The sequence below is a fragment of the Balaenoptera acutorostrata genome, chromosome 1, assembly GCF_949987535.1.
Source record: "Balaenoptera acutorostrata chromosome 1, mBalAcu1.1, whole genome shotgun sequence".
Classification (NCBI taxonomy): Eukaryota; Metazoa; Chordata; class Mammalia; order Artiodactyla; family Balaenopteridae; genus Balaenoptera; species Balaenoptera acutorostrata.
Window position 1 is genome coordinate 87,441,441 of NC_080064.1, and position 72,089 is coordinate 87,513,529.

Consider the following 72,089-nt stretch of genomic DNA (forward strand, 5'->3'; position numbering starts at 1 on the left):
CACAAGATATCTGCATCAGTGTCATCCTGAGTCCCTTAGTGGCCCCATGTGCACCTACCCCCAACCAGAGCTGTACATGTAGCATGAGTGAGAAATGTATGCTTTTTGTGTACAGTGGCTAAGATTCCTGAGTAAAAATATTTCCCCAGCATATCCTAGCCTACCTTGGTTAATACCCTTGACTAATTAGGCCCAATGGTAATTAACTGAATAGGACTAAGCCAGCAATACAGGTGGTTGCATGGATTAACTGGCTATAGGCCTTTATTTCTCAGATAGTAAAATTATTTCTAGAAATTTTGACTTTCTTTATCAACAGCATCAGAAGAAACATTAATAAAAGTGATGGTAATTGTACACAACTTTCCGGTATTACATCGCCATGAACAGTACATTATTGCCAATAGTGAAATGGTGCTGTTGGTGGCTTTTGAACATTTTCAATTTTAAGGTAAACAGCAAGTGCATTGACTAGTGTCTGTCCCATCTACTTGTTAATACCTTAATATATTGTGTATTAGTTTCATTTTTTTCATAGTATCCTTTAAAGTTTTTCATATTTGACCTAAGTTCTAAATAAAAATGTGTGATTTGCAGATGCTACTATATCATTTTCATCTTTTAGTGCGCTGCCTACTTTCACTTCAGAAAAAAAAAAATGAAATCAACTCTCTTTTCTTTGATTCTTCAAGCTTAATTGGAATGGAGCGCTCATGCTCAAATTAAGGGACTTTCACTTAACTATTCTGCCTCATTTAAGAAAAAAAAGCCTTGTTAGCTAAGCTAAGACATGATATTTGTGAATCCATAACTGGAAAAGCGTCCATCACACAGCTGCAAAGCACAATAGGTATTTTGGTAAAGTTATATCTGTCTTAGGGATCTGCAGCATGAGAAAAGAAGATGCAAAAATAGGATCCACTAAATCAAAACCAGCCTTTGGTTAACTACACCTTTCCTTTCTTTCTTACTTTTCACTAATAAGGCACTAATAAGCTACTAGAACTTTTGTCAATATGAAAAATCCCACCAAATATTCAAAAATGTAGTCACATTAAATAGTTCTGTCCTCTGAGTCCACAAAATGTATCTGGTTCTCATAGAAATATTTAATTACCATAGGAAGGGATATATCTGAAACTCAGAGTAATTATATGATTTTTGACAAGTGTCTAACTGTAGACAGGGCAATTTTGTATTGATTTTTATCTCAGCAACATATATTTTAGAAAATTCTTAAAGGAAAATGTTCTGGATATGCTTTTAAAAGGTAGATATTTATTGCAAACAAGAAGGAGAGAAAGAATCTCTCCTTGTAAACCTGGTCAAGCAGATTACTGGGTTATCAAAGTGAAGCTCTGTTCTGAAGCACAAATGTTTATTGTTATTTTATAATGGAAAGAGTTTGGATTTGTAAATAGACACACCAGCTTCTTGACTCTTGGTTAGTCACCCTATCCTGACACCTAAGTGCCATCCTTGACACTTTGGTCTCCTTCATGCCTCATATATAATCTGTTCTATTCTTTATATATATTTCAAATTTATACACATCTTTGTACCATATAATCACAAGCTTGTCTCACCTGGATGCTGGCAAAATTTCCTTGACTGATTAAAAACATCCATTCTGACTTTCCTCTGATCCACTCTCCAAATTATAATTGAAACAAGTATCATTGCATCACAACGCATTTTTTAACCACTCAATGGCTTTAGATTCCTTTTGGAATAAAGTAAAAATGCCTTAATGAGTCTAAAAATACAATCTGGCCCCTGTACCCCTGGCCTTGCTTCTACTCAGTCTTCCTCTCACTCTCTTCACTGCAGCCATATTGGCCATTTTAAAGGATCTTCCGTTTCTCCATGCTGCCTTATGTACCACAGGGCTTTTGTACATGGTGTTACCTCTGTCTGGAATTCCATTCTTTCCTGCCACTCCTATCCCCCAGCCAACCACAATATGCACACACTACCTTCAATTAATGCTCACTCGTGCTTCAGAACCCAATTTAGTCACTGCTTTTTCATTTCACATGTTACGCCCTGTATCTCTCTTGTATGCCACTAATCACAGTTGCAGTTGCACATTTCTTCATATGAATAATTGATTAATATATGCCTCTCAGTTAAACTCTATATTACATGAGGGTAAATCCTGCCCGCTTTTTCATTTAGTCCTGGCTCATAGTAGGTAGACAATAAATATGTGTTGAATGAATTAATGAATTTTTAGAAATAGGTCTCAGCTTGCCTATCTGTAAACCCCTCAAGTCTGTTGTAAGGATTAAATGAAATACTGTACTCACAGTGCCTAGCATACCTTATGGTCTCAATACATTATAGCTACAGTAATAATAAAAATAAGATGACCATATATAATTTCCTCCTCTCTTAAAAAGCAACAAAGAGTCAGTCTATAGAGAAAATGATTGTTGTCTTTTTTCTTTCTTTCTGTTGAATTTTTAGTGAACCAATAGATCAACTCCCTTTTATCCAATATAGGTTCTGAGGTAGACAGCGGGTAAGGCAGGTGGAAATAAAATTATCAGCTTTACTACTGATAAAACAGATACTGGAGAGTATAGTTTAATTCCAAGGCAATAATAGACCTCCCAATACTCCACCTCAGAATGAGGCTGACATTGCCAGTCATAGACATCATCATCATCAGACAACTGCAAACCTTCCAGCTTCTCCAGGAGCAGGGCCTCTACCGCCAAGTTAACAGCATGGCATCAAGCAGACTGGAGAACATACATTCTGTAGACAGCAAATCACAAAAAAACGTGGGGATGTGGCTGAGCCACATATGCCCAGTTCTTATACCCAGATTTACCTGTTGGATAATTCACACCCCTTTCCATGGAGTTGAGTAAGTGAGAAAGTTGGGAGAAAGACGAAAATAACTCTAATGGACTCTATGACTCTGATGGAAACCCTTCCATGTGAAAAGAGACACCAGGAATGGAGACAAAGTATTAGATTTCTTCCTTTTAATGTATTATATTAGATACAAATGTTGTGCACCTTCTTAAGGTTGCTCAACTGTTTCTTTTCTTTCTCTGTCTTTTTTATTGCTTCACCTATACCAAATTGACTCTCATCCTTGATGGGGCCAGATGAGAAAACTCAGAAGTTCAGGAGAATTTGCTTCCAGTGTGTTAAATCTTGATTATTGGAAAGTGAGAAACAGGCAGATGTTTCTTTCCTTTCTCCCACTTGTGGACTGCTCTGAGATGTAGTTTCTCCTTGTCAACTCTTTGGAGAAGTCCTGTATAATGAGGAAATGATACATGTTGAACCATAGTGATGCATTCAAGCACATTATTGCTTTGACGTTTTCCGTGACTCATTTCCCCATATTTTCTTCACCCTCAACACCCTTGGTCAGTACCTTCCAGTCCAAGCATCAGCACTTTAATTCTTGCCCAGGCTTTACTTTCTATAGGAGCTATTCTAAAACAGGCATGGAATTTGAAATGAAATTTATGATAAAGTTCTTTTTTAAAGTCTTTGTATATAAATGAGGGACTGCCAGGCATTCCCCCATTATCTGCTCTCCCCTTCCTCTATGCTAATAAGACTTTAGCTGAGCACATTTCCCAGACTCCTCTTAAACTAGCAGTGGCCATGTGACAAGGTTTTGGCCAATGGAGTGTGAACACAAATGATACTTATAACTGTGGGTTCCTATACTTAAAAGAGTCTGTCCTCCCCTTTCTTTTTCCTCCCCCCATTAGCTGAAATCTGAATATGATGACTGAGTTGGATCAGTTCTCTTAGATCAGAAGATGGAAACCCTGTGTTAAGGATGGTAAAGCAAGACAGAAGGAACATGGGCATTCCATGCAGTGAGCCATCAATCAGACTTGAACTGTCAAAGCTCAACTGCTAAGTGAAAGAAATAAACTTTAATTTTGCTTAAATAACAGTTATTTGGGTCACAGTGGAGCAGCCAATCCTGTTTGTATACATTATATTTCATTTTTACTTATTAAAGTGAAGTAATTAGAGATACAATTTTTTTTTTTAAAGAATTCTAATCCATGGAGCTGAGTAGGAGCATTTAGAAGAAGGTCAAGCAAAGTTCTTTTTCAGGAAACATTTCAAGAAATTGCTCAAAGTTCTTGCCCACAAAACATTTCCCAGCCAGTTTTATATGCTGCAGATAGAATATTGAGCACACGGGCCAGGTCCTATGAGATCTGGGGCTGTGTAAATTTTGTGTGGCTTCATAATTAACACCCACAGTAAGTTTATAAGCTGTGAAAATGAGTGCTGTCTTTGCTGTGGAGAAAAGCATTGTTGTGGTTTCCAAGGTATGGGTACAACTGAGAGGGTATGAAGAATAAATCAGAGAAGAGGAAAATGAAGCAGTGTGCTCGTGTACTAAATATTGAACAAGCAGAATTTTTAGGGAGTCATCAGAAAAGCATCTTTAATTTTCTCTGTCAGTAACCCTGTAAATGTCCTTGGTGTAAGTTGTCCACATCTTGCCACAGGATAGAAACTTGGGCAATCTCATAAGTTTTCTCATAATATCCGGGTGATAAAAGACCCTATTGTCTCTTTAAGTATACTCACAATTCAGCAATTATAAAGTGTCTAATCCAGTATTAATCAACACCTCAAACCCAATCCCCTTTCCCCCCTACTTGGGACTGGCTAAGGTAGGCTACAGGCCTTCAGCGAGGAGGGTGCAGTTGGCCTCCTCACTTGTTTTCACTCTCCTCAGCCCTTCTCACTATCTGCTCTCTCCTCCAACATGGTTTTAAAATGGCCATCAGGAAAATACTTCAGTTTTGAAAGGTACCATCCTAAGATGACTTCATAGCCTCTGGACTTGGCTGATGTTTAATACTGACTCTTTCTGTCATGGAAGCTTTTGTGGTTTCATTGGAGGCTGCCATAGTTCCCTCCCCAGCTGTGACTCTTGAGATGGCCAGTGCTTCTCATATGGATGGCTGCCCCTAGTCCACCTTTAACGACCATCTCTGATAATACACGTGACAGCTTCATACTCCCGGGGCCACATTGCCCTAGAAAGTCACTTTCTAAATCAGAAGCCCATTTAATACAACCACTGAGGGTAAGTCTCCAGGATTTACCCTGACACAGTAAGAAATTATTCTTCATCCTTATCTTACTCTCTGATCAAATATTTTAAATGGAATACAATAAATTCAATAGCTCTTTGCTGAATGAATGAATGAATGAATGAATGAAAAGCTTGTTCTTCTAAAATATAATCTTCCTGAACTCTGACCTTCTATAGGAAAATTTCTTTTTACAGCCATAATCTATTAGCCTTTCTTCTGGTCCATTGATAAGACCAATCAACCATCAATTAACCATCAAGTATTTGCTCAGCATGTGCTTTTTAGTATCAATTTTCTAGCTGTTTTAAAAAATATAGATGTTGTTTATGTAGTGGTTTACCAGCATAATTAATTTACAGTTTAACTTGGCAATCAAGACTAACCAGAAAAGATAGTCTAAAAATGATGCTGTGTATAAAAGGTGTGGAAGTCACTGTAAAAACAATAATCCTCACAAGACACAAATGAGGGGGCCGCTATTTTCCCCCAAAACTCTAATTTTATCTTATATCAGTTGCCTTACTCCCTTATATTCATACTCCCAGCTTCATGCTTATTTGTTAATTTTACTACATTCAGGTAGGGAGACAGAATCAAAGAGTAAGAGAAAGAAGTAGAAGAAGAAGGAGGAGGAGGAGGGGTCATATGGCCACTGCTAATTTAAGCTTGGAAAATGTGCTCAGCTAAAGTCTCATTAACATGGAAGAAGGGGAGAACAAAAATGAGGGGAGGAAGACAGAGGGCTATTTATGGCTTATCAGAACCTAGGTGCAGTGTGTGTGTGTGTAAATTAAAATTTCCAAAATGAGAATAAAGTGCTGTGGGTTTTTTTTCTTCCACCATCTGTAAACATGGAGCAAGATTCATTTTTAAGAACTTTCGAATGAAAATGGTTGAGTAACAAAGTAATTAATGCCCAAAATGCATTCCCTGATCATATTTATCAGAAGAACATCCTAGAAAATGTTTTGCATGTGTAATTCTCCTTCTTTTCCCTTTGAAACAGTAATCATTGTTGCTAACTGAGGCTCCTGCAAGCACGCTGTGCTTTTGTCTCACGTTTGTCTCCTGCAACCAGTTGGGGTCAAAGGAACGATGATCTAGTGGTCACCTTTTTCCCCCCTATTCCTTACCTTCTACCACAACTCATACAGGTTAAAGTTTAGGGCTTCACTGGAGTTTGGGTATTCATGACACCTCCAAACATATTTTAAAAATTAGGAAGAAACATGATGGAAAAACATCTCAAAATTCCTTTTTAAGAAAAATATAATTTATGTTTACCAATTTTGTTCTTGTGCATTTAAGGTCATTATTACTGAATTATTACATTCAACGTATAAACATAATACAACTGCATGCTCCATGTTAAAGTATTCATAATGAGACTAAAATAACTTATATGTCAAACTTTTAACACGGAGATAGATGCATTTAGGGATTAGAAGTGCAAGGAGTGGTCTATTGCTCTTTCTTTCTTGAAATAACTGCAGAAAGCTTTGAAATGTGGCTCAGTGCCCAGTTTTGCCAATATCCTCTAGGGAATTTCCTGAAGAATAATGTGTTTATTACATGCTTCTACAAACGATAGTAAGGTGATTTCATAATTTGTTTTTTCGTGCTAATAGGGCAGAGATTTTTTTGATTTTTACATAAATATTTTCATGGTTAGGTCCTCCCTACCTCCTATTTTCCACTTTAAATCAAAGGCACTCATGAGTTTTTCAAGTATTCTTTGAATTGCAACTCAGTGGCCCATTAGGGAACTTTCATTTATGTTTAATATTTTCACTCCCAGTTTCTACAAGTATTGAGTCACTCAGTTACACAGCAATTAGTGGTAAAGTTTAAAGGAATCTAGAACTCCTAACTCTTTTCCTTCCTTAAGTAATTTTGCTTTCCAGAAAAAAGCTGCCATTTAAAGTAGAAGACTGCTCTAATCAAACCGTTAGGGAGGAAGAGATGGAGAAAGCAATTAGAAGAAGATGATTAAGTTTATAATTTTATTTCCTTTGTGTTTTGGGCTTAGGTCTTTGAAGACTCAGTTTGGCTAGAAAAGTTGGAGGTTTGATGAAAGCACCCCCTCCAGTGGAACCCCAACTCTCCAATACTGGGGAGATGTTTGGAAGACAGGAATAAGGAAGGAGGTTTTGAAATGGGTTAATGCGGCTAGAGCAGTAACCACTAGTAAGATTTCGCCATCTTTTTGGCCTTAGTGGCAAGCAACAAGCTACTAATTTACTGCAAATTATCATTACTATATGCCATATTAAGAACAAAGAATATGCTGCTAACAGATTCTGGTGGTGTTTCAAAAGGGAAGAAGAGACATTTACATAGTAGAGCACATCTCCCATGGATTTTTTCCCTATAATTTGCCGGGGAAGCATAGAAATGCAGAGAGGTAGCTAGCCTCCTCAGTAGAGAATAGCATGAAAAATTTTCACCTCTGTATGCTAGTTTCTCCAACTGCCAGATGAAAGTATCACTGTATTCATTTTTGTCTTCATCACATGCACACATACATAGACACACATGTACACACACACAGAATTTTCCTGAGAATATAGTAAATACTTCTCGGCAGTTTCTAACCACCAACTAGGATCTGCCAGCTGGTTCCCTTGGTTGCAGCAGGAGAAACTGATTCTGGCTAACTTAAGCAAAAGAGAATATTCTTGAGAAATACTAAAAGCTTACAGAATTTATAGAAAGGCTAGAAACCAGTCTTGGGAGTCGATGAGCACTGTGGTGTTTCAGTGACTGTAAAGCTGAGACTGTAGAAATGGCCTCATAGCAAAACTACAGCCAAACCTGCTGCTGGGATGTTGGAATGAATGGACTCCACCATCATTTCTATTCCTCAGCTGTCACCTTTCAGAGGAGGGTCTTAGGATGTGGATGAGGCAGCAGAACCTGATTGTACAATGGCTTCTCTTCTTCTAAACCTTCTCTTGAGTAGATGAAGACAACTGGGCTCCTTACTGCTGAAATATTCTGAAACCCTAGTTTTTAAAACTGTAGGTAATGGCAGAACGCTAGGAAGATTTCATTAAGGTGTGCTTAGAAGAAACAGTAATATATTACTCATGCAAAAGTACGGCCATTTGAAGAAGGAAAAGGAATATGACTGGCAAGACTTTAAAACCAAACTGGAGACTCTCTCAGCAGTATTTGTTGTATAATTTATGTTGCAGACATTTTGAGCTGCCTAATTGAACCATTTCAAGATGTCATGTCATCAATGTTTTCTGAGTTGTGTGGAGGTACAGAACACGTGCACCCATTTGGCAAAACTTGTCAAAATCTCCACATATATTTCTGGAGGAAAAATAGGATTTCTATATTGGAAATTTGAACTTTATCTATTCCATATCCCACTTTGTGAAATTTACTTTCTGATGAGAAGGATTATAGATTAATGTTTTCAATCCTGTCTCACTTGAGACTCTGGAACTATATGTCTCTCGCGCTTTGTGGTGATTGTTGTGGTAATTTTCTCCTCTGCCTCATCTTCTATTTAAGTCACATCGTACTTCTTCCAAGCTGGCCAAAAATTGCCTTTGTATTGGAGCCTTTATCTTCTTGCTCTTTCTGTTTCCCCATCCCCAGAATCTATCTGAAGTTGACTTCTTAAGTGGAATTCTTCACTGATGATTTAGAAGCACCTTATCCTAGAAACTGTGCCAGTGATACACGCTTTCTTACTTAGACCCTACACTTAAACTCCCAGAAGCTAGAAATGCCATAAAATGCTAACAGTCTGACAGAGGGGAAGAAGTTAATTATTGGCCAGGGATGGACATAGCCACATCTCATTAAAATGGTAATACATTCAGGGCATCAAGGAAGGAAGAAAATGAAAACATCAGAAGGCTAAAGATGAAAGGAGAGCAATACAATAATAAGAGAGGGCTTCTAATTTCTCAACTGTTATAAATTTTTTCTTTAAAGAACACACCTCTCTCTGTTTTTAAGCCTGCTTCGTTGAAGAGCTATTAGTGTGCTCAGCAACAAGTCACTCACTGACAACAGCAATCAGAGTGGAACCAAGAAACCTGACACCAAATTGGGTCTTAGTCACATTGGTATCTTATTTCCCAAGCATTGGACAAAGAAGTAATGTGACTTCAAAGTGAATAAAGGTAAAGGTGCAAACTATTTGGAATACACACACAAACACACATATACATACATATATATTCACACACAATTATAAAATAAGGTAGAGACAACCTCTAGATATTTTTTTTTAACAATTTGATCTTTTTAAGTTTTTACTCATTCTATGAATATATAATCTGTTGACAAGGAGCGAGGGGATAGAAATCATATCATGATAAGGGAAGAACATGTAGAAACCCATAAAGATGAAAGTCAGGGGAATATTTAGGGAATAGCAAGTTGCCCAGGTAAATTGCAATATAGGAGACTTGCAGGGGATTGTGGGCGAAAGTGAAAGATAATGCATAGGAGAAAAGTGGAATCTATGAAAGAAAAGAACCAAGGAACATCAGGGAGAAATTTTTATTAACCTAGTTCATGATGCTGTTGTGAAGATTTATATATGTGTATGTATAATTACATATATAATTAGAATATCACTATATATATTCATATGAAGCACTTTAAACATGAGATATACTCTATAAATATTAGGTAGTGTTAGAATTTTTAAGTAGGTAGTCAGTCATGATCCATCAAAAGTTTCTTTAAAATAGGAAATATTATAATGAAAGGGGATGGGTGCAATAACAAGTATTTTAATAAAAGGAAGTGGATGCAGTAAGGAGTAGTAGAAGATTACTACATGGTTTTAATCTAAATTGGGGCAAACCATAGTCCATGGGTCAAATCTGCCCATTGCCTATTTTTGTAAATAAATTTTTATTGAAACATGACCACGCCCATTTGTTTAGGGATTGTCTAAGACTGCTTTCACCCTACAATAGAAGAGTCAAGTGGTAGCAACAAGAGACCATATTGCCTGCAAAATCTAAAATATTTACTATCTTGCCCTTTACAGAAAAGTTTGCTGATCCTTACTCTAGGTGATCAGAATCATGAAATTAGCTAACATTTATGAAACACTTACCATATGCCAGGCACTGTTCTAACATGTTACATGATTTAAATCCTTGAACAGCCCTAACAGAAAGGCTAGGTAACTTTCCAAGGGTAGATGTTAGTGGCAGAATCTAAGATTGCCAAGTTTAGCAAATTAAAATGAAGAGCACCTAGTGTAATTTGAATTTCAGATAAACAATGAAAAAGTTCTTAGTATAAGTATGTCCAAAATATTGCATGGGACATACTTATACTAAGAACTTTTTCATTAGAAATTACTTTTTCATTAAAAACTACTTACTGTTTACCTAAAATTCAAATTTGTCTGGGTGTCCTGTGTTTTATCCAGCAACCACAGCCCAATCTAATTGGCCTCAGAGTCTACCCTTAACAAATATCATACTGGCTCTCTTACAAGGGTGGTGGGCTTATTTTAACAGGAATGGGGAGTCTTGCAGGACACGGAAGGCATTTTCTAGCCAGGGAGTGATAAAGTTAGCCTGAAATTTGAGAGGCAAAATTGGCTTTTTTTCCGGGAACATCTTAAAGATGTTTGACTTTGGGAAAGAGAAGATTAAATCAGCTCTGGATTAGTTTCTTTATGATATTGTTCAATTTAGGGTCTAGTGTTCAGAGAGCAATTAGGACTTGACACATAGATTGAGTCATCTGAATGTAAGTGGTAGTGGAAACTAGAAATAAACACCATCTCTGAAGAGTTCAGAGGTCAGTGTTGGCTTAAATCAGACCTGAAAGATCCTTCCAGATCTTCTCCAAACAGTGCTAAGCTGCTGGTACTTAGCAGAGCTTTCAAAATCCATTTTATTTCCATAGTGAAGGCCTAGACAGAATTGCACCATAATTTCTCATCAGTACTTAAGGAAAAACTAATAGAAAAGATGCTTTCTCATAGACTCAAGGGTCCTAAAATTTGTAGAACTCACTATACTGAAAAATAACATTTCTGACTAGGAAAGTAAGCCCTCCATATCCTTTCTGTTCTTAGAGATAGGGCCATAGATGTGGGAAACAGTATATTGAAAAATGCAGTCCATCAGGAGCAATAAAATTCAACACGGGCAACAACTCACAGTTGACTTAGGGGTGTGGTATGTTGCTGTTGGATCTATAAGCCTGCTCTAATGGACAGTTTTGCACAAAGCAGCTTGAGCAAGGCAAATGCTAGGTATCATTATTGCAGTTGTTACAGGCAACAGTCCATGAGCCCAATTATATAAAATTGTGGTGTGTTCTATAAGTCAATCAAATTCAGCTGTGTCTCCTGTGTCCTAGGCAAAATGTTGCCATGAATAGGAATAAATGACTTAATCCTAAACCTCAAGTAACACCACAGTAGAAGTAGAGAAAAACATTAAATAAATAGCTGCATAATGGCTATAATCGGCAAAAATACAAAGAATAGGGACATCACAAAATAGGAAGTGATTATCTCTTCCTAGGACCTCTACTTTAGAAAACAGGCCAGGGGCAATAGATGGCGCTTTGAAGGATGAGTAGGAGTTCTTAACACAGGAAAACAACATTTGCTCTCTTTCTAAACATAACTCTGAGTGAAACTTTATGATTTTTACTTTATCACTTATCTCACTCTTTTAAAATATCTTTTGTGATATTTTGAATGCACTGAAACATGTGGTACAGAGTAGGCTTATGTTGTTCTTTTGGCTATGGTCTTTCTCCAACATACATTATTTTGGCTTAAAGTTGTATACTACAATCACAGAAAAGTCAAAAGTATGACTTTAGAAATTTGAGTATTGCAAATTGCCCATAAAGGAGGCCTTTTGTTCCCTTTGCTCCCTGTCATAAACAGACTGATAATAATCTGACACATCTGGAACAGCTGGTAGGGTATACTTAATCTTTAAGTCTTAGAAACCTTTTTATGTAATGGCAAGAATTTGTTGTGCCGGTTTCAAACAGAAACTTGTCACAGAACTCTCTTGACTTGACTCCTGGAATTTACTTAGCAAAAAGATTCTCCAAATGTAGGCACTAAGGACAAACTGCAGGGGTGGTTTTCCAAGGCTACATGAAATGTCAAAGGTGGAGGAGACTGAAACAATATATAGGATTCTCATTTGTGAATCAATTTCCTTAAACACTACACCATGATCTGAATCTCCATAATAAGAAGTATGTTTCTTTACCATGTATTAAATTGAAGCTTTGGCTTCAATTACCATAACAAACTAATGCAGCCTCATAGAGATATATCCAAAATGTCCCAAGTTAGACATCCCAGAGGCTGAAGAGTCTCTAGTAAATACACAAACACACTCCATAAAAAGGAGTTTTAAAAAAATACAAATACTTTAGTGTCATATATCCTTATTTATATTGAGTAATTGGATAGTATATTAGAATATGTAACTTTAAAAAAAAATTTCAAGTGCTCATCATGAGGCTTATAGGTATTTTTAAGAATGATGTTATACAGTTCAATTCATACATAACGTTGTTTTTTCAGTGAAATAAATATCCAGATCACCTGGGCTGAGAATTTACTGTGCAATCTTTAAATAGTAACCTGGCTTAGTGGCTTACTTCTAATTCCTTTCACAAATATTGTACCTCACTGGTATTTTTTGCTTTCTCAGTAACACTTTATTTTTTCTCTATTTTAAAATTCTTTTCCAGTTTTATTTTATTGAGTAATGAATGAAAAATAAAAGATATATATATTTACATAGTACAATGTAATTTTTAAAGTATACAATGTGATGATTTTTTTAACTTTATTTTATAGTGAAGTATAGTCGATTAACAATGTTGTGATAGTTTCAGGTGTATAGCAAAGTGATTCAGCTATATATATATATATATGTTTCTATTCTTTTTCAAATTCTTTTCCCATTTAGGTTGTTACATAATATTGAGCAGTAATACTTTAAAAGTCACTTGTGTGGTTCAAAAATAAGACGTGATCTTGCTTTTAGATTTTTCTTTTATCCACATTATGATCTGTGAAATCATAGGATACAGCTCTTATGTGGCCATGCTTTAAAAATGAATAGAATATGCCCGTTTAATAACACCAGGATAGAACACATAGGAAGAGTCCAAGCAGTGGCACTTGATCCACACTCTTGGGAAATGATAGTTTATACTGACCCTGACCTCTAGCTTCCCCCTTGAGATAGGATTCATTAGACTGCTTTCATCTCAGCTGGGCAAAATCCCACCAGGTTTACCTTGGTGCAGACCATCTAGGCTGGCATCATTGCTGAGTCCACCTTGGGAACACTTGTGGTCAACTGATTCAGAGAGTGCTCTTCATAATCAATTCCTTCAAGAGTATTTTTTGACTGGCTACTCTGTGACAGACACCATCCTCGTAACTGCAAAAGCAGTGGGGATCCTGCGGAAATGGGGACAAAGTCACTGCCCTCATGAAGTATAGATTCTAGTTAACTTAAGTCTAAATTGTAATCTTTGTTTCTCTATTTAATCATAATGGAATTGTGAGAGTGCAAAATACAAAATGGAGAAATGAGGAAAGGGTAGTGTCAATCAAGAGAGTTTATTTGGAAAGTGAAAAATGAAAAAGCAGGGTTTCTGATATTCATTCAGAATAGCAACCAATCCAGAAATCATGAACTAAAAAAAAGGTTTAGTAAACCATGTTTGGCTTAAATGTCACACAATATCAGCAAATAAATAAAATCTGAGTCTTTTTCAAAATAAAATAGACTCTAAGGAAAAAGTGCAGGATCTTTATCAAACAGTATGCAAAGAAAATGTAAACATTTATAGGAAGCTGTGTTTGATAAGGAACATATATAAGTGAAAAATAAATTTAGTAACATAGAGGTAATATTTTATAGTTTATATTATGATATGTCTTATTTTTTATGAATAAAATGTACGGTACATCAGGGGTCCCCAACCCCTGGGCCACGGACCGGTAGGAACTGGGCCGCACAGCAGGGGGCGAGCGACGGGTGCGTGAGCAAAGCTTCATCTGCGGCTCCCCGTCGCTCCCCATCACTCGCATTACGGCCTGAACCAGCGCTGCTCGCATTGCCGCCTCAACCATTCGCCTCACTCCCACCCCGTGGAAAAATCGTCTTCCAAGAAACCGGTCCCAAGTGCCAAACAGGCTGGGGATGGCTGTGGTACATCATATATTTTTACCTCGCAGATTCAGTGTCAGAAGAACTCAAACATGTCAAAGGGTAGACCTAACGAATACAATGTGATCAAAAGAATAAAGTGACTTAGAATGGAATTACTTCAGTGTTAGTTCATTCCTTTAGACCGCTGGATCTTATTTGTCCTTCCATTTTATATTCAAAACATGTTCTCCCAGAGCAGGCCTCAAAGAATTCCCCTGCAGGGTTCTTTTTGTTGAAATTGCCGGGCATATTAGACAGTGTATGTCTCTACTCAAATGGCCAAAACTTTCTCCACTTTCTCAGTATAGCTTCAAGTGCACTTTCATTTCTTCCCAAACTCTTGTCCCCCATGTCAATCTTCTTAGTTTAGCCAAATGTCCCACACCGCCAGTGGGGAGCACTGGGCATGAGTGGTGGGTACTTTGGTAACTCCTGAATCCTCTTTGCCATCCTTTCTTTCCATAAGATAGGCACTTTTGCTTAACTGAGTTTGGGAAAATGCCTTATTTGCACTTTGAATTTACGGTTTAATTTCACTGCCTTTAGCCAAAGGAACACTTCCAAAACCATCTTAAATTTTGAAGGAGGGTCTCTTCCATAGATTTAACTAGATATAAATCATATGGTTGTAATAGCTTAAAGAAACTGGAGTTCTGTCCAACCCCAAGTTTTCTCAATTCTGGAATCATCTCCGTTATATCTGGGGTCCTCTGGCCTGGAAATAATAATAGAGAAAGGTAAGCCTGAAAAGAATTTACTTGCTCAGTTCTGAGCCAGAATGGGAGCATTTAGGGAGGCGAGAGCAGATTTTGTTACACAGTAAGCCTCATCGGAATCACCTTAGGAAACTTCTTTTCAGAACTCCAACATTTGTCATTGGTATGGCTCCAGAGATTTTGATATATTGATATTAGGAGCTTTAGGTGGATTTGTGGAAATATTTTTGTAATGTCCATGGATCATGATTTGAAAAAAAAATTCATTTGAATGCAATCATCTTAAGACCCCCGTGGCTGCAGGCAGCACCCCTGGTTCAGTGGAATACTTTTCCTCTGTTTATTCTCTAAAAGGTTCACAGAAATAGAAAAACCATGTGAGATTTCTTGGTGTGATTTCTTCAGATATTGAGGTCTCAAATTTAGGAGACAATATAAAAGGAAGAAAAGGAGGAATATATTGTGCTGATTAGGTAACAAATTGAAAAACCATGGGACATTTCTTTGGAGAATGAAGCTGTAGCAGTGGGAAATAAAGCCCTATGTAAATCACTGCTGAAATTAATACATTTTAAATGTTATCAGAGCAAAACTGCTGAATCCTATAGTTTGTCATCAGTAAATTAAATGCAAAATCACTAATTTAATTTGTATGAATTACCATTTGACTTCTAATGTATGGAAAATAAGAACTAATGCTCCTTTATGAGCTGGAAGTGAGATTTTTTTTTATTTTCAAAAGAGCAAAAAGACAAGAAATAAAGTTGATTCAGAGACCAAACAATCTTTTAGTTATAGTAATTTGTTGACTTCTAACAAAAATTCTTTCTGGGTTTTATCTGCAATTTTCTCATTCAAATCAAACTCAGATGAAATGTAGGGAGGCAATTGACTTCTCAAAACTGGTCTGGTTCTGACCCAAGAGAAGAGAATTCCAAACCAGGGCAATGTGGGCACACTGCAGTTTACCCAAGAGGACCACCTACACTCTAGTTTCTAAACTTGATTGAAAGGAATAAAAGGTTGTGTTTTTTTCCATATGTTTTTTATTGAGTATGAAATTCTGAGCTCTATGAAATTGACTTAACAAAAAAGACTTTTGTGGCAATATCTGGGATAGCAGAATAAGAATAAGAAATTGTTTTTGTCCAACTACTAATTTTCTAGATAATGAAACAGAGACTCAGAGAGATAAGACTTATGAAAAGCTATGTAGGCTAGTTAGGAGCAGACCTGAACTAAAGGTCATGGTTTGAAAACCATTTAATTAACTGCAAAATTAAGAAATCTCCATTGGAGAAAGACCGTTTTCTGCATACACTTAATTTTCCCTTACACACACACACACACACCCCTAAGGTGATTCCGATGAGGCGTACTGTGTGACAAAAACTGCTGTCAACTCCCGAAATGCTCCCATTCTGGCTCAGGACTGAGCAGGGGCTTGCTTGTGTAATATTTATCATCCTGATCTCATACCAAGGGTGATTGGGAAGAAGGGGGATTGGGAAGAAACATACTGTGTAACAAAGGCTGCTTTCTCTTGGAGTCACATTTTTCCCTGAATGCATCCCTTGAGACATTGTGTTTAGTATCTTCCCTAGCTTGGGGGAGGAGCGCTTAACCTTCAGAGGAATGCGCTACACAGTGGCTTCCCTCTGCTTGTTCAGACACCTGAAGGATGTGCTTGAGCAGCTCTGGAAAGTAACTTTATTCATCTAACTGGCAAAAGAATTAAAGGATAAAAACACAAGAGGGCCAAACAAAGGATGAATAGCAATTTTATAAACTGTTTCCATAACGAACTGTTTTAAAAAGTGTTAGTGAATTCAGTTAACATAGATTGATCTGAAAATCATTTGGGTTTTTAGTAGGTGGTGGGCAGCTCTGTACTTCCTTTGTCACTTCTCTGGTGCATGGTTTTTGTTTTCCATCTTTTAAAAATGGAAATATACAATGATTCCCTTTCCTATTGAGCTTATAAAGCTAAGTTCGACATGATCTAGTTAACAAAATATGCGTCAGAAGGGACCATAGTGAACAGAAGTAAACTCTCCCATCTTTATAGGTAGGGAAACTGAGTCCCAGTGACCAAGGCAAGGTTCTCTAGCTTAATAAAATGAAGCAGGGATTAGAATCCAGGTTTCCTGATGCCTACATTTACTTGTGCTTTAAACCAATCATCGGGCTACAGGAGTGATATATTGAGTGGTGTGCAGGTCTGGGGGTCTGTGATGAAATCCCAGCTCTGACTCATCCATATTATCCTGGTGAAGTTACTTATTATCCCTGTGCTATAGTCTCCTCACCTGTATCATAGGAATAAAATAGTCTCTATCACATGGGGTTCTTGTGAGTATTAATAGGTTTAGCTCAGTGCCTGGCTGAACAATAGTAAGAGCACAGCAAATGTTAGCTCTTGGGCGGGGGAAGTCCTCAAACAGCAGGAGAAAATGCTGGAAAGAAAATCTCTAGTCGAAAATCATCCAACTTTAATAGAACCCTTCCTAGATTTCTATCATACTTCCAATATGATAATAACAACAATGTATTAGGTAACTTGATCTCTCTAACACTAAAATGCATTATATTAAAAATAAGTATATATTGCTACCACCCAGATCATTTATTCATTCATCAAACATTCATTAAACAGTCTCTACATGCCATTCTGCATTGGGTACCAGAGAATCAAAAGTACATAATCAATCTGTGGTGTCTCTGTTCTCAAAATTATTCACAATCTTGCAGAAAAATGTCCCAAAGGAAAAATAATCATCATAGAGTGTGCAGCAAGTACAATGTTAAGACGTAGTGAGAGCAACCAGTAAGGGTGCTGAGTCCATATTGCAGGAAGGGGACTGGGTGAGGTTATGTTTCTCGGGAAACATGATCCAAATCTTGTAGCATGCATAGGCATAAGCCAGGAGAAGTTGGGAGAGGGGACATTCCAAGCAGTGAAAAGTGCGTGAGCAGAGGAGGAATGGTATAACATAACACAACACATTGGGGGAAGTACAGGTGGTTCAATGTAGCTAAGATTCAAGGTTTAAAAGAAGAAAAGGAGCAGAGTATAAAAAGTGGAATCAAGTCCAGATCATGAAGGGCCTTGAATGTTATGCTAGGGACTTCCAATATTATCCTAAAGGCATTGATAAGTCAATGAAAGATTTGTATGCAAAAGGATTACTTGATCAGATACTTATTTAAGAAAGGTAATTCTGGAGGTTGAGTGAAGCATTGATTGGGAAGAGTGATGACTGGAAGAATGGAGAAAAGTTCAGAGAAAATAAAAACCAAATGAAGGAAGGAATGGTAAGAATGGAAGAGAACTGGAGTCAGGTGACCTCAAGATGTCAGGAATGGGTTGGTGGTGAGTCAGAGAGGGGAGTCAAAGATGACTATTAGTTTTCTGATTTGGGTTTCTTAGGTTAATGAAGGTACCACTCACCAAAAAAAAAAAAAAAAAAAGAAATCCTATAGAAGGGGCAGATATTGGGAGTTAGAGGGGTAGAAAAGATGCTGAATTGAATGTAGCCTACTCTGAAGCTATGGGATATCTGCATTAAAATGTCCTACAGATACTTTGGAACCCAGAAGAGAGGCTGAATGGTAATCATAAATTGGAGTTGTCAGGATTTGGATAGAGAGCCAGTCACACTCTGTACCTCTGCAGACTGGTAAGGCTGTGGTTCAGGACTCGTGATGACCCTCCCAGGAAAATCACGTGGCATCAGACCCTGCAGGGAGAGGTTTCTATCAACTTCATAGACCCCCTTCGTCAACTGCAACTGAACCCCACATTAGTGTTATGAAGATTGTTTCTTATGGGAATGATAGCATTTTGCCTGATCAAACAGCTGGGTCCACTAGAGTGGCTGCTCTTCATCCCTCATGTCATTTACAGGCAGGACCAATAGTGCCTCACACCTCATGCAGTGGGTTTCTACTCTCCTACTAAGGGTTCATGCATAGCCTCTGAAAAACAAGACACTGTGGGACTGGCATGGCCCATACACAGCCATAGGCTCACCCACCCTGGCCTCTGGGTTGTGGGTTGCAGACAAACAGAGAAATAGTTCACCTGGCTCATACCCAGGTCCTATGCTTCCTAATGCGGGGGCTGCCACTAGATCTTGGGATCTGGCTTCCCTGGTTTGATAAGCAGAATTATGTCCTGTCTCCAAAAAGGTCCATGTCCTAATCCTTGGGACTGTGAATATGTCACCTCACATGGCAAAGGGGAATTAAGATTGCCAATTATCCGAATTCTCTGGATGAGACCACAGTAATTGCAAGAATCTGTGAAAGTAAAAGAAGGAAGTAGAAAAGTTCAGAGTGGTGCAGTCTGAGAACTCAACTCACTGTTGCTGGCTTTAAAGATGGAGGAAGGGACCACAAGAGCCAAGGCATGTGGGCAGCTTGTCTTTGTCTGGCTTACTTTACTTACTGTGATAATCTCTAGGTCTATCCATATTGCTGCAAATAGCATTATTTCATTCTAGAAGCTGGAAAAGGTGAGAAAATGGATTCTCCTCAAGAGCCTCCAGAAAAGAGAATGGCCCTGATAACATTGATTTTGACCCAGTGAGAGCTGTGTTAGACTTTAAGATAATAAGATAATACTGTAAGATAATAAATTTAGAATTTTTTAATTGTAGTTGATTCACAGTGTTGTATTAGTTGAAGGTATACAGCAAAGTGATTCAGTTATACATACATGTATATTTATTTTTTTCAGATTCTTTTCCCTTATAGGTTATTACAAAATATTGAGTATAGTTCCCTGTGCTATACAGTTGGTTCTTGTTGGTTATCTATCTTTTATATAATAGTGTGTATATGTAAACCCCAAACTCCTAATTTATCCCTGCTCCCTTTCCCTTTGGTAACCATAAGTTTGTTTTCTGTGTCTGTGGATCTATTTCTGTTTGGTAAATAAGTTCATTTGTATCATTTTCTTTTTAGATTCCACATATAAGCGATGTCATATGGTATTTGTCTTTGGCTTACTTTACTTACTATGTTAATCTCTAGGTCCATCTGTATTGCTGCAAATGGCATTATTTCATTTTTTATGGCTGAGTAGTATTCCACTGTATAAATATACCACATCTTCTTTATCCATTCATCTGTCGATGGACATTTAGGTTGCTTCCATGTCTTGGCTATTGTAAATAGTGCTGCAATGAACATTAGGGTGCATGTTTCTTTTTGAATTATGGTTTTCTGTGGATTTATGCCCAGGAGTGGGATTGCCGGATCATATGGTAGCTCTATTTTTGTTTTTTAAAGGAACCTCTATACTGTTCTTCATAGTGGGAGAAAATGGAACCCTCCTACACTGTTGATGGGTATACATTTGGATTTTTTTTGCCACTATTTGTAATAATTTGTTATAGCAGCCATAGAAAACTAATGTACTTGACAACACCCAAAAGGGCTGGATGGCACAAGTCAGTGTGAAGGTGTTGATGCCCCGTAGGGTAGATTTTGGTCAACATAGGAGGGGAGCCAATGGATAAATTCTTTCCTGCCCTTCACAGTTTGTTCTGACACATAGGATTTTATATGATCTTTTGAAGCACACTGTGAGACAGAGAAGTCAGGTGTGTTTTACACAAAGCTGCAGAGAGCTGTACCCTTGTATTTGTTCTTACTCCTTACTCCCGTTTTGCTCGCTCATGCTTCTCTGAGATTGTACTTCCTAAGGAAGTAGCAGTGTGTAAGGATGGGTCTCACTCAGGCTGGTTTCTAAGAAACTTGGGAAGGTAGTGATTGCTCTCATGCAATTGGGTGAGTCCAGCCAGAAAGTGTGTACAGAGCAATCAGAAGGAGGGTCAGGAATAGGTTCCTGGGGAACCAGCGTTTAAGAACCAGATGAACCACAAGGATGCTGAAAGGAAGCCAAAGGTGGGCACAGAGGAAGAAGAACTAGGAGCGGTCAGTGTTTTAAACACAAGGGAAGGGAAAGTCTGAGAAAAGAGAAGTGGCCAATGGAATTAGAGGTATAGTGGTGATCGGTGAGCCCCAATGAAGGAATAACTGCCATTTTTAAATTAATACCTGGGAGTTCATTGCCAGCCTTGGCTAAAGTTACAGACAAAGCCAGGTTTCTGGGGATTTAGGAATGAACCAGAAGAGATGAAATATAGGCAGCAGGCGTAGACAGCTCTTTAAGTGTGTTGGTTATGAAGATAAGAAGAGAGTGCTGTAGCTAGCAAACCGTATTGGGTAGAAGGAGGATTTTTAATTTCTGTATCCTTTTGTTTTTGTTTTAAGATTGGAGAAACCTGAACATGTTTATAGCCTAAAGGAAATGAGCCGGCGGAGAGGACAGCTTAAAGATTCACACAATAGGGAAGCCGCACAGACACACACCTACTAACAGAATGCAGCATTTTTCTGCTACTTCCCTTGTATGCTGTCACAAATGCAGAAATGTGTTTTTCCTCTCCCCAATCTAGCATCAGAAAGTTGGCCACAGAGTCTGTTTGAAGAGGCTGGCAGCTCTGTTTTTAAGTGAGTCAGACAGGACAGCAGTGTGAGTTGGGCCTCTGTGAATTGTTCGGGGGAGCAGCGTGTAGTCAGTGGACTTGCTCCTTTAGCCTCCTGGCTTGAAACAAAGTTAGATCTCAGCACCCAACAGAGTAGCTTAAAACCAGCGAAAGTTAAGGTACACATATGCTTCTAGAAAGGAAAGGGATTCTTGTTTGTGAGCCCTTCTGAATTCTCCTGTGGATTCTCCCAGAGGGATGCAGTCACTGAGTTTGATGAATACTAGGCTAAGACAACTCAGGAACCTTCTTTCCATTAATGTTCTCTGAAACATACACACACACATGCATGCACGCACACACACACTCTAAATAAGAATCACATGAAAGAGAAAGGCTGTACAACTCTTGCTTTTTAAGAATCACAGATTTTTAGTGCTTAGAGGACATTTTAAGAATGATTTAGTTCAATACTCTCATTTTACAGTTGAAGAAATTGAGGCATAATAAAAACTTATAATAATAATAGCATAGCAATAGCAAATTTTAGTCATAATGTGCTCTCACATAAATTAACTCATTTGATCCTCAGAAAGACTTTGGAAGAAAGGGAACAAAACAAACCAAAAACAATTGAAATTGTACCCTGACAGCACTCTGATTTTTTAATACTAACACTTCTATAAAACAGGAGTATTTCTCTTCCCCTTTATCCTGCTACAGGTTAAATATATTATTTTCATTTTACAGGTAAGGAAATAAAATTGAGATATAAAAGGATATGCTTGATGTCTGGCAAATATCCTGGGTCTAAAACTCATGTCAGAATCCACAAGAGAACTCAGGATTCTTCGATTTCAGAGACTGTTTTCATTTCTTTTTCATTTTATATTTTTACAGCATTCTATGCTTATGAGGGTAGTTTCACTTACATGGTTTAATTAATCGCTATGACAACTCTGTATGATGGATGAAACCGCAAAGAAACTGAAAGAAAGATGAAGGATTCGGTGAAAGTCTCATAAGTAGCTAACAAGGTGCTAGCACTTCAGCAACAATTGGGTTCTGAAGTTTCTTTCCCACATACCAGTTGTTCTCAGTCCTGCCTGCAAATTGGAATTATCTCAGGAGCTTTTAAAAAAATACAAGTGACTGGACCCCACCCCAGACTAACTGAATCAGCCTCTCTGATGGATGGACCCTGAGTATCTTCAGTTTTTAAATCTTTCCAGGTGATTCTTATAGCCTCTGTTGAGAATCACTACAATATATAACACATTTAACATTTAAAGTTCTTAATTTTTGTACCACACAGTCCAATTCCCTCTTTACAATAATAGCTAACATTTTCGTAGCATTCTGGAAGGGATGGGAGATTCATGCATTTTAGCTCTCCACTGAACAGAAACAGTGCCACTGTGTATACAAGCATCTTGTAATACAGGTTACCAAAGTCCTATGGAATTGCCCACTCTAACAGCAGAAAGAAAGTCTTCAACATTATGCTCCTCTAAAGCAGTCAAACATTTTCTCTATTCATGTGGCTCTGGATGACTAACATCATATTGCAGGGGTAAAATACAGAGGAATAAATACTAGAAACATAATACCTTTGTTTTAATTGCTGACCATGGTGACTACAGCGTGAGCAGAAACTCCGTTGCAGGATGAGACTCAGAATGCAGATGAGCACAGAGCTTGCTTGTCTCTTCTGCCGGAGCCCCCGCATGTATTATTGCTGGTATCCATGTGTAACAGATAGTATTGTGCACTGAGCTGGAAGATAATAAATACATGTGAGATGATGATTTACAGAAGGGTGCTTAGAACTACTTGAACCAGCAGGAGAAGAAAACAGTGCTGGTGCAAGGTTGTACTGTCAAACTCAAAATCCTTTTCTTCCTTTCTCTCCAGAGGGCAATTTCTCCAAGACATAACTTGCTTTCTGCATTATCATCTGGAAATTCGGTGGTTAATTACTGAAATGCCTGATCCACAAATCTCTAACTGTCATATTTTTTTCTCCCTTTTGGTTGACTTTCTTAAAAGAATGTCTCATTTTTAATGAAATTACTCTCATTAAAACTACCTGCTGTTTAGGAGTTTTTGTATAACTATTTTTACTTCCTTTTAAAAACTTCCCTTATTTAAGCTACTGTGGCTTAATGAAATTGTGCCTCTAACTAAAATCAGTATGATTTGAAATCTTAACAACAGCAACAAAAAAAATTAAATGAAAACCGAAAATGCCAGTGAGATGTTTGCATGATTTCTTATGACACAGTTGTTTTATTTCATATTTCTCCTTGACAGAGAAAGAAAAAATTCTAGAGAAAGTGGTGGTGATAGATATATTAAGGTGATTAATAATATTGTCATCCTGATGACTCATCTGCATCTGTATCATATGAAAAATAGATTGTTGATTTATCCAAGACTATAATCTTTTTTATCATTCTAATATTAAATGTAATCACAAGAGGAAAGCACTAACATTGCCAAAAAAGGAAAGTGATTGATTTAAGTGTTCATCTTATACCAGATGCTCTATGGAAACATGAGTTGCTATTAAAGGTGTTATATATAGAGGCCAAGTAAACTAGCCCTCACCTCTATGTCATAGGCCCATCAGTTTAACATAGTGATTAACATGCTGCCTTTGCAGTCACACTAGTGAGTACAAATCCCAGCTCCGCCATGTGCTAGCTGTGTGACCTTGGGCAGGTTATTAAACTCCATCATGCCTCAGTTTCCTCATTTATAAAAATGAGAATAAAAGCAGTACCTACTTCACAGAGTTGTCATGAAGATTCAAGTGACTTAGTATGTGCTCCATAAATGCAAACTTTTATTACGATCATCCATCTGATGTGTCCCCTAGTCAGTTATTTTGTATTCAGAAAGCTTCTGATAAGATATATACCTTGATCAGAAAACATGAGCATGATCTACCTGACTAATTTCTCTGGTAATTCAATCAGTTCATCACCCAGGATAGGGGATGATACCAAGGTAGAGAAAAAGTGAGTCAAACTGTGTTGAAGCAAGAGTGTGAGTCACTGGCTGCAGGGGCTTTGATGTGTAGAAAGCAGCATGGTGCAGGAGACAGCATGAGTGTCAGACCAACATGCATTTGAGAATATGCTCTGCCTCTCAAGATGAGATCTTCAACAACTTATTTAATCTCTCTAATTCTCAGTGCACCCTAAAGTAACAAGTTCTAAAGATTTAAATGTGATCGTGTATATAAAATACTTAGCTACATGTTACGCTAACTCATTATTACTGCTATTATTGTTTTTAATCCTGTGAGAGAAGATAGAGTAGGGACACTGGGTAGCTGGGTGGGGAGAGATCAGGAGCCATAGTATGAGGGCAGGGGAGAGAATTGGGACAGTTTACAAAAAGGGAAGTAGTCAGGGTCGTTGAACACCAGCTGGGCCTTTCCTACTCTCTGTGCCTCCTGGTAAACTGCCAACTACCATATTCATTCATTCGGTCAACAAGTATAAGCGAATCCCTGCTATGGGCTGGGCACTTTTCTAGGTGCCAAAGGCAGTGGTCTTACTGTTAGGGAGCTTATATTCTGTGGGGACTCTATAATAAACAGGTAAACAAATAAATGAGGCAGATAATTTCAGATTGTAAAAAGACAATAGATCAGAGAATGCGGTGGGAGAGGACATCTTAGCTAAAAAAGGCCCGCTGAAGAGGTAAAATTTAACTGGAGTAGAAGAAAGAGGAGCCAGCCACATAAAGCTCTGGAAAAGAACATTCCACTCAGCGGGTCCTGCACACAAAAGGCCTTGAAGTAGAAATGATCTTGGCCTATGCCCAGGCTAGTGTGACTGTGGCCCATATTGGCTCATACTGAAGGGAGCAGTAGAGCCCTGGTCGTGGAGAGACTTGCAAGCCATGCGAGGGCTGGATACCCAGTGCCACGTGAAGCCGTGGGAGGCTTCCATAGGAAGCAGGGGAATGAAGTCATGGTTTTACCACACACGCTCTTGCCAAGAACTCAAAAAATCATCAACAGGTAGCCATGTTGAGCTTACAAGACTCAACCCTGTTCATTTGTTCATGACAACCAACTAGTGAGGTGGCGAAGTAGAGATTTTACTCTCTGAATTTTAGAGATAAGAATACTGAAGTTCAGAGTGCCCAAGCTCCGCCAACCAGATGCCTCATCAAGACAGAGTAAAATCAGTTAGTGGCAGAGCCATGGGGTCTAGTCTAGGTTTTGCGATTCCAGTCCTGAGCTTTACCTCTTACAAGAAATTCAGATCACACTTGGCTTAGCAATCAGATTTATTCTATTAAACATAGCTTTTTAAGTTTTGATTATTTTTAATCCTGCTTGTTTTTCACACCTTGTGATTTCTATTTGATTTCCCATTAGGTTCTACCAACTAAAGGTAAATTCCTTGGGTGTATGTTAGGCTTCTGTAAGTGGTGATAACCACAGTGCTACAAGAATCACTAAACGCATAAATATGACATGACTCCCTTCTTGCCATTCCCTTCGTGGCAGTGCGGACTGAGTGTAACAAGAAGCCTAGTGAGGAGTTCAGATGGGCAATGGAGATGGAACAATATCACCGACATCTACTAAGGTTTCATAGGCCCTTCCAGACCGTCCTCACAAACTGTGCCTCTCATTAAAATAGTCAGCACAACAATTTGTACTATATGCTAATTCCAGCATTTGGGATTCAATATTTGAAGTATTTACAGTTTTCCACATTACCAGACAAAAAAAATGCACATGGCCCAGAATGACAGCAGTCAAAGACAGCTTTACGTACGTGCTCTGACCAGGAAAATAAAAGAAACTTCTTAGAATTTAATGAGAGGCAGAAAGAAACACCGGTTCCTTTCAAAACTGTAGGATCAACAATGGTAGTGATGGTACTTATAGAGATTGAGCAACAGAAGGTAGATATACTTGGCATAATGGTAAAGAGTTAAGAAATTGAGATGTATTAATCAGAGTAAAGAAAATTTTTATTAAGTGCATAGTTTGTAAGCACCACATGTTTTTTTACTGTTTGTTAGGAAGATGGAGGCATGCACTGGAAACACTAATTCTAATTATTACTGTATGTGGGAGTTTTGGGCATGAGGTCAAGAAATAATAGGAGAATGTGTGAATCTCACTATTGAGCTGCAGAAAGCCTAATCATTTGAATAAAGCCAGTTGTTTTTTCTTGGACCGTCTCTGGGCTGTTCAGTGTTCTGGATGAATCTAACACAATCAGGCTGTTCTCTGGTGTATAACCACTTCCTGCTGACTCAGGGCAACTTGCTTCCTCTGCTGTTTATTAAAATGAAACATTCATATTAAAACCCCATTTTTTAGTGATGACCAAATATACATTAGTAATGACATTATTAAAACTATTTTGTTTAAAATGAACTTTCACACTAGTGTGTTGCAAAGCGGCACAAACAAATCTAATTTCACTGGAGATGGTTTTAAAAGGCTTGCAGATCTTTCTGGCACTATTACAGAAGGGGATTTGATGTGTGTTTCAGGAGACAATCTAAGTTTTTATGGCTGTAAAAAATGAATACTGTTTCCACTACTCCACACAGCAAATAATGTATAATTCATGATTTTTCATTAACATGCAAATGTGAAATAGTGTCTTCTATGTTTGCATCTACTAATAATCTATTAAATATTTAGAAGCATAGTAAAGAATACTAAAAATATTTGGTCTGGGTACTGTTTAAGTAGTTTTTCCCCTCATTTTTTATTTGTCCCTATACTTACACATGTAAAAACGTAGGAGAAACAGACAAACAAATAATCAATTCAGCATCTGGCATTTGTAAAATAAGACAGTAACCCTAGTATTTATACAGTTCTTGGTACTTTCAATAGCATTTTCACAGAAAGGGTCTTGGCCATCCATGTAACAACAATATTAGTCTGTTGTTAGCCCCATTTCATGGATCAAAAAACCAAGACAGTGATTTACTGGCCAGGACAACATCCCAAGTGTCTTGATTTATAATTTATTGCACCTCAGGAGCACAATAGAAACTCAGGTATAAGATCATAGAATTCCAAGTGTTTGATAAATATATTTTTCTAAGACCATTACCTATAGCTTGTACTGGCTGAGGATCTGAAATTTTCAGTACTCTTTCTAAGGTGCCAAGATTCCTCACTGGTTCATTCTACAAATATTCATTGAGCAAAGCCCTATCCTCCTATGTGCTCGGCATTCTTCCAGGGACCTGATGGAAGCTAGAGATGAATCAGACACAGACATGTCATCAAGGGTAGAACTGTAGAGTCTAAAAGACAAGCTATAAGAGAAAATTGCTGTAATAAAAGGAATATTGCATCAAATGCCATTAGAAGAGTACAGAAAATGTTTAAAGGAGAGAAAGAATGCATTTCTCTGGGCAGAGAGAATCTGGGCAGACCTCATGGAGGAGTGATGGATCTAGGATGCAGTGGGTTAAAGAAGTCATTGAAGATCTAAAGCCCAATCATGTGGTGTTTTAAGTTTAATCTTGGACGGCATGTGAGAAACTAAGGGGAATGAGGCCTATAAAGTATTTCAGAATAAGAAAATAAAGTCTCCAAAAAAAAAAGAGTAATGGAAATGAATGTAAAAGAAAAGAAAAACATAATCCAACATTTTGGAAAGATTCTTAGAATCTGGCTATTCTCAATAAGACATCAGTGGGGCAGCAATAGAAAGTCAGAGATCAGTCAAGATATGACAGAATATTGATTCCTTCTCTTTCCTTAGTATGTTCTGGGTTCTAAAAATTTCTCTATGGTCACAATTTTACTATTATTATCTTCAGTATTAATTCTAGGGAGTCAGTCTGGTTGCATTAAGACATTTGGAAGACACAAATCTACTTAAAAACAAAATTATCCTTTCAGTTCATATTAATGACTTGATACAGTCCATGCCTTCAAGAAATTTGTCTTCAGTCACTGTACTAGGATCTCCATTCAGGAGAAGTGAAACTAAGGACTGGGTTACCTTTCTACGGTTGGTACCACTCTGTGCACAAACCTGGTCAATCACTCCTTCAACCAACCCAGGGGACTGACCTCAGTTAATACATTTTAAGCATGTTTAAACAATCTATCAAATTGAAGTTGTGATAAAGGAATAGAGAAATAGCTACAAAGATCATACAAACAAAAACAATCACAATGGTCTAAAGTCCTCCCAGATGATATTATGAGTCTGCTTCAAAGACAGAGTACTCGGACAAGGTTGGAAACCACAGGCATTGGTCATATAATCTTTGCTACCCAGATGGTGTTGTCATTCCAGCAGGTCCAGTCTCCTGTCTTGGGGATCCTCTCTAGTAGAGCTCTGGCTCTAAGGATGATGTTTTCCCTTTACTGGTGAATAATTCTGTGCCCCAAGTACATTTTTGCTGAGTACATCATTTCTTGTCCAGGTCTCAGGGAAGCTTCCATGCTGTATTACTCCCTCAGATATTGTATCACATCCACAGGCACCACGTGGTATTTTGCATGGGGGTTTAGGAATTCCTCCTGAGTCTGGCCAGTGTTTGTTTTGTTCAGTGGCCTGAGTATAGTTAAGCAAGCTCTTTGAATCTATATGTGAGTAGACTTTTTTTTCCCCTTCTGGGGTCATTTCCCATCCAGACACTGTGACTGACTCCTTTTGTGTATTACCAGTCTCTCTCCCTGTTGAAGTGAGCTCTCAACCACTACAGGATTCTCTAGGGAACCATACTCTATTTATCTGGGGGTCAAATATGTTACAGTGAAGGGTTTACTGGAAGAAGCTATTTTCATACTTTATAAAATGGATTTTTGTACTTTGCTAATTTGATAATGATATCAAGAACTTCTGCACAGTTCATTCAAATAATCCAATTAGTTTTGCTTTTGGGTTTATTTGTATCACTAATTCTCCATTATACATGACACTAGGTGAACAATTCAGTGTTCAACCAGAGAAGCAGAACACCTGTGGGGTGCCTGGTATAGAGTGAGCTCCTGGCAAATAACAATTTAAAATAAATAAATGGTTCTCTGATACCTAAAAAACAAAACAGATTGCTAATTTCTGTGACCAAAGAAATAGCAGGAAAACCATCACAAAATGAATTTGTGGGTGTAATTACCATCTGATATATCCATGTCAAACATATCAGATCTCTTTTCATGACAAAGTCCTACAAAATGAGCAGGAAGCACAGTGATAAGCTACCTTGATTTTACCAAAGGACTGACATCTTGTCCTGTACAATTTCCTTTTCTTTCAAACAGAATAAATATAGCTGAAACAATAGTTCTCAAATGCCAATCAGGCTAGGGCTGGACTGGTTAGAAAGGGAATTTGTTTAAAAATTTTTTTAAATAATAATAACTTTCTGATCGGAGAGCCATTTCTCATATCACTGCCATGAAGATTCTAATTCAGTAGGTATGGAATAGGATATGAGAATCAGCATTTTAACATGATTCTCCTGATAATTCTGTCTCACAGCCAGGCTTAGAAATCAGGGGCCTTCAGCACATACAGCTGGCTAATTAGGATCATGCGTGGCTAGCAGTGGATCCGTGGCAATCTGAGGCGGGGGAGAATCTGGGGAATCCATGGGATAGATCAGGCCCATAAGAGACTTTTGCGTGTGTGTTGTAAATCAGAGTTGGGCACAAGAAACTATTGCTGCTGTAGCCACATTAACAATGCACTGTTTTTACAGACCAATTAGAGTTCATGAAAAAAGCTTTTTATGTGGGGCCTTTAGCATCACAGTGTTTCTGTCGTGGAGTGACTTGTCAGCCCCGGACACATGGAGAGATCTCACAGAGGAGGTCATGGGATCTCAGGAGAACTAGGACAAGCGGGAGAACCTGCTCAGTAGCTAGGGGAATCAGTAAATGTTCTTAAATAACATTTAACCCTGATTCTGATAACATTTTAGAGACTCTTCAGTGTGGAAGCATGAGGGATGTGACAACTAGTGCTTCCAAGGATAGCTATTTATACAAATGTATAAATAGGTATAAAAGACGGAAGTGATAACTCAACAGTGACTGGTAATTAGAGTAGATTTTGCAGTACGACACATTAACACCAGAAAAATGAATATTTGTTCATTTTTTAATAGACTGCTCAGAGGCTAAAAATGATTCCCTGCTTGGCCAAAACAAAACCATAATAGAAGGTAGTTGTTGGCATAAAGGAGAGAATGGCTGCAGGAATTCAGGTATTCACCTATCCCTCTGCGAAGTCTGTATTGTACGCAGGATTCATACAGTGAAGAGAGGGGGCACAGCTCAGGGTATTCCACAACAGCTTCAAGACCTCAGAAAGCTGAGAAGGCTGGAATATATAGCCCAGGATGACTTAGAGCAGTATGATGAAGCTGTGAATACCAGAGAACAGTACATGGAGAGTCTCAGGGAAGAATCTCAAAGCCAGATAATTTCCCTCCTGTGTAGACACAGTGAGTGAGGTGAAGGATATCTTAACTATTGGCTGTGGGGTGCATGCAATGGGACAAGAGACAGCCTTGCCTAGCAGCCTTGACCTAACTTACTGTCAGGATATAGTGTTTTCTGTATTTAACTCCATTATATAACACTGTGTTGAAGTGTACTTCCAAGAGGATGGAAAAAGAACACTGCATGGTCCGGGATGTAGCTCCTACTCATTAAACATAAAGAGGGTGATGTCCCTAAGAATCACAATCTTAGCCCTTTGTGGCAGTGAAATGATCACAGTGATTGTCTGAAATTTACTAATGACCATTAAGATATAGGGATACCAGATACCAAAAGCTATTTCATCAACAGACTTTATCAGATGAGGTGAACAACCTAGTAGATAAGTTGAAAAAATATTTCCACTCTCTCTCTAGGCTTTCTTGTCATGCATTTCTATGATGACCTACCTAATAATCATAATTACCAGTAGTGCAACATGGATGCTTGGAATTACAATGTTGTTTAAACTCTTACTTTTAAAGAGCATAATATCTGCCAGACCTGACCTGATTTATTTTTATTTGTTTATTATCATTATTTTTTTAGCTCTCAGCCCATGGACTTGTGAAGATTTACATATCCTATTAGCTGAATCACATCTGTTCCTTAGGTCTAATTTTCAAATTCCAAGCATTAGCAGTGTGACCACAAAGATCTATGATCTTATGCTTTATTTGATTTTTGTGTGTTTGTTTTAATGGAAGGTAGAAAGGGAGGGAAGAAAGGAGGGGAATATTTAATTTGCTGTCTAGCCAACACAATTCTAAAAAGCATTAAGCTGAAACTGCTACAAGTGTTTATTTTCTAACTCTTTCTTGTATAACGGGAACAGTCAAGATCTGAACATGAGTCGATATAAGGTTTGTGGTTTTATGATAAGCATATCAGCCAGTGGATGGAGTAAACCCCAGTGACAGCTGTGATGGTTCTTGGAATCAGACATCCTTCAATAACATGTTCCCCCATAGCTTATAGATACTGTTGTAAAATAGGGTCAAGGCTTATGGCAGATGTTGAATATCTCCGAGCTATGTGAAATTTCTCTCTGTGGATCCGTGCCTAACAACCATTACATCAAACCACAGGTACAGTGAAGCCTATTTCCCTCTCTAACATGATACTTTTGTTACTCTAGAGGCAAAGCCTTATGCTATTGCCAGCTGAAAAAAGACACCTCTCTAACAGCTGAAAGAGTGCAGACACAGAATTGGGAACAGTTGGGCTATTCCAAACATCAGAATATAAAGCAATGATTTTATCCAGCACAAACCACATAGCTCATTATAGTATGGTGTCTTGGAATGAGGATACCTGAAATAACAATGGCAATACCAAAAAATAAGTAAATAAATATTGTGCAAATTAATGTTACCAGGCCTCATAGATGTGATTCTTCCCAACTCTAATCTTTGTTATAACAGTAACTACTTGTTCTTGTCATAGAGAAAACTGATTGCTTCATCGATTGATTCACTGAATAAAATCTTGTCATTGAGCAATCAGGCTAGGTTTTCTATAAACATCTGATAAAAGAAAGTTAAGAAGCCTATAAATAGTGTAGGTCAGATGGATTCCAAATATCAGTGAATTTCCATAATACCTGTTTTTTTATGTTTTTTTTTAATAGAAGTATAGTTGATTTACAATGTGGTATTAATTACTGCTGTACAGCAAGGTGACTCAGTTATACATGTATAACATTCTTTTTCACATTCTTTTCCATTATAGTTTATTACAGGATATTGAATATAGTTCCCTGTGCTATACAGTAAGACCTCATTGTTTATCCATTCTGTATATACCAGTTTGCATCTGCTAATCCCAAACTCCCAATTCATCCCTCTCCTACCCCCCAACACCCCGGCTTGGCAACCACACATAATATCTGTTGAACTACTTACAATTCACCAAGAATGCTAGGTGAGTAGAAATTCTCTAGGTACTCTGGAGAAAGCTAAAGGAAGAAAAAGTAAAATTTCTGTATTCACTAGGTATGCTGGAGAAATGAAATATATTTTAAGAATAGTGGCAAGAAAAATACAAGAGAACGCTAAGAAACAAAAATTACAGGGGTGATCCAAATTACTAATAATTTTAATATGTGAAGCTAGCACCTTAATTTTACAAAGAATATTACACTTAAGTGGTTCATTAAGGATTACTTCAAGGAGGAAATATAACTTTCCTGAAAAACTGGCTAGTGGCCCCCAATCCACAGAAGAAGACTCTTTGCAGGTTGGCCTCCTTGTCTCCTTCAAGGAAGGAAATTACCTTGATGTGTTTTCAAACTGCCATCTTATCACTTTACAAGATGCATCATAACAGTATCAAGAGAAAAGAAATGGCTATCCAAGAAGCTGCTAAAGAATAGATTTCTTGAAAATGCAAAAATGTACTTTGCATGATATATTTTTGTTTTACTTTATCTTGACGCCATGGTTTGTTTTTTGTTCTGCAGATACACAAGACACACACATTCCTGTGTCTATTCTTACTGGCCAGAAGTTTTTGTTTTTTTTTTAAATTCAGTTCTTTCTGAGCATAAAGGAATTTTTAGTTTCCTTTACAATCTGTGGTATGTTATTTCTCACACACAAAAAAAGGTCTATATAATAGTTTACATTTTTATTTTTCTTTGTACTTCATTTTTTAAGTATTTGTCATTCTGGATATGGGAATGAATAATTACTCAGCACTACATTTGAATAGTTTAGCAACATTAATCAGTTATCTCAAAATATTATTATAAACTGAACTTTTATGTGACCATTTATAGAAGAACAATGCATTTAAGCTACTTACCTAAGGAACTCTAGTTTGGTCTGCTGTATTCCCATGAGCAAAATTTTCTGATTCTAGAAATTAATAGACTTAGAAAATAGCCTAACATTTTACTCCCTTTTAAAAACATGATATTATATATATATATATATTTTTTTTTTATCATAGTTCATCTGATTAAGCTGAATATTTTAATATTAATTGTGTTCTCATGACTTGTAGCATGATAATTTGGGGTAGAACTAGCAGTCAGTTTTAAATCCAAATGTTTCCTTTCCTTGCTTTGTTTCATTTTAAATTTTTTCCCAGTATTATAACAAGACTCCCTTCATCTGAGGCATATTTTATATCTTCTTCCCAGTGATGATATTTCAGGAAAAAGATTCTCACCATTTAGACAATGTATACACAGAAAGTGAAGTGGAAGTTCAACACACATCTCAGTAAGTTGATCTATGTAGACCTGCTAAAAAGTGAACTCAATCTGAATATCCACAAAATTTCCACATATTTTGTTTCTTAAAGAAAAGTAAATATGAAGCCCAATGCCAGACAAAGTCACTTACCTCACCTACTGCAGGCATTAAATTATTTGGTTATCTACATTGATCCAATTAATGGTCAGACTGCCAAATCCACATTTCACTTTGTGTTGCATAGTCCTAGCCTTTGTTATGTGCCCCTGGGAGTTATAGTTGAAAATGAAAGCAATTAAAGAGTTGCTGGGAATTATTTTATTGTTAGGAATGGCATGCTCATCTGCCTGAAAGAGAAATGATGGTAGAAGTCTGAATAGTGGTGGCTGTAGGCATAGAGATAGAAATAAAAATAAAATGGAGAGAAGTGCAAGTTTGATTATCGTTTAAACACATGCTATTTCCATTCATTCATTCAATAAATGTATATTGCATGCCTACCAGGGTCAGGCACTGGGCGTGAGAATGCATGCTAGGCACTGGGAATACAGAAATGAAGAAGTCAAAGTCTCTAGGATCATGGCACTCATATTAATAGAGGATTCCAGAAAAATCTACGCTTATAATAGTGTTATGAGAGATGTAAAAGAAGTGTGCAATATAGGTATGATGGGAAAATCACAGAAACAAGTCCCTAAATGGCCTGGAGAACTTAGTAAATGCTTCCCAAAAAAGTAGTGCTTGCTCTGCTCATGAAAGACTGTGTTATTAGCTGGTTGCCTCTTACTGAAGAGAATTCCAGGCAGAGGGAATAAGGAATGTTTGTAAGGAGGAAGATACGTGCTAGAATGGCATATTTAGTGAAATGCTAATAAGGAGATCTGTAAGGTAATTTTAATACAGGACACTGGTAATTCAAGAGGCAGATTATGAAGGAACATATATGCCAAGGTTTGAACTTTGTGCCAAAGGTAATGGGAGGCCATCAAATTATTTTAAGATGCAGACTGGCAGTTAGATTTCTGAATTAAAGTCTAGTGCATACACATAAATCCCTTAGTACTGAGTCTACTTTAGAGCTGCTGATGGGATTTTGTTTTACTGAATGATGGGAGTGACAGCACAGAATAGTAGGAAAGCCTTGCTTTGAACTACCTAGGGGAACCTAGACAAGAATCTCAAACTCTCCAGAGTAATTTTCTTCATTGTAAATGAAGAGGTTGACTAAGTGATCTTTAAGGTCTCTTTGGCTTGAAATTTCTGTGTTCCCTTTCTTCGTTTTGAGCTCTACCACTGTATAAACTGATGAGAGATTGCTTTTGCCCTACCTCAATACTGAAGAGACAGTGAATCACATGACCAAACTGAGCCAATCACCAAGTTAGATTTGGTGATATTATCCACTTAATGAGGCATTCTAGGAGGCAGAATTCTGGTTATAAAATCCCACAGTGTGCTGTTTTGTGACAGAAGCCACAAGAGGATGGTACACATGGGAGGAAAATAATTAATTTCCACACCTCCTACTTAAGCAGGAGTCCAGCTATGTAGAGTAAGAATAAAAGTGAAATATTATAAGTCCATCTGTAGATTTTGTTTTTTTTACTGAAGTGGGCCAATAAATTTTAACATCACTGCCAACTCCACTTTTACTTAAAAAAAAAATAAAGTAAAACATTCACAATTCCAGCTTTGTGGTGGTTTCAATTTTAAAAAAAGATAAAGGAGGGATGGAGGAGTAAAGGACAGTTTCAGCCTCTGTGAGGGTGAGGTTTATTTAAATAGAATTAACAGTTTATCTGATTTAAAATTAAGATACATCAATGCAATGATAATGCAAGGTAATTTCAAATCTGCGTTCATGGGTGTATTCAGGGCACTTCTAACTATGGTTTGGCAATCTCACAGGGAGCCTTTTGAGGCTCCTATGCCAGCAGATAGCCATTTCACATTAATCGTAAAAGGTTTTCTGGAAAGTTAGGATCTTTGCTTTTTAAAGGACAATTTCAAAAGAGTTATGTACCACACTTAAACTATGAAGTGATCTAGTAAATTCAAATGGAAGCAGGACTATTGTCCACAGAGGGGCTAACATTTTAAAAGCAAAATAAAGTAAAATAAGATTCATTTGAATAGGTATTTAAGTTAGGACTAAGGAGAACTTCCAAATGCATGGAGTACATCATATGAGTTACTCAGATACCCACACAAATAGCAAAAAGTGAACTAGGGTAGAAGAGGATGGACCAGTTAACTCTCAAACTACTTCACCCTATTCAGTCTAGAATGCTTTTATATATTAAAGTTAAATGCAAATGATAGTGCATATGTATGTTCTTTGGGTCATAAGGGTTGATACAGTGATATAAGTCAAAATTAATTCTACTATCTGTTCATATTCAAATGAATGACAGAATTAGAAACTATAAAATAGCTAGAAAAAAATCCTTGAGATGACCCCAGCTAAATAAGATCAGCCTCATTTCAGAATTTTAGGTAATTTGCATATAGCCATATATTCCAGTCTTAATCCTCATCTCAGTGACCCATCAGTTTAAAGAATTATCTTGACCATGGTGGGGTCAAAGGAATCAGTATAGTCTTTCTTATACCACTTTGCTTGTAACAAAGTGACTGATAGTTTCAAGTCCTACTACTAAGTAGCTGGACTCCAGACTCCCATTTGCTTCTGTCAAAATAATTCTGGGAAGTTCTGGTACCAAAAAAAAGTAGACTAAATTCTACTACAGTGATGTTCCAATTCTTTCTCTCTCTCACTCACCCCCCGGCCCCCCACATATATGATTAGCACTGAAAACTATGGAAGATGTATATATTTAAATACAATATTAGAATATACTATTAGAATTCTGTTATAATCAATTAACATAATCTTTTTTAGCATGCTGAAAGATTCATTTTTAGCTATGAGCATATCAAAGAAGTTGACTCCTTATGTACCTGAATCTGTGATCCATTCATATACTCAGCAAATTTTATTGAGTGCCTACTATGTGCCAGACACTATTCTATCCCTTGGGTGTATTATAATAATAGATTGCATGCTTTTGTCATCATAAAGAGTTCAATAATAAGACCATATGATTGTAGCATAATAATCTGTGTAGAATATTTTTTAAATAGTCAATTAAAAACTAAGTTAATGAAGCTATTATCCCATCAACCTTACCCAACTCTCTCAGAAGCTGATCTGTGCACTGATGTTTACTCATGTATTTGTTATTTATCAGACAATTATTGAGTGCCCATTATGTGCTAGATATTGTTTTAGGCATGGGGGATGGGGTACATTTGTGAACAAATCCATCAAAGTCCCTTCCTTCACAGAGTTTATGTTCTAGTAGAAGAAAGAGTAAATTTTATAGTTGTGAATGGTGGCAGCGCTATGGGGAAAATTAGAGCAGGCTGAAGATGAGATGCAGGGAATGGGTATGAGGGTGGCAATTTAGCACAAGGGGTCAGATTGACATTTGGCAGTAACAATATGACGTTCACTTTCATTCCACTTATACTTGGTTAAGTGGTTAAAATAATTGATATTGAACAGTTGGCTAGATATTATTTGTGGTAGCCTTCCAAAGATTTCCACATCCTAATCTCCAGAACCTGTGAATGATACCTCATAAAGTGAAGAACACTTTGCAAATGCAATTAGATTGATTAAATTAAGTATGTTGAGAAGGGCAAATTAACCTGGATTATCAAGGTGGGCCAAAATATAATCACAAGCATCCTTACAAGAGGTATATAGGAGGGTCAGAGTCACAAAAAGATGATGGAAGCAGAGGGAAGCAGAGTCAGAGACAGAAGATATTACCCACTGGTTCTGAATATGAAGGAAGGAGCTACAAACCAAGGAATACACTGGGCCTCTAGATGCTAGAGAAGACCGAAGAAGGGATTCTCTCCCGGAGAATTAAAAAGGAACGAGCCTTGCTGATTGCTTGATTTTAGTCCCGTAAGATTCATTCTAGACTTCTGATCTCAGAGCTGTTAGAGAATAAGTTTGTGTTGTTTTAAGTCACTAATTTGAGATAATCTATTATAGCAACCATAGGAATTGAATACATTATTTACAGTTGCTCAAATCTAAGCATCTTGCAGACACTGTATTTGTATAAATACAGCATAATGTATTGGTCAAGAACAAGGACTCCAGAGCTCTAATACCTGGGTTTGAATCCAAGTTCTGCCCCTTGCTATTCTTGAGACGTTGTACAGTGATTTAATCTCTCTGTACTTCATGTTTCTCATCTATAAAATGATGATGATACTAGTACTTATGGCACAAAGGTTTTACAAGGAGCTAATATTTGTAAGTGTTAGTAGAGTTTTGATAGATAACAAATGTTAAACAAACTGGGTTTAGAGTGAAACACTGAACAGTATAGTTAGGCCATTTTATACCTCAGTAAATGTGGACAAATCATATAACTTCTCTGAGACCTCACTTTATTATCTGGCAATAATACTTACAGTACATTGCAAGAGTCTTCTGAGCATCGCAAAAGAAAATGTATGAAAACGTCTTATCAGGTTTATTCATTTACAAATATTTAATGAGCATCTACCATGTGTCAGGCACTCTTACAAGTCCTAGAATGTAGTGAGAAGTATCACAGGCATATTCCTTTTCCTTAGAGCAGCTTTATTTTGGTTATGGAGACAGGAAATAAACAAGTAAGTGAATAAATTAATTTCTCACTTTGACGAGTGTGTTAAGAAGAAATTAAAAAGAGAAGGTATGACCTGATGCCTTGAATATTGAAGGATACCTGAATGTTGAAATAAAGCCAATCATACCAAAATATGAGAAGGCAGGTTTTACTCAGTGAGAACAGTGAGCTAAATGACTTTGGTGTCAATCTCAATGTTTGAAAAATCACAAGGCCAGTTGAGCTGAAGTGTGGTGAATAAGAAAGAGAAAGGTAAAAGGTGAAATGAGAGAATTAAGCATGGTTCAAAACTGTAGTCTACTGGTAATGGCAAGCCTTAGGAGGGTTTTAATCATAGGAGGATCTGACTGGATTTGCATATTTTAAAGTTGTGCTGGCTGTGGTATGGAGATTATTTGGAGCAAAGATGTGTTCTTTATTTTTAATAGAAACCTATACTCCTTTATCATTCTCAGAGTGTATTTAGTTACAATCCGAGAAATAGGTATGTTGCTTATGAAGGGATAAAGATTTATACCTCTCTCTCTCTCTCTCTCTCCCCTTCTCTCTCATACCTAACCATCTACCCAGCAACTATCTGTATCTACCTTTCTATCTAAAGGAGTCATAGCCAAATTATAGCCTGCAGGTCAAATCCACCTGGTTCCTCTTTTTGTAAATAAAGTTTTACTGGAACACAGCTATCTCCATTTGTATATATATTGTCTACGGCTGGCAGACTGCAGTACTTATGACAATGAACGTATAACTTTCAAAGCCCCAAGTATTTACTACCTAGCCCTTTGCTGAAAAAAAATTGCCAGCCCCTGATCATATACTTTTCTCTTATACGTAGATTCTGATTATCCACAACACGTAAGTCATCATTTCTCTTGTCCTAGTCCCTGGGTTGGGTCTCCTGGCCTGTCCTCTCCTTGTTGCCCATTTACTGCCAAATTTGTCTTCAGCATATCCTCATCTTCCTTGCCAGCGGCTCCATTTTAGTTTCCATACCTTGAATTTTGGGGTAGCTGATATCCACCTTCTAGCTTTGCTTGATGATTCTTCTGACATATTCTAACTCACAGTTTACCCAGAAATAATAATATATACAAATACAAATATATATACACAGTGGGATTCCATTCTGCCATTTAACTTCATGGACTTTCAACATTTGGGTAGATTCAAAATGCAAACAAATTCTCTCTCCCCCCGCCTTCATTTTCCACTACATTTTCCTTATCCATACTTTGAGGATAAGGAGACCCCATAGCCGGTAGGCATGTAGCTTCAAGCAGGGTTCTCTTTTACTGGCAGCCGTAGCATAATATGGTCTCAGAAAGAATAACCGTTTGCTGGTCCCTTCACTGATATGTCTTCTCTTCATAGTCCTAATTTTAGAGAATTGACATCATGAGTCCCTTTGTTCTGTTACCAATCAGTCTGCTGCAAGGTTATGAAACAATAAATGTGTTACTTAATTTCTCTGGACTTTAGCTTCCTCTGTCACAAAATGAGGAGTAAAATCAAATTGTCTCTAAAATTCCTTTTGACTCACACATTCTCTAATATATTTCTAAGTCCTTTTAAAATTATGCCTTTTACCAAAAAATGATCCTTGAGCAAATACCTAGTGAATATTAAACTTGCTTACTTCTTTTCCAAATTCCTGAGCAAGATAAAATATCTGCACCACCCTCATGCCAGTGACACAAAGCTGCTGTTTTCATTGGTCGATGTTGAATGTAGATTCACTATCTTGATCTCTTCCGCCTAGTTCTGTTAAGCATACATGCTCAGAAGTAGCTGGAATCACGTCTCATATTTGTGATTCTTTCAGAAATGAAAAATATTCACACCCTAAAAGAGCTTTTTCTTCTTGACAGAACTGCTAGGTCTCTAAATTCAAGAGTGTGCCTGCCAAGAAATAGGAGATTTTGAAAATATTTTAAGTCAGATAATATTTTCTCACAAATATGGGAAATAAAACCCTTGGTTTATAATACGTTGTCTAGAATGGTAAAGGAAAAATAGAACCAAATGAAAAAGTGGCCTTTAAGAAAATCAAAACAACACCAAAGCAGCCTTTAAGAAGCACTGGATTCATCTTTCTACTTTGTCATAGATTTCTTTAATCAGATGAATGTAACAAGTTGATTAGGCTTTACAAGCTTTAAGAAAAGTCAGAACCACTTACACTGAAAAACAGGACTCAGGATGTAAATTATTCACAGTTCATTAGACTAAGACAAGCATTTCTCAAACATTTCTCTATGCTTGAGAAAAGCGACATATTGAACTCTATTTTACTGTGAGGCTCAAAATGGCAATTAACAGTCTTAAGCTGCATATAAAACCCAATATGAACCACATTGACAAGAAAATTGTGTGGGAATCAAATTATGTTATCTTTGGTTTGAAGAACTAAGAAATAATTGCCAATAAGTATTCATGTATAGGACCAATTTTTTTGAAACAAGTTATTTTAATTACTACTAGTGTCAGGAGTACGTGAGGGTGATTTTATTAGATTTAATGTGTTTAGTGGAGCTGCCTGACTGTAGCTGCTATTCTTGACAAGACCTTAGAATTTATTTCATACTTGCCTTGTTCATTGCAGACCTACACTGAAATAAAACTATAAGTTAATTTCTCATTTTTGCAGTACTCTTAAAAACTTCTGCTAAAAAAATTAAGCTGAATGATGAATTGTATAGTATTATTTTTAAAAGCTGCAGAACTTATACTGATACCAGAAAGAAACAGATAAATGGATTTAAAAGCTCCTCCCTGTATTTGTATTAGATAATGCCTGTTTGTGTTAGGTCACTTGATGAAGCGTTTCCCTGTTGTTCTGTCCATATTCTCTGCTTTGATTATTTGAAACTTATGATCCTTTAATCACACTTCTCCCCCTCAAAGGCCCTACTCCCTACTTCCCAAACAAATGATTAAAAAAATGTTTCTAAGAAAAATGAAATAAAAACAAAGTGTACATCAAGCTACTGAAAGCAAGCAAAGCAAACTGGAAACTCTCTTTCACCATATGCTGTGAGGAAGAAGTTCTCTGAAAAATCTCCCGGGAAGACACCATCATTCTTTGTGGTGGGCAGACTGAAAATTCAGTATATCTGAGGTTGACATATGTGGACTTCCTTTCACCCCATCTAAAAGTTAACTGCTTTCTCACTCAGGGCTATTTTCTCTTTTCAGTCCTTGTAAATTTTCTTCACTCTGAACACCTAAAGGCTTGGCAAACATATATCTAGATTAACATATTTATTTGCAGCTGTGAATAGAAAAAAAATCAGAGGAGAATATATCTGAATGTTTATATTAATATCACGTGATATAAATTAACACTTTGCAAGGCTTCCATTGACTATTAATTGGCAGTTATTCTACAATGAAAGAGCTTTTGGATGGCCTGGCGAAAAAGAATCTGAAATAGAAGTGAACTTCAGTTATAAAAATAAATCTCTAGAAAGAAGAGGAGAGAAAGAAGAGGAATGTTCCAATCTTACCTTCATCATAATCTTATTAGCATTTCTAGTGAGTAGTTCAAGTATCAGTCTATAGTCTTCTGACTCTGTCTCATAAATATGTCAAGAGCAAAGTATAGTTATTTTAATAGTCTGTGTTGGTGAACCATCATGGATTTAATTAAGAGACAACTAGTGTATGAAATATGACACAAAAGCACAAGACTTAATGGAGAAATGTTTTACTGCAGATTTAAATCAGGGCCACAGACTTAATGATGATCCAGGCTCAGAAATCCTACTTAAATTTAATTAATGCAGACTAGTGCAGACCTGTTCATATAGGAGAAAAAAACACAGACATAAAAAACCATTAGTGATTTAAGATTCTCAGAGTACAGTGCCTTATTTATAAGGTTATGTGAGCATGGATTATTAATAGCTTATTCTTTTGGATTTTATTATATGAGATATTTAGAATGTAAGCTGTATAAAAGTCTTTTAAAATATTATTTCGAGTCTCTTCATGTTCTATAACAAAACGTCACCTCCTTTGCTTCTTAGCAAAAACAGCAAAAGCACAGAATGCAACGTTAGCCATTTTGATCAGATAATGACTGATCAAATGTGATCTAATTCTATGTTTGCTCAAAAGGAGCATAGGTATTATTTCTCTAGCTTAACCTCATATGGACATGAACGGAGGATGGACAAAATAGTACATGATCTTCATATTTTATTAAGTATTCCCTGTTTTATTCATTAGAACTACTGAGCTGGAAAATCTGGATCTGTTCTATCTATAACTTTACTGTTGATATTATCAAAGAGAGAAACCATCACCAAGAACTTTATAAATATATTGAAAAATATAATCCTTATCACTTTTAAGAATTTGAACTTACCGCTTTTAAGAATTTATGAGGTAGGGCTTCCCTGGTGGCGCAGTGGTTGAGAGCCTGCCTGTCAATGCAGGGGACGCGGGTTCGAGCCCTGGTCTGGGAGGATCCCACATGCCGCGGAGCAACTAAGCCCGTGAGCCACAACTACTGAGCCTGCGCATCTGGAGCCTGTGCTCCGCAACGGGAGAGGCCGCGACAGTGAGAGGCCTGCGCACCGCGATGAAGAGTGGCCCCCGCTCGCCGCAACTGGAGAAAGCCCTCGCACAGAAACGAAGACCCAACACAGCCATAAATAAATAAATAAATAAAATTTATTAAAAAAAAAAAAAAAAAAAAGAATTTATGAGGTAAAGACATAACATTTACTTCTTCTTAACAGACTTACACTAAGCCATACTCAGGATCATTTGTCTCAGTTAAGTCAGGTTCATATCTTCTGTTCTGTTTTTACTTTTTAATTATTCTCAAACTTGTCTTGTTGTTAAGGATATCTTAAGAACAACTTTAAGGGACTCAATGAAAATGATTATAAATTTCATCTAGAGTCTTCATAGTCTGCAGCATCCGGTTTTGGAAATTAGTGCATGTTCACGTTGTCTCAATATTTTCTTAATGTGTCCTTTGTCAATGACCATTTTTTGAAGGGTCTGTACAATTCTCAGTGAATCAATTATTTCTTTCTTAATTCAGAACACTGACGATTAAGAGTATTCATTTATTTCATGCCCTTGTTTATTCATTAGTGATATATATTTTACCTTTTGCTAATTTCATCATTTCCTTTGCTATATCTGGGGAAAAAAAGTCTCATTCACTTTAATTAATTTTTATACAATTAATCCATTCTGCTTTATGTCTTTGCTGATTTTATTTGTGCACTGTAGTTGAGACAACCTATGCTTAGTTGAGTGTCTTCATTTACTTCCAGTATAGGTTTTTCTTTTCTGGCACACTATTTTTTGTGGTAAAAGAATGGGTCATTCCTTCTTTTCTTTTCATTTTTAAAAATCTATTCTTGTTGGCATATGCTTCTAGAATGGGTTTTACAATTTTCACATAGGGACATTCTGTTTTATTTTTAAAAATGAAAAGATGGTCTAATGGGACTTCATAAATAATATCTACATTCAAACCTTTAGCATTCATTTGCTTGTTCTTGAGCTGTTCTAAGATTCAAATGTCACTAGATATGTCAAGTTTTTGCTGTTGATTTGAGCAGCTTTTTGAGATTTTGATTAGAATAACCTTTAAGAGGTTTGTTGTTTTAAAAGGCAGTTAAACAAAATAATCATAATTTTTATTAACCTTTTATTACTTAAAAAAATAGTCATTGCAGTGGGACTTTAATAACTTGCAAGATTTTAGTAACACTCACCTTCCTGGCATGAAACTACCAGAAATTAAGTGTTCTGCATCATCAATATCTAATCAAAGCTATAAAGTGACACAAGTGAGTTTGGATGAATATTTTTAAGTGATCTAAACATTTATAAGGCAACTATCAAATGGTTGCAATTCAGATTTTTTTTAAAAAGTATGAAAGGAGTTTTATTATATGTTTTAAAACGCATTGATCAAAAGTACAGTAAGTCTACTTTAATATAACCCTGTTGTAGAAAACAGTCAAGCCGTGGGTTTCTAATATGTTTGTATGAGATCTATTTTTCATCTGTCACCTGCATAAATTATGTAAAATTTCACTGTATTGTTATTTCATTTATTCATTTTTCTTTCTGCATGTATCATTAAAACTAATTAGAAGTCATTTAAAATGACTGAATTTCATTCCATATGAAAATGTTTGATTAAATCTATGTCAGTACAACTTTTTTTTATAGTATACAAATAATGCTTAATAGGTTGAGTTTACATATGAATACCAAGGATTATAAGACTCTCTTCCTTACATGGAGAAGAATTCTGTTTCCCACAACATAGTAGATTAAAACCTGCATACTACAAAACACTCATGCTAGATAAAATATAAGACATCCTTCTAAATAAATATATGACATTATAAGAAATTATGAAATCATTTGTGGCCAGCAACAAACTGGGAGAATAAATTCCTAGAGCTAAGCCAGCACTGAAGCCACTGAATAGCCACTGGTTCTGCAGTCCCTGACAGTCATAGTCTTGAGATTCAGTGTTGATTCTCAAACCAGCAGTACTGGCATCTCCTGAGTGCTTATTGGAGGTGCAGAATCTTGGGCTCCACCTGCTTATTGAGAATCTATCTTGTAAGATACTCAAGTGATTTATGTACCTACTAAATTTGAGAACTTAGGTTTGAGAAGTCTAAATTGGTTTTAATTCTGTAAGTAATTAATTAGATGGCAAAAAAAAAAACCCATTGGGCTTTCCCAGAGTTGGGGGTCATATCAGAGACCTTTCCTACCAATAAAGGCAGGACTCAGAAAAGGATAAACTGGAGTCATGGAAGAGCATTTCTCCTCAGAGGTAGACATCAAAAGAGCTTATTGCTCTCAGCTCTGGTTTAGAGTGGAAAAGGGAAAAAAGCATCTCCATGAGAAATGATAGCCTTCAGTAGGCCCATATATGGTTTAAAAGCTTGAGTCCTTTCCAATTTTGCAACTTAAATTAGAATAATCACAGTTGAGAATTTTTATTAAAGACAACAAAGGTTGGTAGTGCTTCAAGTTATCTGGAAAAAGTAAACAGAAATAATTTGTTTAAAGTAAACAAAGAGTTAATTAAAACTATAAATACATTGCAAGAGACTATCAAAATGACCAAGTAAACATGAGGGGAAAAACATTAAATGCAACTTCTAAAAATAGAAAATGTCATCATTAAAAACTCAAAGGAAGGATTAAAGAACAGATTGGACACTGTGAAAGTAAATTAGTGAACTAAAAGATAGATATCAAGAAGTTACACAAAGTTGTCACCAGAGATACATCAGATGGGTAAGGTGAAGCCACGCATAAGAGACATGAAGGAAAGGAAGAGGCGTCAGATTTCCAGAAGGAGGTAATAGAGCTAATGGGGGAGTGACGTAACCAGAAAAATATGGAGTTGATGAAGCATAGCAATTCTTTTTTTTTTTTAATTTATTTTATTTATTTATTTATGGCTGCATTGGGTCTTCATTGCTGCACGTGGGCTTTCTCTAGTTGTGGTGAGCAGGGGCTACTTTTCGTTGTGGTGTGCAGGGTTCTCATTGCAGTGGCTTCTCTTGTTGCAGAGCACAGACTCTAGGTGCCTGGGCTTCAGGAGTTGTGGCACGTGGGCTCAGTAGTTGTAGCTCACGGACTCTGGAGCACAGGCTCAGTAGCTGTGGCTCGCAGGCTTAGTTGCTCTGTGGCATGTGGGATCCTCCTGGACCAGGGCTCATACCCGTGTCCCCTGCATTGGCAGGCAGATTCTTAACCACTGTGCCACCAGGGAAGTCCAAGCATAGCAATTTTTAAATTTAGGAAGCAAAGAAATCCTAGACATCAACAATAAAAGGAATATACATTAGAGTCAAAATATAGATTAACAAAGAGAATATAAGCAGAGAAAAAACAAATTACATAAAAAGGAATAATAATAATAATATAGTTTGTAGAAATAAAAGTAGGAAACAGCAGAATATCTTCAAAGTACTAAGAGAATAAAACATTCAACTTACATTGGTATAATCACAGTGAAATACAGACATTTTCAGTTAATTTTCTCATCTTAACCAAAATCTTGCCACTAAAGAAATTACAATGCCCTTCAATAAGAAGAAAAATGATCTCAGAAAGGTCAGAGTTACAGAAAGACAAGTAGACTAAATAAACAATAGACATGTGGGTATATATAAATAAAAATTGAGTATACAAATAGTAAAAAACAAAATCTAATTGGGGGGTTAAACACACACACACACACAAACACAGATACACACACACACAAATATAGGCAAAAGGCAGAAATAAACAATAATAAAAGGAAAAGGGTGCATAGTAGAGTTGCAACTGAAAATATTAAGACTGTTGTATTTAACAAATAACTTTATGAAACAAAATAAAAGAATTTCTAGAAAGATACAATTTGCTGAAACTGACTCAAGGGGTAATTTAAAAATCTGTTTACTCATGTAACCATGAAAAAGAGTGCTGAATTGGACATTTGAATTTAAAAATAAATAGCAGGTCCCAGAGAATTTACATACGAGTTTTGCCAAGCATTAAAAGAATATATATTTTCAATTATATATAAATCATTTTTATAGAAAATAGGAAGGCAGTACCTTCTAACTCATTCTGTAAGGTTAGCATACATTTCTATATTTTTGGTGGAACTATACATTAAAGGAATACAAATAATGTGATGTTATACTTTGTTCATGGAAACATTTTGCAATCTAGAACCCAGCAACTTCCACTTGCTAGTTACATTGCATGAGAAACTTTTACAAATGTTTGTCAGGAAACATATCTGAAATAGCATGGTATGTTTATAACAACAAAACAAAAAACAAAGAAAAAATGTGTAGCACACATGGTATATTTTACCACAGAGAAAATGAATGAGCCTCAGCCTCAAACCCCTTGAGTCTGGGGTTTTCATAGTATTCCCAAAGTAGCACTTGACATTTTCCTCAGACAAAAATAAATTTAGAACTCCTGCACCAGGTATCAACCTGATGTATTCCATCTTTTTTACAGAGACCTTAAAAGCTACCTCATGACATGTTAGAAGCTAGAGTTTGGTGTCACACCAATCCCCTATTTGGAATCCTGGCTCTACCACTTGCTGGCTATGTAATCTTGGTCAACTTTAAAACTTTTCTTGCCTCAGTATTTTTCTCTCCAAGGTGAAAAAATAACAGCACCTGCTTTACGGATCAATGGCCATCAATAGATTATAGGAACTACTTTAATTATAGTGATAGTTTCAACATATGCAGCTTTCTAGATTTCAAGGAGTATGCATACATATTATCTTATTTCAGCTGCACAAGAAACATCAATATGCTTATATTTTCCTGTTTATGACTTCTGTTTGGACCATCATTTTGCTTATCAGTTATTTCAAGGATTATATTTGCCTAATATAATTATGATCATTTGTACCATGTATTGGATGATTACTATGTGCCAGGTACTGAGATAAGCACTTTACTTTTTTAATGTCATCTACTTTCTTTATCCCCTTTAATTCTCACCATAACTCAGGGCCAGTCCTGACAACAGAGGATCAGTTGTACTTGGTAAAGCACTTTCAAAGATGATGAAATCAGGAAATTATGTTGAATCTTCCACCAGAAGTGGGAGAGCCATCTTTTTGGACTATCATAAGATCCTAAGGAATTAATAGTTCTGTCCAGCAAAGAGGACATAAGAAGCATTTTATAATTTTTTAAAATGAACAAATAATAAACATAATAAATAATTTAACTTCCTGGTAATCAAGTTAAAACATTAAATAAAATTATTTGTCACCTTCAGAGTGACCAAATTTTTTAAAGTAATAAAATCTGATGTTAATAAGGGTACTTAGATATTTTCAAACACTACTTAGGGCATATAAATTGTAAAACATTTTAGATGGAAATCTTGCAAAAAAACTTGAGTATATTTATATTTTGAGCTAGCAAGTTTATTTCTAGAAATGTATGCTAAGGGAACAGTAAAAAAAAGTGTGCAAAGATCTAAATATGAGAATTTTATCCAACATTGTTTATAATATGAAACCATTGAAAATAGCCTAAAAGTCCAAAAATACGCAAATGGTTAGACATATAATATATACATTCATTTCAACACTATGTGTCTATTTAAAGTTCAGTTTTAATGAAAATTAATAGTACAAAAATTATTAATGATTTAAGTTCAAAAAGAGGTTACAAAATGAAATATACATTATAATACTTTTTGTAAATATGTATAATTATAAGATTGAAAGGAAGTATACAACTATGTCATCTATTGCAGAATAACAAGAAAAATTGACTTACCTATTACTTTTCTAAAATGTTCAGTTTTCAAAATTAAGCATATACGATCTTTGGGATAAGAATTAAAATCACAAAAGCTAGAAAAAAGATTGGATAGAGGTAAGCCAAGTTATTTTAAGGAAGGCCAAAGTCCTCTCAAATGAATTGTTACAACAGTCAATGAAAATAGTTATACATTGAAATAAGTCAGGAGACCATTCATAGGGCAAAGATCCAAACTACTGTATCCCTCTTCAGGATTTCATTGGGAAACAAAAAAGGACACTGTTTAGAATCAGCGTGCAAATTCAGAACACAAACAAATGGGGTGCTTGAGTTATAGAAATTATGGCCACTCCCATGTAAGATAATATTTTCAAATTACAGTAAATTATTTGTTCCAAACCACAACACAGTTTAGCTTTGCAAAACTACATTAGATCCTCACCGTGAATCAAGCATTCTGCTCACTACTGAAAACCCAGTGAGGTCCCTGCTTTCAAGAAGCTCCTTGTTATAGTAGGCATGAGTTCAATGTATCTAAAAGTGTGGCCCAGTGGCAACTTCATCAGAATCACCTGGGGGTGGTGATTCTTAAAAATGCAACGTCTAACTCCAGAGATTTGCTGTTTGAGACAGGAACCTACATTCATAAGAATTTCTCTAGAAGCTTCATATGCATACGTACTAACATCTGAAAGCTGCTAGCTTGGAAGAAAAACTGGGAGCTTTTCAAATCAAACAGATCCAAATTTGAATCTTGACTACTTCTTTGTACACTGCTTTTTAAAAATAATATAATTTAGATTCTGCCACCAACACCAGACTAAAGCTATACAATGATAATTATTGCTCTATCTTAGCTATTATATTTCTTGCTTTGATTTTCTTGACTATCCTCTCCTTGGAATTCTCTTTTCTTTTGACCTCTGAGACCAAATACTGTTCATGGTTCTTCTCTTGTCTCTCTGATCATACGTTCTTGGTCTTTGTTATTTATTAACTAACTTACTGTGGGTAAATTAATTAACTCACGAATCTCAGTATCTTCATTTATCAAACAAACAAAACGACACCACCAACAAAAAAATTGTCTCACAGAGTTGTTGAAGATGAAATTAGAAAATGTATGACAAAAGCTGGGACTCAATAAATATTAACACTTGTAATTAAAGGAGCCATAACAGAGATAACACAAGACACTATTGGAACCCTTGGGGGAACTGGGAGTAAAATGATAAGAAGGTCAGATCCAAGGTCTCCTGAATATGTCACCCTTTGGTTGAGTCTTGATGAATAAGTAAAAGTCAGGCAAAAGAAAGATTTCTATAAAACAATTTGGATTAATATTTTAACTAAATTGACCAACAAATTTTATCAAATAATTGGTTGATTTGTAGAAACAATTAGTTGACCCAGTTAAATCATTTAACTGATTTATTATTCCATATTTTTTTCTCTTGATTTAAATTTGTTTTCTTTTGATTTAAATTTTCAGCTTTAGATTCATAGACTCACTTTCCTGTGAAAAGAAAATGATATGAACTGTAATATTACATTTAACCGAATATAAAAATAGCTGTTTTAAACAACTGAATACATTAAATTGGTGTAGATGGAAAATAGTGGAAATTGCTTTACAAAGAACATTTTATCTCAAACCACTATCAGCTACTGGGAGCATTCTTGCACTGCATTGTAAATAACAATCATACAAAGAATTGCAATAAAATGTTTATATGGTGTTTTATACTCCTTTCTACATATAGTAGAACAAAATATTTCTATTACCTTTGAAAATTCTGGAGAAATAGTTTCTTCACTTTATTTTCATGTACAGCTGTACGTAGTGATCTCCTGATGACCTATTAGCTTCTATCCATGGTTTAGTCTTACCACTTGGCAACTGCAGGCTAAGGGTCACTTTCCTGTTACTATTTGGGACTATTTAGGATACTTGAGATGTGTTTAGAAGCACAAAGTACTTCAAATGAAGTTTAGCTTGTGTTGGTTATACAACAAATCTGGACAATTGTGGAAATCCTACTGTTAAAATCATAGCCTAACATGAATTTTGTATCATGCATTAATTTTTAAAATTTATTTTATTGAAGTATAGTTGATTTACAATGTTGTGTTAATTTCTACTGTACAGCAAAGTGATTCAGTTATATATATATATATATATATATATACATTCTTTTTCATATTCTTTTCCATTATGGTTTATCACAGGATATTGAATATAGTTCCTTGTGCTATACAGTAGGACCTTGTTGTTTATCCATTCTATATAAAATAGTTTGCATCTGCTAATCCCAAACTCCCAATCCACCCTTCCCCCATGCCCCTCCCCCCTGGCAACCTGTTCGCTCAACTGAGATGTATCAAAATAACTCATTTCAGGTAAGGGGTGATCTAGCAGCTTAATTACTTTAACTTTATGCTTTAATATACATGGAAGACAAACTGAAAGATAAAGCTTTGTGTCATTTTAATTTTCCAAATAATCTATAATAAACACCTGTATGCACTATTTCTAAGAAAAATCACCAAATGGAACCAATAATCCCTCTAATCCTACTATGTAATATACATTTTTTCTTCTAATTGGAAGAAAAGATACTAATATTACAATCCCTATTCTTGGTTGCCTTTCCTTAATACAAGCAGAATGAACATAGGCCCCTATCAAAATCCTGCCCAGGTATAAAAGGATTCTTATTTAAAACTTCTAGGTTTTGTTGTTCAATCCAAATAGAACATAGTAATGAATTATGGTTTATGGATATTAAGACTAAGAATTTTTGTGAATAGATTTTGTCATCCAGTCGTTCCAGGAGAATTTGTTGAAAAATAGTAAAATCAAGAATTCTCAAAAAAAAAAAAAAAAAGAATTCTCCCCTGTTTGCTGAAGCAATTGTATGGAGATTTATGCAAGAACTTTGGCAATAGGTGTCAGTCAGTCATTCTGATATCAGGCTCTTGCCAATTTAGGGGTATGAACCCCTTGAAAGTAGAAGGGTCCTATCTATGGATAGAGAGCTGAAAGAGCTTAAGTCATAGCTAAATATAGTTTGAATGTTGTATTTATTCAAACAAATTTATATTGTATGTATAAAAAGGATGTGAGGGGCTTCCCTGGTGGCACAGTGGTTAAGAATCCACCTGCCAATGCAGGGGACACGGGTTCAAGCCCTGGTCTGGGAAGATCCCACATGCCGCGGTGAAACTAAGCCTGTGCACAACAACTACTGAGCCTCCACTCTAGAGCCTGCGAGCCACAACTACTGAAGCCTGCGTGCCTAGAGCTGGTGCTCCGCAACAAGAGAAGCCACCGCAATGAGAAGCCCGTGCACCGCAACAAAGAGTAGCCGCAGCTTGCCGCAACTAGAGAAAGCCTGTGCGCAGCAACGAAGACCCAACGCAGCCAAAAATAAATAAATTAAATATTTTTTTAAAAAAAGGATGTGAACCTTTTGCACAAATTTCTATTTCTTTGTGAGAAGAGAATGAGGGTATTTAAACTTTTGAAAATCAGAGGAAGTTATTAGAGGTATTAGGGGAAGAGTCAATAAATCATTCTAAAATAGATATGGAAGAGTAAGAATCTACAAATACTCTGGTTAACTTTCAAAAAGGCCTGGACATTCATTCTATTAGATGTTAGGACATGTCAGAAATATATAGGAATATGAACAGAATGATTCTAGGACAGGTAGTAACAATTAGACCATATCAAGTGACACACCGTTACTTCTGCCACATTCTATAGAAGTCCAGCCCACACTCAAGATGAGGAGAATTGAGAAACACCTCTTGAAAGAAGGAGTACATAATAATTTGTGGAGATATTTTTTAAATTACTAAAAAGGAAACACGAAGAAAGCGGACATAGAAAAGGAACAGGGAATTTACATGAGTGAGAGGTATGTGAAAAGGTAGCCAAACTTACTAGTCATTTGAGAAATACAAATTAAAACAAAGAAATATCACTTTACATGCATCAAAATGGCAAAAAATAGTAACTCAGATAATACCAAGTGCTGACAAAGCTGGGCAAAAAAAAAAAAAAAAAAAACTCTCATAAACAGCTAATGTGATTGTAAACTATTTCAGGTATTCTGGAAAGCAAAATGTCAGTATTTAGCAACATTCCTGGAAGACCATATGTGCTCTTTATCCCAGAGGTCCCATTTCTGATTATAAGTTTCAAGGAAATTCTCACCAGGTATGGAAGTGGACATGTATGAGAATGTTTAACCCAGTGTTGCTTGTGCTGGTGGAGAATGGGAAGTAAAATAGTTTTCAATGTTCTATACACTGGGCAACAGTAAGAAAAAACAGATTATATGTACATACAGCAGAATGCATAATCCTCAGAAAAGAAAAAGTCTCTGTTTTAAGATGCTGGAAATTCTAAAACATTATACCATTTTCTAGAAAGTCATGTAAACATAAAATATATCATATTTTAAAAGGATACCTGCATGTTTCAGGATATACATCAAACACATTAAACTTGGGACCTATAATTGATAAGAATGGCAATATACATCATGGAAAATGAGAAAAAACAAAAGAGGACTTGCATGTACTGATGCTAAAAATATGGAAAAAACTGAGGAGCATGATTGACTAGGCCCTGGCCATCTGAGAACCAATGAAGCATATGAGCATATGCATACACACATGCATACACACATATTCACATACACAAACACAAAACAATTTTAGTAGCCACTAATAAGATGGCATAATGAATTAAAGAACATCCCCATGATGAATATTATCCATCCATTAGAATAATTTTTATGAATAATTCCTCATGATTTTTATGATGGTAAGTGAAAAATTTTAGAAATGAAATAGGCTTAGAGGGAAAATGCAAACAAAATATGTACATGCATAAATACTGAAATTCATAAAAATCTTAGTAGAAATTACTAAGGTGCCTAATTGTTGTTAAATTATCATCTTTAATCTTATTTGTTTTTCTTTTTCTTTAATTAGTTACCTTTCTTATACATATTAGTGTATGTAAGTCAATCCCAATCTCCCAATTCATCACCACCTTCACTCCAACTCCCTTTTCCCCCTTGGTGTCCATACATTTGTTCTCTACATCTGTGTCTCTATTTCTACCTTGCAAACTGGTTCATCTGTACCATTTTTCTAGATTCCACATATATGCATTAATATACAATATTTGTTTTGCTCTTTCTGACTTACTTCACTCTGTATGACAGTCTCTAGGTCCATCCACCTCTCTACAAATGACCCAATTTCGTTCCTTTTTATGGCTGAGTAATATTCCATTGTATATATGTACAACATCTTCTTTATCCATTCGTCTGTTCATGGGCATTTAGGTTGCTTCCATGACCTGGCTATTGTAAATAGTGCTGCAATGAACATTGGGGTGCATGTATCTTTTTAAAGTATGGTTTTCCCTGGGTATATGCCCAGTAGTGGGATTGCTGAGTCATATGGTAATCCTATTTTTATTTTCTTAAGGACCCTCCATACTGTTCTCCATAGTGGCTGTGTCAATTTACATTCCCACCAACAGTGCAAGAAGGTTCCCTTTTCTCCACACCCTCTCCAGCATTTGCTCTTTGTAGATTTTCTGATGATGCCCATTCTAACTGGTATGAGGTGATACCTCATTGTAGTTTTGATTTGCATTTCTCTAATAATTAGTGGTGTTGAGCAGCTTTTCATGTGCTTATTGGCCATCTGTATGTCTTCTTTAGAGAAATGTCTATTTAAGTCTTCTGCCCATTTTTTAATTGGGTTGTTTGTTTTTTTTTAATATTGAGCTGCATGAGCTGTTTATATATTTTGGAGATTAATCCTTTGTCCATTGATTCATTTGCAAATATTTTCTCCCATTCTGAGGGTTGTCTTTTCATTTTGTTTATAGTTTCCTTTGCTGTGCAAAAGCTTTTAAGTTTCATTAGATACCATTTGTTTATTTTTGTTTTTATTTCCATTACTCTAGGAGGTGGGTAAAAAAAGATCTTGCTGTGATTTATGTCAAAAAGTGTTCTTCCTATGTTTTCCTCTAAGAGTTTTATAGTGTCCAGTCTTACATTTAGGTCTTTAATCCATTTTGAGTTTATTTTTGTGTATGGTGTTAGGGAGTGTTCTAATTTCATTCTTTTACATGTAGCTGTCCAGTTTTCCCAGCACCATGTATTGAAGAGAGTGTCTTTTCTCCATTGTATATCCTTGCCTCCTTTGTCAAAGATTAGTTGACCATAGGTGCGTGGGTTTATCTCTGGGCTTTCAATCCTGTTCCATTGATCTGTATTTCTGTTTTTGTGCAGTACCATATTGTCTTGATTACGGTAACTTTGTAGTATAATCTGAAGTCAGGGAGTCTGATTCCTCCAGCTGTGTTTTTTTCCCTCAAGATTGCTTTGGCTATTTGGGGTCTTTTGTGTCTCCATACAAATTTTAAGATTTTTTTGTTCTAGTTCTATAAAAAATGCCATTGGTGATTTGATAGGGATAGCCTTGAATCTGTAGATTGCTTTGGGTAGTATAGTCATTTTCACAATATTGATTCTTCCAATCCAAGAACATGGTATATCTCTCTATCCATATGTGTCATCTTTAATTTTTTTCATCAGTGTCTTATAGTTTTCTGAGTACAGGTCTTTTACCTCCTTAGGTAGGTTTATTCCTAGGTATTTTATTCTTTTTGTTGTAATGGTGAATGGGATTGTTTCCTCAATTTCTCTTTCTGATCTTTCATTGTATATCTCTCCATTTGTTTGTGTCATCTTTAATTTCTTTCATCAGTGTCTTATAATTTTCTGCATACAGGTCTTTTGTCTCCCTAGGTAGGTTTATTCCTAGGTATTTTATTCTTTTTTTTGAAATGGTAAATGGGAGTGTTTCCTTAATTTCTCTTTCAGATTTTTCATCATTAGTGTATAGGAATGCAAGTGATTTCTGTGCGTTAATATTGTATCCTGCAACTTTACCAAATTCATTGATTAGCTCTAGTAGTTTTCTGGTGACATCTTTAGGATTATCTATGTATAGTATCATGTCATCTGCAAACAGTGACAGTTTTACTTCTTCTTTTCTAATTTGTATTCTTTTTATTTCTTTTTCTTTTCTGATTGCCATGGCTAGGACTTCCAAAACTATGTTGAATAATAGTGGCAAGAGTGGACATCCTTGTCTTGTTCCTGATCTTAGAGGAAATGCTTTCAGTTTTTCACCATCGAATATGGTGTTTGCTGTGGGTTTGTCATATATGGGCTTTATTATGTTGAGGTAGGTTCCCACACTGCCCACTTTCTGGAGAGTTTTTATCGTAAATGGGTGCTAAATTTTGTCAAAAGCTTTTTCTGAATCTATTGAGATGATCATATGGTTTTTATTCTTCAGTTTGTTAATATGGTATATCACATTGATTGATTTGTGTATAATGAAGAATCCTTGCAACCCTGGGATACATCTACACTTGATCATGGTGTATGATCCTTTTAATGTGCTGTTGGATTCTGTTTGCTAGTATTTTGTTGAGGATTTTTGCATCTATATTCATCAGTGATATTGGTCTGTAATTTTCTTTCTTTGTAGTATCTTTGTCTGGTTTTGGTGTCAGGGTCATGGTGGCCTCATAGAATGAGTTTGGGAGTGTTCCTTCCTCTGCAATTCTTTGGAAGAGTGAGAAAAATGGGTGTTAGCTCTTCTCTAAATGTTTGATAGAATTCACCTGTGAAGCCCTCTAGACCTTTGTTTGCTGGAAGATTTTTAATCACAGTTTCAATTTCATTACTTGTGATTGGTCTGTTCATATTTTCTACTTCTTCCTGGTTCAGTCTTGGAAGGTTATACCTTTCTAAGAATTTGTCCATTTCTTCCAGGTTGTACATTTTATTGGCATAGAGTTGCTTGTAGTGGTCTCTTATGCTGCTTTGTATTTCTGTGGTGTGTGTTGTAACTTCTCCTTTTTAATTTCTAATTTTATTGATTTGAGTCCTCTCCCCCTTTTTCTTGATGAGTCTGGCTAAAGGTTTATCAATTTTGTTTACCTTCTCAAAGAACCAGCTTTTAGTTTTATTGATCTTTGCTATTGTTTTCTTTGTTTCTATTTCATTTATTTCTGATCTTATTTTATGATTTCTTTCCTTCTACTAACTTTAGGTTTTGTTTGTTCTTCTTTCTCTAGTTCCTTTTGGGGTAAGATTAGATTGTTTGTTTGATATTTTTCTTGTTTCTTGAGGTTGGATTGTATTGCTATAAATGGTCCTCTTAGAACTGCTTTTGCTGCATCCCATAGGTTTTGGATAGTCGTGTTTTCATTGTCATTTGTCTCTATGTATTTTTTGATTTCCTCTTTGATTTCTTCAATGATGTTTTGGTTATTTAGTAATGTATTGTTTAGCCTCCATGTGTTTGTGTTTTTTCATTTTTTTCCCTGTAATTTATTTCTAATCTCATAGCATTATGGTCAGAAAAGATGCTTGATATGAATTCAATTTTCTTAAATTTACCAAGGCTTGATTTGTGACCCACAATGTGATCTATCCTGGAGAATGTTCCCTGTGCACTTGAGAAGAAAGGGTAATCTGCTGTTTTTGGATGGAATGTCCTATAAATATCAATTAAATCTATCTGGTCTATTGTGTTGTTTAAAGCTTGTGCTTCCTTATTAATTTTGTGTCTGGATGATGTGTCCATTGCTGTAAGTGAGGTGTTAGTTTTTTATTATAATCTCTTCAAATATTTTCTTGGGTCCTTTCTCTCTCTCTTCTCCTTCTGGGACCCCTATAATGCGAATGTTGGTTTGTTTAATGTTGTCCCAGAGGTCTCTTAGGCTGTCTTCATTTCTTTTCATTCTGTTTTCTTTATTCTGTTCTGTGGTAATGATTTCCATCATTGTGTCTTCCAGGTCACTTATCCATTTTTCTGCCTCAGTAATTCTGCTATTGATTCCTTCTAGTGTATTCTTCATTTCAGTTATTGTATTGTTCATCTCTGTTTGTTTGTTCTTTAATTCTTCTAGGTCTTTGTTAAACATTTCTTGCATCTTCTTGTTCTTTGCCTCCATTCTTTTTCTGAGGTCCTGGATCATCTTCACTATCATTATTCTGAATTCTTTTTCTGGAAGGTTGCCTATCTTCACTTCATTTAGTTGTTTTTCTGGGGTTTTATCTTGTTCCTTCATCTGGTACATAGTCCTCTGCCTTTTCATTTTGTCTATCTTTCTGTGAATGTGGTTTTTGTTCCACAGGCTGCAGGATTGTAGTTCTTCTTGCTTCTGCTCTCTTATTTGTTTTTTTAATGTTTTTTTGTAATGAGTATAACAAATTCATAATCTTGAAAACATATTCCTTCTAGGTCAAATATCCCTTTTAAAAATTAATTAATCAACTATCAACAAAGGGAAAAAAGACAACCTATGAATGGGAAAACATTGGCAAACTATATCTGAAGTCAATTATAATATTCATGAGCAAGTTCATCATATTTTTGTGTGCTAGCCTGAATTTTGTTTCAATCAATAGGCTTATGAAAAGCTACTGTAATTGTTGAGTGGAGTTCTCCAGCGACTGTTCTAGCCTTTTGCCAAAAGTTAGGGGTTTGTTTTTCTAAATCCCTTTCAATATGTTCCCATCAGGCAAATTTCATCCAATGTTTGCTTGACCCTCACCAAGAGGCATGTGAACTAACTGATATATCTAAAAAAACAGGTTGGTAAGTTTGAGTAACTATGTTAAAATTTTCAGCAAACCTATGGAGGTTCTCAGTTATTTTAGGTAACTCTTTAACTATGGCTCATAGTTCAGGTTGAGTCCAGGGAACGTAAGAAACTTGGTTTTGTTTGGTTCCAGTACAAAGAAATTGTCTGAAAGTGGAGGAAATGAAAGTGTCCAGGTTGGAACTCCTTCCCTACTCTTTTGCTTAAACCTGCTGATTAATTCTACTAGCTCAGTGGAGAAATATTTCTGTACAGTTGTCTTCTGACTCACAGGATCTTCTTTGCATTATCTTCTAGTTCTCTTGTGGCCTGCGTTTTTACTTTGGGGCAGAGTCTGTGCACACAGGTCCTCTTCCTCCTCTATAATTATGTCCTTATCTTCTTTTTTTTGGCTGCATTGGGTCTTTGTTGCTGCACACGGGCTTTCTCTAGTTGCGGCGAGCGAGGGCTGCTCTTCGTTGCGGTGCGCAGGCTTCTCATTGCGGTGGCTTCCCTTGTTGCGGAGCATGGGCTCTAGGCACACAGGCTTCAGTAGTTGTGGCTCGAGGGCTCTAGAGCACAGGCTCAGTAGTTGTGGCGCACAAGCTTAGTTGCTCCGTGGCACATGTGATCTTCCTGGACCAGGGCTCAAACCCGTGTCCCCTGCATTGGCAGGTGGATTCTGAACCACTGTGGCACCAGGGAAGTCCCTGCCCTCATCTTCTGATGAGTCATTTTCCTAAGGATCCCACCTCTTGGGGTCCAGGTTCTCCTGTAAAATAATCATGCACACCTTTGATTGGGGCAGACTACAGCCTGGCATTTTAGTCATCTTACATGCCATCACTTCAATATGCTCTTCTTTTTGTTGTGTTTTCTTTAACATAATGTCCAAATTGGTGGAGCATGCCCTCTGTACTTCTGTAACACCAGAGTCTCTTCAGACTTTTCTGGTTCCCTGCTGAGCCGTAATTCCTTTTCTGTGCTAATCCTTAGTGTGCATAACAAGGGCCATGCTATAGCCTCAATAGCTTGCTCACTTTCTTTTCTCCACTTTTACTTTCCTACCCCTTCAGTTAATATATCTAATAAGCCCTTTGGTGTTTGGGGAGCTTCCTTATACTCATGCACCAGCCCAAAGCATTCCACAGACCTAGCCAGTTCACCCACATGGAAGTGGCTAGCCAGACTGGTGTTTCTCCCACCAAAAACGGGCTTTCCCCCAGCACAACCCCTCTGCCCATTCCTGTGTTTTCAGTCTCCTGGCTGGCTTGCCAATTGTCCCAGGTTGGAGGGAATAAAAAATGCCCACTGAACTGACAAGGTATCTTGAGACTGAAAAATGAAGCAGGTAGCTCCATATAGCCAATGGATCAGTTTACTATAGGGTAACTTACATACAGGGTAGGATTGGGCAGATGGTGATCCAGAAGCATTTGCAGCTGCACTCCATCTTCACTGCCAAGGGACCATTAGGACAATTTTAAAGTTAACCTAGGGTATGGGGGTACATGCTTGGAAATAGGGAATGCATTCCTAAGTCAAGATTATTGATGATTAACTAGTCTTGTTGGTGCCAGGAATGCGTCAGTGAAGGTTTTTACCATTATTTGGAGACTAACAGAGCATGGAGGCCATGCTTCATAGAACTAATGATCATCAAACAATATGTATTCACTGCAAAGCCCTTAATGATGAAAGAAGAAGTTTACTATACAGTAAAGTCCTTGGTAGGGTCAGTGGAAAGACAGAAGTAACAGAACAGGCCCAAATGGCATTAGTTATGCTAATGGCTATTCATATCCTGAGAAGACAACTTTAAAGGGCAGGTTCTGATAGGTTCAGAGAAAGAGGGAATGGGGAGAGGTTTAGAGAAAAAGGGAAGTTCGGGGAGAGAATTAAAATGGGAAAGTGGGGGATACAGAGGAAGTAGAGGCAGTGTAGAGGGAAGGAAGGAGATGGCACCAGAGGTAGGACCTAAGCACAAGCTGGCTGCCTTGCTTCCAGGGACAAAGGAGATGGAGGACAGGAAAGAGAGGCCTCAGAAGCCATTTTGTCTTTCTTCAATTGCTGGCCTCAGTTAATTTAAAAATGGTATTTTGTACAGAGGCAATTTTAGACTCTTGAAAATATTTGGAAGCCTCAAAATGCTAGTCAAAATAGGCATCCAATTCACTTTTGACAATTTTCAAGCCATAGCTGTCCAATACCATTTTAAGAAAAGTAATTTTGGGGAGTTCAGAAGTTCCCAATAATGTCCTTCACTGTTCTAAGTTACTTCTGGTTAAGTCAGTCCATTTAGTTAGAAATGCTCATGAGGAAGGACCATGGTTTTTAAACATAAAACCAGCCAGGGTCCCTGAAGGGGGAGCGCCCTCAAAACATTTAGATGACTGAGATCTTATTTCTTAGAGGTTTTTGCTCTAGATCCAAGAAGGAAAAATAATTCTAAATAGCCCAGTTCCAATAGAAACAGGCCAGTTCCAAAACAATTGGACCAAAATCTTAGCAGCACAGTTCCAATAGGAACAGCCTGGTTCCAAAAGAGTCAGGCCAAAGTGCCAAATGAGTACTCACAGAAAGGACAAACCTTCAAAAAAAAGCAGTTCCTGAATAAAGTCTGGAGACCTTAGAACACAAAAGGAGCAGAGCTCAAATCCAGGAAAAACTTATCCTCAAACTCCAAGGTCAGCAAGAAAGCAGTGAGCTCAGTGGGCTCTGTGGCTCCCAGCACCTGTTTGCTCACCAGCCTCAGAGTTATTAGGGGTCTTCTCTGGATCCCACGTCTCTGACACCCAATACTGCTGACCTAAAACAATAAAACAGCCAGTTATTTTACCAGCAAAATGGGTTAATTCGAGAACAGCAAAGAATTGCAATTTGGGACATGCAATCTGTGGTGAACCACAGGCAAGTCAGGAGAACATAAGAGATGACAGTTTCTTTTATAGAGGAGAAGGGGGAGTTGGGAGTGACTCATGTAAACAAAGAGTCCTTTGGAGGAAACTGGAAGTTTGTAGTATAGCGGCTTTTCATAGGCTGAGTTGTGACAGTCTTTAATTGGCTGGGCTGTTATCAGGCAAGGAAAAATTTTTTCTTCCTCCTGCTGGGTAGTAAAGTAGTAACCTTCTTCCTGTTGGAGATGCTAAAATACATTTCTTCCTGTTGGTTCTGCAATTGAGTGGTAGGGCATGACAGCTCTCCTTTCTGTCCTCCCAATTCCATTTTAAATGAGATTTCTGTTTATTAATTTTTACAATTTTAAAAGATATACCATATGTGTAATTGTAATATTAAAAGAAGAAGAAAGAGAAAATGGAGTAGAAGAAATATATGGAGTAATAGTGAGTTTTAAAAATTCAGGAAAGACACAAAACCATAGATCTAGGAAGCTCAGAGACTATGAAGCATTAAAAAGTACCAAAAAAAGAAAAGACAATTCATTGAGGCATATCACACTCAAATTGCACAAAATAAAAGACAAATAGCACATCTTATAAGAAAACAGCAATAACTCAAATTGATATTATGTATCTTTGAAGTCACGTGATTGAGAATAGCACTTCACCTCTGTGATCTTCCTGTCATAAACACATTACTTATTCTAATCACAAGAAAAACATCAGACAAATCCCAATTAAGGGACAGTTTACAAAATACCTAACTGGTAATCCTCAAAGTTGTCAAGGTCATCAAAAACAAGGAAAATCTGAGAAACTGTCATACCAACAGGTACATAAGGAGACATGACTGCTAAATGTAATGTGGTATCTTGGATGGGGTTCTTGAACAGAAAAAAGGACTTTTGAACAACCTGGGGAAACCAAATAAAGTATTGACTTTAGTTAATAACAATTTACCAATATTGGTTCATTAATTGTCATAAAGGTACCATATGAATGTAAGGGTGTGGAGTATATGAGAGCCCTCCACACTATTTTTGCAGTAATTCTTTAAATCTAAAACTGTTCTAAAATAAAAAGTTTAATTTAAAAATTAACTAATATTTCTGGAATTTTTAAATCATTCATTATTTTTAAAACCTTGAATGATCAAAATACTAAAACATTGTTTAAAATAGTTTAGGTTTTATTACATGAGGTTAAAGGGAATATTGTTTCAGAACTTACGGTTTGCATGTAAGAAAAGTTTTACAGTGATTGGCAGAAGTTTTCTCAGTATTCACTGTGTGGTATATGGAAAGGAGAGAAGAATGGCTGCAAGACGAAATGAAGCATAGGAGGAAAAAGTAAGACAATATCAAGGTACACCTTAAGAATAAGAAATAATATAGTGAAACATCATTGATTGAAGTTTGGAATTTGTGATCTGACTGTAACAAAGATTATATCTATACAGCTTTGCACAAGAAATGCTGTTTCACGGGCCTGAGATTTCTTGGCACCATGATCTTTATATCAAAAAACTGATACTGTCAAATGAAGTACTACTAATGAAGCACTGAAGTAATGATTATAATAACATTAGCAGGAACAGCTACTATTACAATAATACATAGTAAATGCTGGCTGTATTCCTTTCTTTTATTCTCACAAGCTTCCTTGCTCCCATTTTTTGTATTATTATTAGTATTATTGCTCCCATTTTTTGATGGAAACAATGAGGCTTAAAAAGTATCACAGTCACATGGTTAGCAAATGTAAAGCCAAAAAAGATCTGTCTGGCTTCCAAATATTAGCACTTTTCATGATACTAGAAAGTCTATAAAAAAGTCAAGTATTAGGGCCCCAGATACAAGTCAGATACATAATGTAAGTGTTCATCGAAGAATAGTATGGGTTATCCTGTCTGGTGGATCATCTATATTATTCTTCTGTTTGACTACATTACCTCAGTGTTTTTAGGGTATCTATATTTGTGACATATTTATAATATATATGTAAATATGTAATTTATCTTTTTCACAGATAAATGTTAAATTTTTTGAACATTCATCAACTAATGATGCCAGATTGGAGGAGGCAGCCCAGAAGTGTACTCACTGCTTACAGTGTAAAGATTTATACTTTATCATTTATTTATTTGCAAGTGGATAATTGAGAGGCTCTCAGTGCTAAATTGTTTGCACTCTGTTAAATGACTTGATGCTGATGGGCCCCAGATGTCCTGAAAATGTTCCCACACCCTTGATGGCTCCCTCCATACACTCATTACTGCTTTAGCATGGCTGAACATATTTACAAATTCTAGGTCACCATCTGCAAAAGATGCTATGTTGTGTCTACTTCAAATAAAAAGTGGGCTTTTATATATTATGAATAATATTATGCCCCTTGAAAAATGTGATAGTATTAGAGTATAATGATCACCTGTGTACCTTTGTGGTTATCACAAGCTGAAACACCAGGGTATTAGATGGAATGCTAAAGTCAGCAAAATGAGAGTAGGCATAGTTTGTTGGAATGAAAGCCCCTGTCCCTACTTCTGTATGGAAACCAGCACCTTGATTTTCCCCATCCAATATTTCCTGTTGCTAAGTTTTAAAAAAACAAAGAGATGAGATAAGAATTATGTCAAGGGTCCAGTGCTGAACACTTAGTAAGTGATTAATAAATGACTAGATGTGTTAGGAAACTAGCATAGTAATTTTGCAAATGTTAGTCAAATGCATTTTAATCTCTCTACAAACCACATTTTCCTTAAACTGCTCATCTCTGAGATCAATTCATTTCCCTAAGAAAAAAATGGATGCGAAGTTAGAAATTATACAGAAATGATTTCTCACTGAGAAAGAATTTCCAGCTCAGCTTTTTGGACTGACCTGTGGTATGGATGGGACTTAGAGGTTGCCACTGCCTCTTCTGAGTTGAAAGCCAGTGGGCATATTATGGGAAGAAGCCAGGTGACCCTGAAGCAGAGTCTGGGGTTATTGTGCCCGTTGAAGGGGCTGAATGAAAGATGAGACAAAAAAGATTCAGGAGGTCCAAGAGCTGCAAAAGGGGCTGAGTTAGTGCCCCAGCTAAGACAAGAGGCGTTATAGCATCAGAAATGACAGACTTCTGTCACTAGTACCCATAGGATAATTGGCAACCAGGTAGGCCTTTCATAGCCTTTGGCAATAGGACAGAGTTTTTAATCTCAAACAACTCAACAAAACTTTCTAGTTCAAAATGGATCAAAGCCAGATACTTGGTCTCCTTAACACTAGGTACTAACCAACTGAGCCAACTATAACTGTAGGAAATGCAGACAAATTCCTAAGCAATCTGTGAGGACTTTCAAATACCATTATTGATGTTTCTGACTACTCACCTTTGCAGGGGTATTGAAAAATGCCTGTGCTTTTAGTGTTTTTTTTTTTTTTTTTTTTTAGATTGCTAAAGAGTAAGAGAACACTATTTAACAAACAAACATAAAGAGGCTTCCATGCATGTGCAATAAATTTTGGTCAAAGCATGAGAAACCTCATTCACAGCTATCACGCTACATGGAAACTCCAATGCATATAAAAGTGAGGGAGCAACCAACATGAAAAGTCTAAGAGGATTCTTTATTAAATGAAGTGGGCATAGTTAAAAGCATGGATTTTCGCATGCCAGCTGGGCTGCTACAGGTCTGATTATGCAATTTGCACAATAAATTGCCCGGCCCCTTTCTATGCTTTCTTCATTCAAGTTTTGCAAGTGTGTTAGTGAAGTAATCTGTTTTTGACATCGAGAATCTTCTAGGTACAGGCTTATCTAATGTCTAAAGTTTTTGGAAATCAATAAGAGATGTTTCAGCCTGTCAAAGTTGTATTGGTTCCACCTAAATGGAGTAGCACTCAATTCAGTAAGGAAAGCTAACAAAATGCAAGCATTAACTTCATATCACTTCTGCATATTAATATAAGAACATAATATAAAATATATAATAAAATATTAATACATAATATGTTCTATAACATACATGCTATAAGATATATAATATTATTTAGTACAATCTCCCTGCCCAAATTTCTTCATTTTTTTCAAGTATAAGAAATTCTGTCAAATGAGTTTCTGAAATCTTGACACAGTCTTTAACATAACTCTGAACCAATATCTGGGAATACTGTTAAAAATAATGTATTCATCTGGCATAACTTAATCACAAAATTTCATGCTGTCACTTCTTTAAATTTTTATAGATATACCATTTTATCAGTTTATAATATTTTCTGTCACAACATCAAGCTCACTGGCTCATAGGTGTCACTAACTTTATCCTTCTTTGAAAATCAGGACAATATATGCTAATCTTTATCATTCCCTCTAGCTGTATTTGACATAGTTTTTCATACATTACCAACATTGGTTTATCAATTTCATTTGAACTCAATAAAATATCAATAAAGTATCGATAAGCTCTTCATTTAACTCTATGGACAAACGTTTGAACAGGAAATGTTTGAGAATAGAGCCCTTTGATATCACCAGATCACAAACCCTTTGGGGATAGACTTAAATATCTAAATTCAATGAGTCAAATGTTCCAATTAACTAGGTTTCAAGTCATTGACTTTCAAACTTTTTGACAGTGAGTTACACTAAGAAATACACTTTACATTGACCTCTCTCCTGTTCTCTTTTACACACACTCCCACACACACACACACACACACACGCACACAGAATATGTTTCATCTTACTGTATATTTTCCTTCTGTTGTATAAAAGCTGCACCCTAAACCCACCAAACTGACTTCACAGCCCACTAATAAGCAAGTCACAATCTATGGTTAGAAAAACACTGCTCCTAAACATCAGTTTTGCATGTTTTTCTGACTGAACCTGATATGAAACTATCCCTGTAAAACTGGCTTGAGTTTCTCTCAGTCAAGTTTGGCTAGATTAATCCTCTGGGTTTGGGACACAAGGCTTTTTGAGACAGGAGCCTGCAGCATCCCCCTTTGCCTGGCAAAGAAATAAAGCTATTCTTTTCTACTTCAAAAAAAAAAAAAAAGATTGGCTAGACTATGCTGCAGTAATAAACAACTTCAAAATCTCACTGACTTAAAATTACAGTGATTTGCTTTTCAGTCTTCATGTACTTGGAAAGTTTCTAGGTCATCCTCATATAAGGACCCAAGCTAAAGCAGGTTCTATCTCTGTGTTACCATTTTTGCCAAGAAGGAAAAAGATATATGACATATTTCTCTAAGTTCTCTAAGTTTCCAGTTGGAATTGACACTGGGAGTCATGTCCACTCCCATTTTATTTGCAAATGAAATCATGTGGACACCCTCATATCAAAGAGATCAGAAATATTTTAATTTACCATATGTCCAAATGGAGGAGAAATCGAATAATCATGAATAGTCCTAATGACTACCACAATCCTTGTAATTACTACTGAGTACAAATGCTCACTTCAGTCAATATATGTCTCCCATCCAATCAAGACATCAAGCTCAAAGGCTAGGATGCTTAGGTAATGCTCAGTGTTGCCTGTGGAATATGACTCTGGCTTCCATGTTTTGCCTTCTCTGTTATCCCTTTTGGTCACCTCTGAAATAGGTGTTAAAGATTATAACTTGGGGGTTGGAAAGTCAGTGGTCAACATATGTCAGATTCTCTTTTAATGGAGACTGTCTTTTTGATGGTATGAGTTTCTCAAAATAATTGTTTCTTACCTATATTATGTTCAGAGGTATATACAAATCAACACATCTATTGTTTTATTTTTAACATAATTTTCATTATTTCTGTATATATATTTTTGCTTTCTCCATATCCCCCCCACCATATGTCTCACTCTCTTTAAACACATAGTGACTTTTAATCTCTTTTCTCTAATCAATGTTCTTTCTCCAATTAAAAGGATTTACTGGTTGCCAGTATTGTAATTGGGTCTTTGTTCTGAGATTAACTTAATTCATGGGTTTTAAAAATGGGTGTGAGAGCCGTATTCTTGATTTGATCCTCCTCACAAGGCTTAGTGTTAATCGGTCTTTATTGCTCAAGAGCTTCTTCAGTTTCATCTGTTTCTACTGGGGTTGAAAAGCATGTATCTTTCTAATGCTATGAAAATGCTAAAGTCTGGGCTCTAACCTCCTTCACTTCTGCTTGTGAACTAGCCAGTGCTTTGTTATGCTTCTTTCATTTTTGGTAATGCCTTGTCAAACGCAACCAAGATTAACTCTAACACATGCTGGCATTTTGTTTTTCAATCTCTTCTCCTAGAATTCCAAGTTCATTAGATACTTGTTTGCCTTCCAAATTATTGCAGGCAACAGGTTGAACAAATATTTTGTGACTTCATAATGTTGGTCACCAGCTTTCCAGCTTGCAATAATAGTTTCTTTACTGTCAACTGAACAGTAAGCAAATTCTATGTATGTAAGTGCAATTTAGGTTCATGTTGTGGCAGAACTCTAATGCTGGTACCAATTTCTGAATCATTCAGTAATGACCACATTAGGCTACAGTGGCTTAGAACCAAAATGGTTCATTTTTCACTCATGCTACACGTCCAGTGCACATCAGCTGGGGACTCTGCTCTGGTTGTCCTCTTCCAAGTACCAGGTCAAACGGGATCCATTTCATGTTTCACAATTGCTAAGGTAGGAAAAGGGAGACGTGAAAATTGTGTACTGGCTCTTAAAACTTTTGCCTAGGTCACATGACAGCTCCTAATTTCAAAAGAGGTAGGGAATTGAAATCACAGTATATGCTCAGAAGGTAGACTCATAAAATGTTAGTGACCAGGCTTAATGACTTTAATGACTTTATATGTGTGCTTCTGGGTAGGTACTGTGTTAAACACTGCATATACCTTCTCATTTAATTTTCAAAGTAATTGGGCAAATAGAAATCATTATCCATTTTTTTTTGTCATGTGGCAACTGAGACTTGGCCAAGGAGAAAACACATTAGTAACTGTCCAAGCCAAACACTGAAACTGGGTTTATTTGTCTCCAATACTGTTGCTATAAGTTACTTAGATAGAGTGAAAAAAGCAAAACTAAATTTTAGAACCATCAGACCCTGGCTCTTCTCTCTGGAGATACCTACTGCTTATCTCCTTAAAGTGTTTGATGCTCTTTAGTCATTCTCTTCATTCTTTTCCAAATATCTTTCCAAATGTTATTGCTCACATCCCCTCGCCCAATATAGTATTAATGAGATTAGGCTAAAAAGTAATGTAACAAATAGATCCTAAGATATTTCTCAATATAATAGATGTTTATTTCTCATTCATATAATAGTACAGGTTTTTATTTCTGTTTATAAAGTGGCTGTCCTCTAGACGTCGATTTAGGGGTCAAAGTTTTATATTGTGGCCCCAGAGGACTTGGGGTCATCCGTATTTTGTGGGAGAAGCCTCAGCCAGAAGTTTTAGATCTCAATTCTGCTCAGATGCTGTTGGCAAATATTAATGATATGGCCATATCCAACTATAAGAGAAGCTAGGAAATGTAGTCCTTAGCTGGGCAGCTGCTTGCTAGCTACGACTCTATAACTATAGAAGAGAATAATTTATTTTTTGGATAGCTTATGCTCTCTAACACTCACACACACACACACACATGCAAACACACATACACGTGCTCACATATTCTGTACCATCAAAATATGCCTGACATTAATCATTATTACCTTAATGTATATTTTACTCAATATCTCTTCTGAAAAGTTTTCCATGGGAAGTTCTTACATTCAAATTTTAGATGCATTTTGCAAAACCTCTGTTAAATGAGGCCCATGGTCAAGAAATTTGGGAGGTGCTAGTTTAAAGAAAGGAAAACAGATTTTTTTTTCCAGAGGATTTTTTGCAGCTTTTAAACGTGTTAATACAAATTATATATACTTAAGCAATGAATATGATATTTAGTTTTTCCCCAAAATAATTGAACACAAAACTCCTAGAATCACTTTTGTCATTTAGAGTTACTAGGGTACCTAGGGTACCCAGTTTTGGAAACACTAGTTTAGAGGAATTTAAAACTCCAGTTTGAGCTTGAATAAATCAAGACTTGAGAGGGTTCTCAGCCCTGAAATGCTAATGTATAGAAAGATACGTCTCTTCCTATGTGTAAAACTAGTATTCTGTAAACTTGTGTCTGCTGTCTTGCATTAGATCACTCTGGAAAGAGGTACCTCAGAGCCCTGACTCTCTGAACTGCAGAATACCTTCTGTTCTGACAGATGGGGGCCTGACAAGCTCTTGTTGCCATCAGTACAATGCTAATGTGAATTCTCTTTACAGCTTTGAACAGTGTTCTTTTATAGCACTGAAGGACTGGTCTTAGACCCTCAGGAGCACTACCAAAGAAGTGGATGTCCTCATTTCTGTGAGGTCTCCACCGGGTTCTGTACTCCCTGTCTGGAGCCAGATAATAAAAATAATCCCAAAAACAAACAGAAGGATTTTGCTTGCTGGCCAAATTTCAGATCAATAGTGCAGTTGGGAAGGAGCCAAGATTCAGTAGCTTGCCTGGTGAGAGAGGCTGCAGATCATTAAAGATGAACAGAGCCGTAAAACACCAACACAATTGGTACAACCGATTGCAGTGCTTTTGGCAGGCTCTGCACAGAGGCCACAGATTGAATGTTCCTGGAAACTAGCACAACGCACTCCATAAACATTGTGGGTGAGGCCCTCTTAAGTCGCCTGCAAGGTAGGCTGGGAAGCCAAGCAGGGAAGCGCTCTTGGCCCCTCCGGATGACTGAGGCTATATGTCGCATAGTGCTTGGGAGCTGCGTGCTTGTCGAAAACAATCCATTTCCATAGCAGCACTTAAACACAAAGGCCTAGGGTCCGTTCATACTTATGCCTGAAAAGAGTTGGCAAATAACAGTTTAATGTCTTGAAGCAATTGTTAGAAATCATAGCTTATAGCCTATCCTAGTCTTTAACACATGTTATTGTCAATTTGCTAGAAAATGGTAGTCTCCAGGTGAGGACTGGTTATTTCTCAAATCTCAAAATAAATGTATGAATGAATATATAAACGAATGAGTAAAATCTATTCTGAAGCTGAACTTGTATAGAGGGATAGATTGAAAATTCATACCTGTTAGGTCTGGTTGGTACCCCTGACTTTAAGCAAACATTAAATTTCAAAATTAATTATTAATATACAAAAAAGGGTGGAAGTTGCTTATAATCAGGTTGTTTTCTTTACAAAGGGATTTACCAGATTACTTTTTAAAAATTGAAGTATAATTTATATACAGGAAAACACGCAGATCTTAAGTGACCAAATTGATGAGTTTTGACAAAAGTATATATCCATGTAGCCAACACACAAATCAAGATATAGGCCATTTCCATCATCCCAAAAAGAGTCATTTTACCCTCACCCTACCATAGACAATCACTGTTCTGGTTTCTATCCCTGTACGTTGTCTGTTTTAACCTTAATGTATTGAAATCATATAGTATGCAGTCTTTCATATCTGGCTTCTTTAGTTCTTTAGTTTTATGAGATTTGTTAATACTACTGAGTGTTATCAGTATTTCTTTCTTTTTTATTGTTGTGTAGTATTCCACTGTATGACTATATCTCCTATTGATGGACACTTGAATTGTTTCCTGGTTTGATTTATTAAAAACAAAGTTGTTAATGTTATTTAATTTATTATTTATTAAGAGATAATCGACATATAATGTTGTTTTCATTTTAGGTGTATGAAATAATGATTTGATGTATGTCTATACTGTGAAATGATTACTGCATAAGTTTAGCTAACATCCACTACCACACATAGTTACCTTTTTTTTTAACTTGTGATGAGAACTTTTGAAAACATTCTTATACAAATCTTCTTGCTAACATATGTTTTTATTTCTCTTAGGTAAAAACCTAGGAGTAGAATTCCTGCCTCAGAGGGGGTAGGTATGTGTTTAACTTTCAAGGAAAACAAATAGTTTTCTAAAGTGGTTGGATATATGAGAGTTCACATTGATCCATAATCTCACCAATGTTTCTAGTAGTCAATTCTAGCAATTCCAGCAAGTGTGAAGTTTCATATGCATTTTTCTGACAACTAAAGATATTGAATACTTTTTATGTGCTTATTGATCATTCATGTATTTCCTTTTTACTGTAGAGTTTTCTTTAAAAGACATATAAGAAATATAATCATTTCAGTATTTCTACCACATATTAGGTACTCTAGAAATGTTCACTGAATTAAATAGAAAGCTCTTCTAGTGTTTTCAAAACATGATA

General features: G+C 36.4%; 2 long non-coding RNA genes across 2 annotated transcripts; both read right to left on the bottom strand.

Annotated features, from left to right (window-relative positions):
- Positions 1 to 3,075: 3,075 nt before the first annotated feature.
- On the bottom strand, positions 3,076 to 32,986 carry LOC103009463 (uncharacterized). The gene is made up of 5 exons (XR_003622213.2): positions 32,934 to 32,986; positions 23,132 to 23,297; positions 22,454 to 22,508; positions 13,385 to 13,551; positions 3,076 to 3,274 (listed from the first exon to the last, which is right to left on the bottom strand). It is a non-coding gene; the product is annotated as an uncharacterized LOC103009463 (long non-coding RNA).
- A 13,053-nt stretch (positions 32,987 to 46,039) lies between these two features.
- LOC103009271 (uncharacterized) lies at positions 46,040 to 51,103 on the bottom strand. The gene is made up of 3 exons (XR_449938.2): positions 51,016 to 51,103; positions 49,246 to 49,322; positions 46,040 to 46,746 (listed from the first exon to the last, which is right to left on the bottom strand). It is a non-coding gene; the product is annotated as an uncharacterized LOC103009271 (long non-coding RNA).
- Between the last annotated feature and the right edge of the window lie 20,986 nt (positions 51,104 to 72,089).